Source organism: Nicotiana tabacum, chromosome 10 (assembly GCF_000715075.1).
Source record: "Nicotiana tabacum cultivar K326 chromosome 10, ASM71507v2, whole genome shotgun sequence".
Classification (NCBI taxonomy): domain Eukaryota; kingdom Viridiplantae; phylum Streptophyta; class Magnoliopsida; order Solanales; family Solanaceae; genus Nicotiana; species Nicotiana tabacum.
This window is the reverse complement of record NC_134089.1, coordinates 76,254,714-76,326,802: the sequence shown is the minus strand read 5'-3', so window position 1 is coordinate 76,326,802 and position 72,089 is coordinate 76,254,714. Positions and strand designations below refer to the sequence as shown.

General features: G+C 38.3%; 2 protein-coding genes across 6 annotated transcripts; one reads left to right on the top strand and one right to left on the bottom strand.

Annotated features, from left to right (window-relative positions):
- Positions 1 to 19,336: 19,336 nt before the first annotated feature.
- On the top strand, positions 19,337 to 24,363 carry LOC107778179 (ubiquitin-conjugating enzyme E2 variant 1D). Of its 2 annotated transcripts, none has more exons than XM_016598388.2 (4): positions 19,337 to 19,550; positions 22,864 to 23,003; positions 23,351 to 23,476; positions 23,955 to 24,363. In XM_016598388.2, exons 1-4 carry the CDS (start codon positions 19,517 to 19,519, stop codon positions 24,093 to 24,095), a joined length of 441 nt encoding a protein of 146 aa, XP_016453874.1. In that variant the 5' UTR covers positions 19,337 to 19,516; the 3' UTR covers positions 24,096 to 24,363. The 2 variants fall into 2 exon arrangements, with proteins under 2 accessions (XP_016453874.1, XP_016453881.1); XM_016598395.2 differs by lacking the exon at positions 19,337 to 19,550 and adding an exon at positions 22,546 to 22,571.
- Positions 24,364 to 56,233: 31,870 nt separating this feature from the next.
- LOC107766694 (pentatricopeptide repeat-containing protein At2g03880, mitochondrial) lies at positions 56,234 to 66,719 on the bottom strand. Of its 4 annotated transcripts, none has more exons than XM_016585525.2 (6): positions 63,475 to 66,719; positions 62,784 to 62,965; positions 58,893 to 59,176; positions 57,573 to 57,635; positions 56,909 to 57,009; positions 56,234 to 56,828 (listed from the first exon to the last, which is right to left on the bottom strand). In XM_016585525.2, the coding sequence occupies exon 1, from the start codon at positions 66,545 to 66,547 to the stop codon at positions 63,599 to 63,601; it is 2,949 nt and encodes a 982-aa protein (XP_016441011.2). In that variant the 5' UTR covers positions 66,548 to 66,719; the 3' UTR covers positions 56,234 to 56,828; positions 56,909 to 57,009; positions 57,573 to 57,635; positions 58,893 to 59,176; positions 62,784 to 62,965; positions 63,475 to 63,598. The 4 variants fall into 4 exon arrangements, with proteins under 4 accessions (XP_016441011.2, XP_016441012.2, XP_016441016.2 ...); XM_016585526.2 differs by having other exon boundaries at positions 62,784 to 62,984; positions 63,475 to 66,711; XM_016585530.2 differs by having other exon boundaries at positions 58,893 to 59,047; positions 63,475 to 66,711.
- Positions 66,720 to 72,089: the final 5,370 nt, after the last annotated feature.

Genomic DNA, 72,089 nt, shown 5'->3' with positions numbered 1-72,089 from the left:
TGCTTAGCCTACTAATTCGGACTATGCTCTACATGAATCCCTAATTTTATATATGATTCTTGCCATACTCGACCTCTTAGGGTTCTGATTTTACTTACCATGTGTTTGTTCTTATAAAGAGGTGTTAAATCAGTACTATCTTCTATTTTTGAATCCTCGAATCTTTGTGATTGATTTTTCATTGATTCCGCATGATATCTCTACTGATTTTTACCTTATAGAATGTTTTCTGACCTTATTCTATGGTCAATTATGTTATTAATTGATTTCTTAAGACTTTCCTTGAATAAAATATGCTGAACCTAGCCTCTATTACCTATTGTGTACTTGTACTATACAGAAAATATTTCCTTATTTGTCATGTTCAGCCTTATACGATTTCCTTCCTTACTTGTCATATGTCTATGACCGTTTGAAGTTAATTCTTCAATTAAAGGGAGTACTTGCCTTGATTTCCTGACTGACTGATTTTGGCTCCATAATTACTGATGGACTCTGATTTTTTACCTTATTTGCTACATGTTTTTAATCTATAAATACCTTAGTCCTTCATTAACACAACACACGAACACTCTTGGTTCAAAACTCTCTCTCTCACTTAAAATATTCTGCTCTATTTTGTGTTGCTTACTCCTACTCTAAGTTAGCCGGCTGCAAGCCAAGGCTAACCATTGTGTTCTTATGCTCTTTCACTTTGCTTACTGTCCTCTTTACTGGTATGTTCTAGTTTCAATTCAAAGTTCCAACAACAATATGATTCTTTTATTATTTCAGTTCATCCTGTTTCTAGTTTGCTTCTATTTATGGTTTTGTTGTGAAACTTGTAGTTGATGTTTACATTATTATGTACTCCCCTTCCTTAAGATCAGTATGTTACCCCTCTGTGTTGTTTCTGAACATGTTTGCACCAATTATCCTTATGTGTTTACCACCATGTGTTCCATGTATTCCCAAATCCCTATCACCCCTGTATGTGAACTTGTTCTCTATGTCTGATTCCTTGACTATGTCTGGTCAGCTGTTTCTGAGCATGTCTATACCAATTCCTAGACATTTGCTTGATTATGTGTTCATAATCAAGTGTTCTATGTATCCTAAATCCCTTGACCCCTGTTTTGACTACTGAACTTGCCTTAATGATATGACTCCCGGCTGTGTATGAATCTGTCTTAAAGGTGTTGTGTTTGGACTTTTGTTCATTACTTCAACCTCTTTTCAAACTGCCTCTGTGGTTTTACTATGTCATTTTTCAAACAAACTTCCTTTTTAAATACAGTTTTTCATTAAAACCTTTCAACTTTTGTCAAGCACTTTCACTCTACTCCTAAGTGAATAAGTTCTGCCCCCTCCAGTATGTGTACTGCCTTGGGATCCTCTTGAGAACCCTCTGAACTCTGGCATACTGAGGCTGGTCCTTCCACACTGCACTTATTCAATTCTGGTTACCAAGTCTAGGTGTAAGCACTATCCGGGATCCTTAAGATCCTTAGGGAACTTTGATGCACCTAGACTATGATTTTGTCCATGGAATTGAGGCATTTAAGGCTATTGGAGGCTTTGGAAATCTGGGCCTAATTGAAGGTTCCATATAGACTAGCTTCTTATTTTCTTATTTACTTATGTAATTCAGTCATATGGTCTGTAATAACTTGTAAATAATATTGGGGTAATTAGTAAAAGGGATGCGTAGATACATGTTTATGGGGTAATATGGGTAGAAATCATGCTCATAGAACTTTGTATTTAAATTTGATTGCTTTTTCAAGTAGAAATCATGCTCATAGGACTTTACATTTAAATTTGATTGCTTTACCAAATAGAAATCATGTCTGCAAGTCTTAAAATCGGCTTAACAAATAGATGTCATGTCTATAGTATGTAATTTAACCCAGTTTCTGTTATACCAAGGGTTTGTGTATGTTTCCATGCCTGCAAGTCTTTAATATCAGTATTAAACTTAGATATCATGCCTATAGGGAACAATATCAAATCCTGCCTATGGATCTCGCCTAAGTTTAGTTTAAATAACTCAATCTGGTTAATGCTTAGTTCACTTCTGAATTGGTTTAATTAAGTAGTTTATATTTCTGAAACGAGTCTTTTAAAACTGCTTTAATTTGTTACTAGAGAGCATGCCTATAGGTTTTAAAAGTCTGTTTTAAAATCTGCCCTATTCTTATACAAAATGCAGTCATCAGCATTCCGCGTCTAGGCAAGCCTGTAGGGCGTTTTTCAAAACTTGCAACTCTAAAATTGATTTTCTATGACTTAATGTTTTCTGATCCTAACATGCTTTAAGAAACCAATAGGCAACTGCTAAGGTCACTACTCCTGAGTTTATAAAATAAATTGCTTGTCTTCTGCATATTCACCTAGATATCCTGCCTTAAGATACTGTTTAATAAAAGACCTTAATTGTGTTTGAGTCATGCTGTGTATGTGCCTTGTTTGAGGAGGAAACTTTGAGCCTCTAATTTCTCCTTTTTATCTTATGTGCTAAAAGTCCTAATTGTTTTACCTGTTGCCTTAGAATTTTTACCTTTAAAACCTTAGGGGGTCTGTCTAGAACCACCTATTGGTAGAGGTCTTAAATCCCTCCAGGGCCATTAAGAACGGACGGGTAACAACACACAATAGATATCGTTGACCAAACACTCGCTTTACATGACCATTAAGGGGATGGGAAGGGTAGATATGGGATATGATGATTATGCGCTAATGTCACGTGTAGCCCCTCATCGAGGAGTGTTTACCGGACATTGTGTGGGGTGATCCAATAGGCTAACCAACCTAGGACTCCTCTTTTCCAAATGCCCTTTAACTTCGTTTTATTATACAACTTGTTCAAAGTCTTTATCTTATTTGAGTTACCCAACGTGCCTTACTTGCAACCTTTTTGACTCAACTGCTTATTTGTAATGGACTAATTTATTAATATAAGTTCGGTCGGGACACACAGTTGTGGACCAAGAGGGGTGCCTAATACCTTCCCCTCGAGGTTATTTCGAGCCCTTACCCTAAATCTCTGGTAATGCAAACCAATCCAAGAGTTAATCACTCTAGGTGCCCTAACGCACCATAACTCGTTAGGTGGTGACTCTTCAAATACCCAATTCCTAAAAGGAAATGAGTTATCACACCCCATGGAATGTCGAAACCTGGACCTCTCTTCGCGAGGAGGGAAAAAAGGGTGCGCGACAACCACCACGTTCTGTGCATTAATTTGGAGAACTAAATGTCGATATGTTGATCATAAATGTATAAATAGTCGAGTCCGGTGGGGGTGAGGCCTAACCCTTTTGTTTTGCAGAAAATGAGGCACGAGGTCCCCAGCTTCGGTATGGTTAGCACACCTTCACTCTTGCTAGACTGGTGGAGGAATCTCCCATCAAGTGACCAAATCAATGAATGGAAAGAGAGGGCTGTCAAATCTAGCGAGAAGCTGGAATATCTGGAATACAGCCTGTTAGAATTGGAAGGAAAAGTGAGGAAGAGAGCCACCGACTGCCAGAACGCTGAGGGAAACGAAGGAGAACATTTGGCAAAGGTGTTTTTACTGGTGAACCTACACGAACTGGAGGATTTGATCAACAAGAGCATTCAACCTGAGGAAGGTCCTTCTGAGACCAAATAGATTAGGTTTACTCGTTTTCCAAATGTAATAAGGCCAAGTGCCAAGTAGTGACTTATCTTATTATTATCTTAGTGTCGTTTTGTGATTCGACTATTTTTATATTATGAAATGAAGCAGTTATTGGCATTAAAAGTTCTCCAAGTTTATTTGTTGCTAGGCCTACCTCGGGCACAACGAGGTTCCCAAAATAGGAGAAGAGTTTACATTTCGCAATATGTGTTTAAATACAGCAAACATTTCAGAATCCTCACTGACTTGTTATCTTTTCTTTTGCTTATTTTTATTATTATTCCTATCCCCTTAGGTTGGTTCACTCATACTGGCCTCATCAGCATATCATACCAGATCTAAAGGCCCTCCACCTCCTCCTCCTCCAAGCAACACAAAAGGCAAAGGAAAGACAAAAATAGACGACTTAAGTGGAATCCGAAAGGAAAATATTGAGAATGCAGAGACTTCAGATGGTCGTAGTACTCTGGCCCCAAATGATCTGGTTTTGAGACTAGAACAAAAGATACTAGAACTGCAATAAGAACTTGAGAAGGTCCACAACTTAGCAAACCTGTCACTCACCCTCAATGTCTCTGATATCCACCAACAAAACACAAAGAACCCAACACCTCCTCAGAACACACAAAATCAATAGCCACAAAATCCTACCGCACCAAATCAATACGCAACTCCACCCCAAAATATCAATCCATTGTCGATACCAACTCCACCACAACATCATCATCAACCAATTCAGTACCCACCTTTGGGCTCGGATACCAGTATACATGGCAAGAGTACAATGATTGTTCGCCTCCATAGCGCGGACCGTATTACCCTTTTGAGCAATCGGTGCCACGTTTGGAGCAAACTTTCCACCGGGCCGACACAATATTGGGAACTACAGAAGAAGAAGCACTAGCTGGGTTGAAGAATTTGTTCTTGGAAGATGAGGAGATGGACTGCAGTGCCATAATTGAGGATGAGGTGGAAGAAGGCCTCACTATTCAAACTGTGGAGAAGGGAACTTTTCTCGGGAACTGGATCGCCATACCATCCCGAGCCCGCCGAGTCCATAGGTAGCTTGGCAGGATTTACTTCTATAGCCATTTTAGGCATTTAAAATGTCTTATAGTTTCGTCTTAATCTTTACTTGTTTCAAAATAAATGCTCGATTCATCGAGCCGTGCTTTGTCTGAACAATTTCTTAAGTTTTAATCAAATGTATTTGCTCTTTATTATTCACTACTATCTTTACACTTTTTCTTTCCACAATGCTATTATTACTTTTCCTGATGAACCAGTGACTGTGACATGTAATGAGTCAATGCAACATGAGAACAATGATTCATAGGAAGAAGATGAGATACCTGAGGAAATTGTCAGGGAAGTGGAAAATTTTGAGAATAAGCCCAAGTCCAACTTGGACGAAACAGAAGCAGTAGATTTGGTAGACGTCGAGACCGTTAAAGAGACCAGTATCAGCATTCACTTGTCGCTAATAGAAAAGGAAGAGTACATTCGTTTCCAAAAAGAATATGAGGAAATCTTCGCATGGTCATATGATGACATGACTGGTTTGAGCACTTCCATAGTAGCTCACAAGTTGCCAACTAATTCCATGTGTTCGCCAGTCAAGCAAAAACTCAGAAAATTCAAACCAGACATGAGCCTGAAAATCAAGGATGAAGTTACCAAGCAGATCAAAGCCAAGGTTCTCAGGGTGGTTGAATATCCAACCTGGTTAGCTAACATTGTGCCAGTTCCAAAGAAAGACGGGAAGGTCAGGATATGTGTTGACTATCGGGATTTAAACAGAGCAAGTCCCAAAGACGATTTTTCACTGCCAAATATACACATCCTGATCAATAATTGCACCAAGCATGAACTCCAATCCTTTGTAGATTGCTTCACGGGTTATCATCAGATTTGGATGGATGAAGAAGATGCAGAGAAGACAACTTTTATTACACCGTGGGGTGTATATTGTTACAAGATGATGCCATTTGGTTTGAAGAACGCTGGGGGCCACACATGAATGGTTTCGTCTTGGCTAAGAAGATACTCAGAGCCGATTACTTTTGGATGACCATGGAGGCGGATTGCATTCAGTATGTCCGCAAATGCCTTCAATGTCAAGTGCATGCTGATAAATGCAACAAGCTTACCTCGGCTATTCGCCGCCTGGGGAATAGATGTTATTGGTCCGATTAAGCCCACTACTTCAAATGGACACAGGTTTATTCTGGTAGCCATTGATTACTTCACAAAATGGGTAGAAGCTGGATCTTATAAAGTTGTAACCAAGAAAGTCGTCGCAGATTTTGTCAAGGATCGTATTGTCTGCCGATTCGGAGTTCCCGAGTCCATTACTACTAACAACGCTGCCAATATCAATAGTAGAAGCTGCCAACAAAAACATTAAAAAGATATTAAGGAAAATGGTAGAAAACCACAAAAAATGGCACGAGAAGTTACCCTTTGCTTTGTTTGGGTACCGCACTATGGTTCGCATATCAACCAAGGCAACTCCCTACATGCTAGTTTATGGTACGAAGCTGTCATCCCAGCTGAAGTGGAAATCCCTTCTTTAAGAATCATACAGGAAGCTGAACACAGTGATGCAGAATGGATAAGGAGTCGCTATGAACAATTGGCCCTTATCAAGGACCTAGAAAGGGTAGATATGGGATATGATGACTACGCGCTAATGTCACGTGTAGCCCCTCATCGAGGAGTGTTTACCGGACATTGTGTGGGGTGATCCTATAGGCTAACCAACCTAGGACTCCTCCTTTCCCAAAATTCCTTTTTTAAACCTTTGTTTTATATAACTTGTTCAAAAAATCTTTATCTTATTACTCGAGTTATCCAACATGCTTTACTTGCAACCTATTTGATTCAACTATTTATATGGACTAATTTGTAAATATAAGTTCGACTGGGACCCACAGTTGTGGACCAAGAGGGGTGCCTAACACCTTCCCCTCGAGGTTATTTCAAGCCCTTAACCTAAATCAAACCAATCCAAGAGTTAATCACTCTAGGTGCCCTAACGCACCATAACTCGTTAGGTGGCGACTCTTCAAATACCCAATTCCCAAAAGGAAATGAGTTATCACACCTTATGGAATGTCGAAACCCGGACCTCTCTCCGCGGAGGGAAAAAAGGGGGCACGACATATTCCCTGATGAGTTCTCGGGTATTCCCCTCAAGAAGGAGATCAATTTTGCTATCAATGTGCTTCCCGATACGCAATCGACCCCGATACAGGGTGGCTCCTGCTGAGTTGAAGGAACTAAAAGTCCAGCTGAAGGATCTTCTAGATAAGGGCTTTATCCGACCTAGAACTTCCCCATGGGGTGCCCAGTATTATTTGTTCGTAATAAAGATGGTTCGTTGAGAATGTGTATTGATTACCAATAGCTAAATAAGGTGACCATTAATGATAAGTATCCGCTTCCTAGGATTGATGACCTGTTTGACCAATTACAAGGTGCTAGGTACTTTTTCAAAGATTGACCTCAGATCTGGGTACCATCAGTTTATGATCAAGGAAGAAGACATTTTGAAGACCGCCTTTCGGACCCGATACAGCCATTACAAGTTCCTTGTTATGTCTTTTGGCATAAAAAATGCACAAGCGGATTTTATGGATATGATGAATCGGGTGTTCAAACCATTCTTGGATATATTTGTGATCGTGTTCATAGACGATATTTTGGTGTATTCTCGATCTGAAGTAGAGCACGCAGAGAATTTGTGAACAATGTTATGCACACTCCGGAAGAGTAAGTTGTATGCTAAGTTTTTTAAATATGAGTTCTGGTTGAACTCAATGGTTTTTCTCGGGCATATAGTATTGGATAAGGGCATCAAAGTTGATAGTCAAAAGATTGAAGCAGTTAAGAATTGGCCAAGGCTCACAAATCCTACGAAGGTACGTAGCTTCTTGGGCTTAGCTAGTTACTACCAAAGATTTGTGGAGAATTTCTCATCCATTGTTGCTCCATGAACGAAGTTGACGCATAAGGCAACTAAATTTCAGTGGATCGATACTTGTGAAAAGAGCTTCCAAGATTTAAAAAAAATAGGCTAACCTCAGCACCAGTTCTAGCTCTTCTTGAAGGATCGAATGGTTATGTTATATATTGTTGTGCTTCTAAAGTAGGATTGGGTAGTGTTTTGATGCAACACGTAGATTTGTTGCCTATGCTTCAAGGAAACTAAGACAACATGAGCAGAATTACCCGACTCATGACTTAGAGTTAGCGGCTATTATTTTCGCTCTAAAAATATGGCATCATTATTTGTATGGAGTTCATGTTGACCTATTTAGAGATCACAAGATATTTAAATACATATTCAAGCAAAAAGAATTGAATTTAATACAGCAAATGTGGCTCGAATTGTTAAAAGATTATGATGTTGATATTCTATACCGCTTGGGGAAGGAAAATGTTGTGGCTGACGCATTAAGTCGGAAGTCTATGGGTAGTCTACAATGTGTGGAAATTTATAACTTGGAGATGACTAAGGACTTATATCGGTTGATAAATTTGTGTGTATAATTGATTGACACCGGTGACGGAGGGGCCATAGTTTGAAATATAACCGAATCCTCGTTAGTAGTTGAAGTAAAGACATGAAAATTTTGTGATCCCGCCTTGAGGAAAATAATGGAAGGTATCCCCTTTCAGAAGAAGTAGTTCTCGAGCTATCCGAGGATGGAGTCCTTAGATATTAGGGCCGATTATGTGTGGCCGATATTGGGGGACTCCGAGAAAAGGCCATGGCAGAGGTCCACCAGACCCGGTATTCTATTCATCTGGGATTAACCAAGATGTATAATGATCTTTGATAGTTATATTGGTGGAAATAACATGAAGAGGAATATTGCCGAATATGTCGCTCAGTGCCCAAATTTCCAACAAATTAAGGTTGAACATTAAAATCTAGGAGGATTGCTTCAGAATATGGAAATTTTGACCTAGAAATGGGATATAATCAATATAGACTTTGTTATAGGATTACCACATTCTCGCCGAAAGTTTAATTCCATATGGGTGATTGTGGACCAACTCACCAAATTAGCTCATTTCCTATATGTAAGGACCACATTTCCAATCGAAGATTATGCTAAATTATATATTAAGAAAATAGTCTGACTTAATGGAGTTCCAATTTCCATTATCTCAGACAAAGGTGCCCAGTTTACGGCCAACTTATGGAGATCTTTTCAAGAAGGATTGGGTGTAAGAATCGGTCTTAGCATAACTTTCCGTCCACAAATGAACGGCCAAGCCAAAAGCACCATTCAGGCACTCGAGGACATGTTACGAGCCTATGTATTAGACTTCAAAGAAAGTTGGGAAGACCAGTTACCACTCATTGAGTTTGCTTACAATGACAACTACCATGATAGCATTTAGATGGCACCATATGAAGCACTATACGGATAGAAGGGTAGATCTTCTATCGGTTGTTGAAACAAAATTGTTAGGCCCTAACTTGGTGCAACATGCTGTAAAAAGGTGAAACTAAATCAAGATTGAGTACTAACCGCCCAAAGCAAACAGAAATTCTACTCGGATAATCAACGTCGAGACTTAGAATTCGTTGTGGGAGACTAGGTATTCTTAAAGGTATCACCTATGAAAGGCGTGATGAGGTATATCAAGAAAGGCAAACTCAGCCAATGGTATATCGGGCTTTATCGGATTAATCAGAGAATCAGTCAAGTGTCTTATAAACCTAGTTTCCCTCGAAATTAGGAGCACTGCATCCAGTATTCCATGTATCCATGCTTCGTAGATGTTTGGGTGATCCATCCTATGTTACCCCTATTGAAGATCATAGAGGACTATCATATGAAGAGATTCTGGTGGGTATCCTAGATTGTCAAGTTTGCAAGCTTTGAACCAAAGAGGTGGCTTTTGTTAAGGTGCTTTGGAGGAAGAACAATATAGAAGAGATGAAATGAGAAGTTGAAGAGGATATGAAATCTAGATACCCTCATTTGTTCCACACTACAAAAGACAATGTTAAGACTACTATAGCAAGGACAACCCAAAATACCACATAAGGATGATTGGAGAACTTTGTAAGAATGACTACGATCCAACATTCAAGGACAAATGTTCTAAAAGGGGGAATGATGTTACACCCTACACTTTACCCCACATGAATTTGAGGTTAATGAGGGTTGGGCATAACCAATCGACCATCGACATGTTATGAGGACAAAGAGGCGATTACATATAATCAAATTGCGACAGCTGCCCCACAGGTCGCAGTAGCTGGTACGGGGCAACCCATTTGGCACTTGGAGCAGTGGAATTTCTAGATTTGGTATAAAAAAAGCAGTATAGCTCCCTTTTATTTCATTCTAGAAGATATCTCCAGCTTTAGCTCACCCAAAACGCTCTTAAACCCCTTTAAGAATTCCAAAACAATTCAAGGCTAAATCAAAGGCGAACCTAGTATGATTTAGCGTAAATAATCTTGAGATCATCACTATATTATCTGTCTTCTTGTTATACTGATTTTGGAGATTCCTTGGAGGCGGAGATAATTCACCATAGAGGCATAAGAATTAAGGAAGCATAGCTAGTTCTTCAACAAGGTATGTAAGGCAACCTTCTTTTATTGGCATGACATGATATATGTGTTCCCTTCTGAATAATCCCCATGTTATAAGACTGAATTGCTCAAAGTCTTTCTTGATGTTTCTTATTCATTCGTTACTGGTGGCGTTATTTTTCAAGTTTGAGATGTTCCTGGGTGGTATCGTGAGGTCATACAATGTATTTCATTCTGAGTCTAATCTTAATATTCGTTGAAATTGATCTTGCATTTAAATTGTAGACGTATGTATCTCTTTCACTATATTGAGTTGCACTATAGTCGACCGAGTGTGACATCTAACATGCAACCGTTGGTCAGTTGGGTATGATGATATATGATGTGAAGACTTTACCAAGTTTTCTACGAAGCCGTGTACAGAATGAGTAATATAAAACATTACCGAGACCTCTTGAGACCGAGTACGAGGTGATAAAAACATGAGATTTTTTCCGAGTCCCCTTGAGGCCCGGCACAACCAAGACCTCCTGAGGCCAGGTACGATGTGATGAGGACATAAGACTTCATTGAGTCCTCTATGAGTCAGGGTAAGATATGCCCCAAAGAGTGGCTGAATATTATTATATTATATTTGATGCATCGCTCCAATAAGGCGAAACCTTTACAAAAACTTGCATACATTCATGATTCATAGTTACTGCCGTGCACGCCCTCGACGACTTATTTTGGTGTATAGGTTGAAATTGCGTATTCATACCTCTTATGTTATGCATTTGGTTTACATACATTATTAGCTTTACATATTCAGTACATCTTTCGTATTGATGCCTCTTTTTTTTGGGCGATGTGCTCATGTCCACAGGTACAGATAGACCCGGTGACGTCCTTCCCTAGTAGGGTGCACGTTTCAGCTGTTGGTTGTTGTACTTCATTTCTCCGAAGTAGCTATATAGAATTCGGTAGGTACTGAAGCATGTATCTTAATATTCGTTGAAATTGATCTTGCATTTAAATTGTAGACGTATGTATCTCTTTCACTATATTGAGTTGCACTATAGTCGACCGAGTGTGACATCTAACATGCAACCGTTGGTCAGTTGGGTATGATGATATATGATGTGAAGACTTTACCAAGTTTTCTACGAAGCCGTGTACAGAATGAGTAATATAAAACATTATCGATACCTCTTGAGACCGGGTACGAGGTGATAAAAACATGAGATTTTTTTTCGAGTCCCCTTGAGGCCAGGCACAACCAAGACCTCCTGAGGCCGGATACGATGTGATGAGGACATAAGACTTCACCGAGTCCTCTATGAGTCTGGGTAAGATATGAGATGATTTGTCCCAAAGAGTGGCTGAATGTTATTATATTATATTTGATGCATTGCCCCAATAAGTGGCGAAACCTTTACAAAAACTTGCATACATTCATGATTCATAGTTACTGTCGTGCACGCCCTCGATGACTTATTTTTGGTGTCCAGGTTGAAATTACGTATTCATACCTCTTATGTTATGCCTTTGGTTTTCATACATTATTAGCTTTACATATTCAGTACATCTTTCGTATTGACGCCTCTTTTTTTTTGGACGTTGTGCTCATGTCCACAGGTACAGATAGACCCGGTGACGTCCTTCCCTAGTAGGGGTGCACGTTTCAGCTGTTGGCTGTTGTACTTCATTTCTCCGAAGTAGCCATACAGAAGTTGGTAGGTACTGAAGCATGTATTTTTGTTGTTTTGGTGATGGTGGGGCCCTGTCTCGACCAAGTTATGTATTATGATATTCTTAGAGGCTTGCCGACTAGTGTCCGATGTGTATAAATATTTTGGTTATGACTTTATTGGAAAGATTATGTATGTACATAAAATGTTAAAGTTTCTTTCACAGGTAGTAGTGAACCTCATTTTCTTAAATTTTAGTATTATACTTGGAGGCCTCGTTGGCCAAGATTTCATACTGAAAAGTCTATATAGGGACATCGGTTCGCACGAGTCTTCAGGCGTCATTTTCTGGTCGCATCTCCTGAGGTTGGGTGTGACATAATGCACACTGTAAAAAGTTTGAATTTGGTGTGTGAAAAGGTGAGATGGTGAATGCATATGATGTTTCTATTTAAATAGAGGTGTTCAAAATTTAAGGGTGAAGAGTCCTTTCAAATTCTGCAATTAAAAGTGATGCAACATAAATAAAGTTGTAACTGAATATTTATTCGATATTTTTATATATATGGATGAAACGCTGCGTAAGGGATTTAAAGGAGAAGTAATTAAATAGGAGGAAGGGGGAAAAGAGAGAAAGAAATGGTCAACATATGACAATTCTCATTTACTTCAATTCTTTATTGCCTTCACAATTCTTCATTGTGTATTTATTTTATAGTTATAGGAACACGTTAAATTCTATTATAAACTCATGATATCATTAAATTTTATATTAAAAAAATAAGGTAAAAGGCAAAAAAAAAAACTGAATATATATGTATATGTGGATGGATGGAAAACTAGAGTGCAAAGGAATATGGTTAATACATTTTTCTTCTTCCACATGAGTTTCCCACTTTGCTCAATTGGTGACTCGAACCTAAAACTTCAAAGTTGAAGGTTAATAATACTTATTACTTGAGCAACCTTCTAGTCGCAAGGGCGTGATTGGTACTTAGCGAGTAACTACCCATGCCAAGCGATCTTCACCGTATAGGTAGTCTCTATTAAGGTTTCCGTTTCATGTGCACTAAAAAGGAAGTACACAAAAAATTTGCATAGTTTTTCCCATAACAGAAGAATTCCAATAATCTCTATAATCAACATATCAACAATTCAACTATATAACTATCAACAATAACAAGATAATGACTCAAACTGTCCCAAAATATCCAAAGTATTGAAATCTCTGCTCAAGACAGACTAGTCATGAACATCTAATATAGATTCGAATACAAGAGTTTAGGGACACGGCATGAAAATCAAGGCATAAAGTAAATATAGTCAAAATTCACTACCACGAGTTGATATAGTTAGCTTACCTCGACTAGATACAACTGCCGTCCCAAACAATATTAACAAGATCCCCCTATTATACTAATGGTCACAAGCCATGAAACAACAAGGGTGAGCCTAGGACCAACAAGATTACTGACCCGCCCCCTTGTCATACCACCTGGAGCAAGTCTTTAAAATAGCATGTATGCTTAGAGTATAATATACATAATCTCAACCAATCATAGTATATACAACAAATCATAAATAAGTAGATAAGTCACTCTTTAACTCACTCACGTTAGTGTTACACCCCATATTTTCATACGTGAAAGTACGCTATAAGTAAATTGATAAAAGCTCGAAAATGAGATGTTATATCCCGCATTTTCGTACATTAAAGTTTCGTAGTAAGTTAATCGACGTAAGTTCCGGAATGAGATTATTTTGGGATTATAAGTATTATGCTACTTCAAACAAGTGATAAGTAAATTCGTGAAGGTGAGAGGGTGATTGAGTAGAAGAAAATGAGTTTCGTCAAGTTTAACATTTTGAGGTAAAATACGGTCTGAGCTATAATACTCAGTATTTATGGATTAGTGTCATACAAGGTACCGTATGACCATAATAGTAAGATGTATAAAGTGTTAAAAGTGAATAGTATTTTAAGTAATTTGAGATAATTAGTTAATTATTATATTAAGTAGGTAAGTGAAAGAATTATCTTGTCCACGTGGGACCATGACAACTAAAGTAAGCTATGACTAATATGTGTGATACATTGGTGTCATACTTTGGGGACAAAAAATCTTGCTAAACATTAAAGTTATAAATGGGGCCTACCAACCAAGACTCTTAAAGAATACATTTTAAACACAAAGAAATTATTTTGAAACTCAAGTCTTTGGACGTAAGCTTGCTAAGAACGATGGAGCTCACCATTTTTTAAAGACTTCTTTATCTTGGAATATCTTTATCCTTACTTCATGGAGTTCATATGAGATTATCAAAGCTCTCTTTATCTACAAGTAACGGGTCTTCTGCAGCATAGAATTCATACGAGATTATCATGTAATCGCAACAAGATTTGCAATTCTAAGGGAGTACGGTACAATCTTTCTCAAGAACATCATACGAATTTTTCCCTACTTCGATCCGCCATTACGTATTTTTGCAAAAGACGTATGTTAGAGGAAATGTCAAGAGAATCGGTTCAGGTATGTTAAGGCTATCCCTTCTTCTTTTTTGGCATGATCTATACGACACAAACGAAACGAGCAAATGCACAATTTTCATAAATGACTCTATTCATAGAAATACTAGAGATGCTTATGTTCTTGATTCCCCATGTGTCATATTATTCTATCATCTGTTCATGGGTCTCAGAAAATACGTAAGTTGAAAAAGTTTATTTCATGATATTAATCAGATGCATAATGGTCTTATGATACTCCGAAAGATTTTATTAACGTACTTCTCATGCATTGCATTCATTTACATTGACCCATGATCAGATGTCGTTATATACATGTATATGGGATATGGGAAAAGGTTACAGCGTTATATACGCACCACCACCTGATCACCTGATATACGTTGATGATTTGCCCACAATGGCCGAGATGATATGATAAGATGCTCTCAGAGGCTTGATTGTGTTATGAACACATATACCCATCCATGGTATGATATTTATGCACATATGCATGACATTATAATATTAAGTGATTCACAGAGTTGTTCAAATATACATGTTGAGTCTTTTACTCCATGTTTCTCTCATGTCTATTATTTTCTGATTTTCATTCCTTACATACTCGGTATATTATTTGTACTGACGTCCCTTTTGCCTGAGGACGCTGTGTTTCATACCCGCAGGTCCCGATAGACAGGTTGAGAATCCTCCAAGTAGGCTATCAGCTCAGCAGAAGATGTTGGTGTGCTCTATTTACTCCAGAGTTGCTTATTTGGTTAGTATCATTTAGACATGTATTGATTGGTATATTAGGGCACTGTCCCGGCCTTATGGTATTTATGTACTCTTAGAGGTTTGTAGACATATGTCATGTATATAAAAGATTGTATGGCTTTGTCGGCCTATGTTCAGTGTACAAGTAATTATTTTGGCCTTATAGGCCCGTACGTCATATGTATAAATCAATATATCAGTTTGGGTTGTTTTATGTCGAGTGTTCTCTCCTGTTTTATTCTTGTTATCTCATACGTCCCTTCTGGCCCATTTACCCATGTTGATGTAATGAGAAGGTTATGTTACGTTGGTACTCGGTTGAGTAAAGACACTGTATGCCGGTCGCGGCCCATTGGTTTGGATCGTGGCAGTTATGCTCTCGATGATAGGATAGCTAAACCAACTCACACTCACTAAGCTCTCGTGAATAGAGTGTCCATTAGACCAACTAATGCACAATAGGCCCTCATGGATGTAGGATCCACTAGACCACTCATGCACACTAGGCCATGATGGGCATAAAATGTACTAGACCAACTCATACACACTAGCCCTCGTGGATATGGGATCCAATAGACCAACCAACATGATAGTGATATCCTATTAGCAAAACTAAGCACACAAGGCAAACAATTGTATTAGGTATTTTTACGTCTCGACTTATAGAACAACGGGAAAAAGAGATGTATGGATCTTGCTTATAAATATTGAACTAACAACAAGTTAAATACATACACTGGAGACTCAATGAATTACCATAAAGCATGATCATTCCCAAGAAAAGGTCACTGTAGACTTGTGCAGACTTATTGCTTACTTTGAGTTAGGCCTCGTTTGTTTGCACTTAATGGAAGTCTAAATCTTAATCATTCAGATCTCAAACATTAAGTGCGTTTGTTTTTAAAGTCTGAATCTTATTTATTCAGATCTTAATCATTAAGTGTGTCTGTTTTTTTTTACTTCACAATCATTTAGTGGGTCTGAATAGACCTGTATGATTAAGATCAACAAAGACTGAATTTCATTAAGATGCTATCACATATTCATTATTAACTGCCGTCACCGCCTACCATTATCAACTACCACCATGTCGCCACCACAACTACCATACTCAACCACCACCACCACCACCACCATAATCCTCAATCATAGCCGCCAGCATTATCGACCATCACCACCCACTATCCCCACCACTCCGACCACCATATAGCATTCTCACCCACAATCAACACTCTCTACCTCAACTACCACAACTGACCACTCCATCACCATCAACAACCACAACCGGAACTGCCCATCATTATAACCTACCACCAAGCACCCACCACCTTCCTCAGTCACAACTACTACCACCACCCGCCATTATTAACTATCACCACTCACCACCACCATCCTCAATCATAATTGCCACCACTACCAATCACTACTAGCTACTAGCGCGAACCACCATCATCAACCAAAACTATCACAAACCACCGACTCTAGTCGGCATTCACCCGTTAGCCATCACCACCAACAACTATCATATTTTAAAAAATTATATATTTTATTGATAGAATATTGGATTAGTTAGTATTTCATTTGAATTTTATGTTATTAATTTTCAAATAAAAATAAATTTTATACATTCATATGTTAAAAATCAAACAGTCTTAATTATTTCTATTCACATCTTAATATATATCTTAATATATTCAGATGTCTTAATGTTAATACACATCTTGATATTCAAATGTGTATTCAGATTCAGACGTCTTAATCTTAATAAAAATAAATGAGGCCTAAGTTTGGTTCAGTTTGGGTAGTTTTGGATAGACTCGTTGAGTTCGTCTATTTCATACTGGTTCATATTGCTTATACACCGCAACAATTTACACAGAAACATTGTGGTAATATTATAAGGTGTGCACAAGATGTTCATTTCATTATGTTTGATAGCGTGACAATTCACAAGGCGGATTTAGGTACTTCGGTTGAAATAAGTATAGTTTTTCCATCAGCACATAAGGCACAACCAAGCACATAAGACAAATATGCCCCTCACACAAACAATGGCTGATCTATTAGACAAGGTTTGAAAATATCCTCTGTTCACCTATTGAGCCCTAAATATTCTCACTGTTATCTTCTTATTCAAATATACATCTAAACAATTAAAATTATTCAAATATGCCCCTCACAGTAACGGTGAAAGCCACGTGAGGGTTTATTTTTAAAGTTTTTTTAGTTGCTTAGGGGTATATTTGGACTATTTTAATTATTCATGGATATGCTTTAAATTATAAAATATGTTGCTGAATATGTACATTTAATCTTCCCAATAAAGATTTTTTTTTTTTTTTGGGTAGAAAACCCCAATAAAGATGCATATGGATATGTATAGCTTAGATATCTCTTTCGACAAGAAAACAAAATTAAAATTATTCATGAAGCTTGTAAAATATAGATTAATTTTATTTAAAGATAAAAAAAGAACTATGTTTGGTAATTCACTTGTAAGCAAATAATTAGTACTGAAAATACTCATTTGAGAGCAGAGACGGATCTACTAAGGCAATACGGGGTGTCACGCCACCCGCAAACCTCGGCCGAAACTTATGTATATTTCTATGTATATATGAAAGAAATATGATATATACCAGTTGATGGCACCCAGATTTGCAAACATGTACTTGGTGCCATTGGTAAAATGCTGGATTTTGTATCTAAATGTTCGTGTTCGAATCCTAATCAACATTTTCTCTTAATGTTTTATCGCTTCAGTTTTAGGCTTTTCAGTCTTCGATACTTAAATTTTTTTTACTTCATTTTAGGCTTTCAGCCTTAGATACTTAAAATTTCTTTACCTTTTTAAATATAATAGTATCCTTTTCATTTTTAAACTAAAGAAACCAACTCCTTTAATCAAATACCAAAATTTCAAAATTCGAACCCATACACAAAAACTTTTTCTCCACATACCTTCCGCTTTTAACAAGTCCTCTGTATATACTATGTACATATTTGCATTGTGTTATTATTTCTATTTTAATTTTCCCTAACATTCTTTTGGTTGCTCAATTAATTGAAGAAAGAGAAAAGGAAAAGAATCAGTCAATGTATTGGTGTAAATGTGCCTAATGTATTAGCATTGTTTACAATTTGCTAAATATATAATATTAAACTAGTTTCAATTTCTAGGGTCATTAGTTTGGTAAGCCTTTTCTTATCTTCTCAAAAATGTTATAGTTATTAATTTTGATCCAAACTACCTTCTTCTATTTTTTGTGAGGTAATAATATCTTGAAAGTTTGTACTTTGCTCTAGATTGTCATAATTATTAATATATACGAATTCTTTTCGCTTGATCAGTTTGTCTATATAACCCGAAACGATGAATAACCCGAATCGAAATCCAAAATGAATCAAACCGATCAAATGGAAACCTTACTTTGATCATTTAAATAGAAATATGTCTATGTTAGTAAAAATAGTGTGTCACCCATAACCTCTAAATCTTGGATCCGCCTATATTTGAGAGAGATAAAATATTCCTAATAAAACAAGGGAAAAGCGATACAACTAATGCTAAGATCCTTATGGGAGTTTGGTGAAACTAATCCTAAGATCATACAGTTAGTACTTTTTTACTTATTGTACATGATTCTATGGCCAGTCTGTGACCCTGCATGAATTTTTCTTCCTTTTCTTTGTAATTTTTTATTTTCTTTTTTTAGAATTTTCAACGAAGTTATCCTCACTTTATATTTTTTATATTTATATTCTTCTCTCTTTATTGAAATCTTGATTCCTCCTTAACTAGTTTACCTTTTCATATTTACGTATATTGACAGTATAAGATAATCGTAACAAGTTATTTTCTTAATTTTTCAATTATTATATTATATTATATTGCAACTTAAAGTGTTGATGTTAACTTTTTTTTGTTTTAAAATAAATGTTGGGAGATTTTTTGGGTTTCATTTTCCTACCCACTGCCAGTCATATATTACTTATAGGAAATTTTATTTTGTGTCTCATACAACTGACAGTCAACTTTTTTGTCTCATAATTTTGTAGACCCAAATTTTTATGGACCTAGAAATATAAGATTGAGGTCCATAAATTAACGAGACAAAAAGAAACCTCGAACAACTAATATAAGTTGGATGTGACACAAAATAAAACTTCTCCTCACCTATTTATCCCCTTTACTTTTTCTTTTAACGCCCTCTACCCTTCTCTTCCTTTTGGCCTTTCGTGCGCCTCTCCATTAGATTCTCCCTCAGATTCTATCAGTCTATTAAGTTTTCTTTTTCTCTCTTTTCGATCGAATCGATATTTGTACGAACTCAAAATAATCATTAATCACTGCCATGACGCTTGGCTCAGCAGGATCCAGTGTTGTGGGTGAGCCGCCGATTTTGTGAAACCCCCTTGCCTTTTTTATTTTTTTAAAAATATATTTTCTTGTTTATGCCCTTATTGATTTTCCCTTCAAATATATTTCTATGCGTATATTATATTTGATGTGTTCTTTGGCTTGTGGATATTTAATGTCTCAGTTTTTGTTATATTAGGACTGTTTGTTCAGTTATTATCTGGGATTTTTCTCATTTATATGTTGAAGAACTGCCTGATCAATTGATTTGATTAGCTAGGGAGTAGACCTGATTGTGGGTCTTTTTGGGTTTTACTGTTATTTAAAATTTGCTGCAGTTTGCAAATTTTACATTAATTTCATATCATCATAAAAAACATTAATTTTACCATCAAGATGAGTTTTTCCCCTTTTGGAGCTTCATATATATATATGTGTGTGTGTGTGTGTGTGTGTGTGTGTAATTCATGGTAGAGCCAAAAAATGTGAACTATACAAGCTTCCAATAACATCAACTAGTTGATTAAATATTAACTTAAAGTTAAAGTGAAGGCTATGGTGTATAGAGAAGACGTGTGTACGTATTTATCTGATATGGGTGCGGATCTAAAGGTTCATATCCTTTATGATCTAAATTTTAAGATTCGGGGGTATGAATCCAAGTACGGGTGCGATGATTCATCTAAAATAATTCAAATATCTAAAAATAGAGTTATATAAATATGCCTAAGTTATGAAACTTTTCAATACTATGAGAAATAACTTTGTACATTTATCTTTAATTTACAAATAAATATTGATTGTTGTAACTTTTGATTGGAACTCTTGTTCTTACAGAAATAAAACTCTTGAAGAATTAGCAAATGTGTCAAGCTTTCACTACATTGATTTGCTTATAGTGGCGAATAAAGGGTACTATATTTTTTAACACATCAACTCCAATTTAAAATCTCATTTAAGAACTCTATTACTCCTGTACTTCCCCAATTTCCCTCGCCGAACGCTCGTCTTCTCATGTCCCTCTCTGAAGCTCTTTGCTTCTCTCCTCAAAAACTACATGATCCATTCAAGGCCTTCCCCAACGGCAGCATACCCATGCAAATATACCCTAGCTTTTGTTTTGATATCGGAAATCAAATTATATCTTGTCTCGAATTTCTCGGTGGCTTTTGGTCAAAGTACCCAAAATTGATTAACCAGATCCGGTATTGATCCCACTCCCACACTATCGTGGGTATCGTACCGATACGGGTGAAGCACCGAAGATGAAGAGTTCAAGCAACTTAGTTTGGCGTGCATGATGGGATTGATTACTTTGTATCATTACCAGGGTTTGTGTTCAGCAATTGTTCTTGGTTTGCATTTCTTGCTGCCTTGTATCCTAATCTCCTATTTGTTGACATTTCTTGGTTGTAGTTGTTGGAATTCCTGCTCAACATGCTACAACTTTCCAAAGTGCTGATTGATTGCTCTTTGGGAGATATGGCACAATCAGTTCCTTTCTGCCTTTTTCTTTTTATCATGGAACTGTGTGTTAGACCTATGCACAATATAACCTGATTGTGATTTGTGCTTCATACATGGACCCTCAATAATTGTCCTTATAATAAAAATATGGACCCTCAATAATTGCACAAAACACTTTGAAATTTTGCTGCTTCTTGATGGGGGCTCACTGTATGTTATGAAAACAACTACTAGGCATCAATCCCAAGCTAGTTGCAATCTCGTGAAACTAGTTGACATGTGCATAAGTTGGCCCATACACCACGGTTATTTAAAAAATGAATCCTCACTATCCGTGTCGCTCCATTTAGATCCATCCCAAAGCAATATTCAATAACTCGGATTCTAAAAAGCTAGAAGTTTGCCACACTTTACTGGCAAATAAATCTATATTAAGATCAATACATTCCTAGCAAATGGGAGCTAAAATAAGCATACCACTGACTGTTTGATGTGCTAGCAAATTTTTTAGATATCATTTCATATGGGAATGGGTTCTTACCTTATTTTTATTATCTGAATTGTTTGACTGGACCCTTTAAGCGTAGCAGTAAAATGCCTAACAATTAATTTGCAGATTCATTTGGGCAACTTGGGCAAGTTTAAGTTGACGTTAGAGAATAAGTTGAGACTAGATTAGGCTACTAACCACTCCGAATAGAACATGGCCATAGGGATGCATTATTTCAGCCCCCCAATTTAGATTCAACTTTTGAGCCTTTCAACAGATTTATTGGTAATCCATTTCTTTGGTGGTACCCTACCCTTGACACTCAGTCTTTCTTCGTTGTGTAATAAGGTCTTATTTTGTATGGACATTCTGGGCAGATTGCCACAAGTCGCTAGTCGAAGGTTTAGATGGTGATACCATCACCTTAGACGTGATTTTTTCTTATTCACTTGTGTTGGAGGCAGAGAGGTCAGCCCTATGTTCTGGCTCTAGTATTTATGAATTATGGGCAAATGACAGGAACTGAACCCGTGCACGGTTGTCCGATCCTTATGTACTAACGGGAAAAGTACAACCTGTAAATCCTTTGGATAAAATATCATGATTTTCATAGATGAGAGGAGAATGTTGATGAGAGCCTATTAATAAAGTTTCAGCGTGTTTTACTTCCCATACCGAATAGCATATTCATGTTGGAGTTACTTGTGAGCAGCATATGTACTTTTCCCCCCTTCCCTTGGCTTTACCTCTAGTTAGTGCCTCAACAAAGAGACATAATGCATTAACTTCATTTTTGGCTTCCAGCACAAGCTTTGTGCGGAAGATTTATTAATATACTGATACATGTTACCTTCTCCAAAAAAAGGAAAAAAAAGAGACATAATGTATTTTGGAGTTCTTTTTGGGGGTAAATGTAATGCCTTTTGGATCTCTCCGTCCTTTGACTATTTTCTGTCTTTTCGCAGGTAAGTAAAGATACTGTTAACCTATCAAATGAAGAACCTTTATCCTGCCATTTTACCAGAGCTCTACTATATTCAAAATGTATATTTTCTTTTGCAGAAATTGTAAGATTGTGATGGAGAAGTAATGGGTATGTCAAATTAGAATGCACTATACTTGCATGTGAACCTCTTTAAGTCTTTGGAACTGATAATATGAGTTGACGAGCTATGTCCCTTCTTACAGATCTCGAAGTTTACTGGAATTTAGATTCATTATTTGGCATCATATGATAGGAACCGGAGGAAACTCTAAACCACAAACTCTGTCTTTGTTATTGTTCTGCCATTTTGACTGTGTACATCTAGGGTGAAGCCTTTTCGCAATTCTGAACTGTTTTTCTTGTGAAGATTTCACTAACCAAAATTTCAATTTCCTTGCAGTGCCTCGCAATTTTAGATTATTGGAGGAACTTGAACGTGGGGAGAAAGGTATTGGAGATGGGACAGTGAGCTATGGGATGGATGATGGAGATGACATTTATATGCGTTCTTGGACTGGCACCATCATTGGTCCTCACAATGTAAGCTTTCTTTTCTCTTTTTCACTTCCTACCATCTCTTCCTTTGGATATAAAAGACATGAAATGCTAATCCTATAAATTGTTTCTACGTATTGGATCATTGGTTAATCTGTCCCTAGATCAAGAATGCCACTTAGTTATGTTTCAAGTAGAATGAATGAGACATGAACTGCAACTTTTGTATTTAAAATTTTATATATTCCCCTTAGTTTCTATTCAAGGAGAATGTAAAAAGACATTTATGATGAACTTTTTGGGGTCTATAATTTTGTTTGTTCACTGGTCCCACTATATGCATTTACGTAGCTCCTATGTCTTTCACAGTTTAAAACTAACTTCTTTTCCAGTCTGTACACGAAGGTCGCATTTATCAGTTGAAGCTATTCTGTGACAAGGATTATCCAGAGAAGCCGCCAAGTGTCCGATTCCACTCCCGAATTAACATGACATGTGTCAACCATGAAACAGGAGTGGTAAGCAACCCATTATTATACTGGAATCTTAGCTTGCATTGTCAAGCAAAATATTATGTGACAATTTGCATCGTCAGAATTGTTACCCGTATGCTAAAAAGATGATTAAAGTATTTTGACTTTTGTCCACCATGGTTGAATTCAACACCTGCAAAGTATATTTTTAATGGCATTGCAATGTAGAAATGGTACTTGTTAAACAAAAGTGGAGCAAGTATCGTATAGGAGGTACTAGTCAAATGCTTTATTCTCTGGAATAAAAAAATGTTTCTTTTAATATTTGTTAGAGGTGCGCTTGCAAAATCTGACATGTCTAGAGGTGCGCTTGCAAATTCTGCGATAATATTTGTTACTTGATGCTTTGTATACTAACCTAATATATTATGCCCTGTTCATATTTATTGTGGCAAACCTGTTTTTTTGAATTATTAAATTGATAAACTACTTGATGATCTGCTACATTGTATAATTTATACAGGTGGAACCAAAAAAGTTTGCTTTACTTGCAAATTGGCAGAGAGAATACAGTATGGAAGATATACTAACTCAACTGAAAAAGGAGATGGCCTCTCCCCACAACCGTAAACTAGTTCAGCCACCTGAAGGCACCTATTTCTAGCATTAAGGACAATAACATAAGGTCTGTCAACTATGTGTGAAATTGTACTGCTGCGTTGTCACTACGGGAATTAAATTGTAAAGGGGGGAATGCCTGAAGAGGTCCCCTCTTACCTCCAATGGCATCTCGATCCCCTCTGCTTTTGTTTTTCAAACTTGGTCTATGCTTGCCGTTTGATTATTGGATTTGGTTCTTGTGCTATCTTAAGCAACTCTTACCTCCAATGTCATCTTCTGCTTTCCTGTTTATAAACTTTGATCATTGGTTCCGTGTGCTGTGTGAATCATTTTTATCTTATATTGTTTTCTTCCTTCTCTCTTTTTGCTATGACATGTTTTCACAAGAAAGAAACGTCCCGTTGAGGGCTTACGTTCTTTTCCTATCTCAATGTTTTCTTTTGGCATCTGTTGCTTATGCGTTGTTACAATGGACGCTCAATTCAGCCTTGATGCTTGTGACTTCAATTCGGGAATTGAGATCTAATTGATACTTAAATGCATATCCAATTTCTGAAGATGGGTGTCTGATACCAAGTGTTCATTTTGTTTGAGGGAAACGATCGCTTCACCTGTTGTGTCAATAAAAATGTTGCATCTTTCATTCTACTGATTATTGCACTAATACAATGTTACTTGTCCTCGTCATTAATTTCTAATCTAAATCACAAAGGCAAGGAGAAAATCGCAAAGTCAAGAACTTGCTATTTATATAATGTGTCGTTCCAATTTCCGCCTTAGTTATTGTAAGAACACCTTCAATACACCCCTTTCTTCTTTGATTCATTTAATTAATAGAACAACTAAACCAAAAACAACATAAGATATTCCAGATTTCAATACAAATTCATTGACAAAATTAGCTGCTAGTAGAACAATTCAAAATCTAATAAAGTATAGAAAGAGACTTAACATTTTCTCCTTTTTCTTTCTTCCTTTTTTTCTTTGTTTGGTCGTATATATATTGCTAGTCCCAGGAGTAATTGAGAGTACAAAATAAATGTAGCCTATGACAAACAAAAGCGAGTAAACAACATCAGATTTAAATTGCATACATTAACAGTGTGAAGAATTTTTATCTGTCAGTATAATTACTCAATTGTCTAGGCTATTTAAGTATTTTTCTCCTTAAAGGTTATTAGTGAAGGATTGCATATAGATGTTCGTAACACGCATTGAAAGATAATAACAATCCTAGGCAGAACTTTTCATGTTTAAAATTTATTTATATGTCAAAAAATTATTTATAAGGGGGATCATTTGGTTAAAAAAAAGGTTATGCAGGAATTAGTTATACAGAGAAATCCTTGCATTTTTTCAATCTTAAAAAGGTGAGAAAATTCTTGTTAAAAAATGGAACCAAATGAATTGATAGCCCTTCAACTAGTTCGTACAGTAGCCGTTCAACTTGGGAAAAGGAGCTGGCACTCTTTCAGGGCAGCCAATTAGAACAGCAGACTCCTCTTCTGACTTTTTGAAAAAAGATTTTCTACAAAATCAGAAAATGGATTACTTAAGTTGAAAAGTAGGAGAAAGTTCTTTGATGGAAAGCTTCCAATTATGAAAAGGGAAAAAGAAAATCTCCTGAATTTCTTTGACATTTAGTTATTCTGAATTATATATTGGTATGGGACCCAAGGGATATGAATTTTGAAGAAGGCTTTTATATCAAGCTAAGTTGGTAAAAGCGTTTATGAAAAATTCTCTTTCTTTTTATAATTTGTGATCATTGATTTGTTAGGCACAAGAGATTCTTTTTGCGGCTGCTGCTGTTTTGTTTATTGGTTAAAGTTAGACAACAAATGTACAGTGAATGCATCGAAATAGTACTGAGTACTCTATTTAAAAACCATCCTAGTCAACCATTAATGCACCAATTATGTAAGCAAGAAAAGTATTTGTCTGATTCTTCATTTTTTCTTTGCGAAGGGTCCTCTAAATGCAAGTTGGGTTAGTGACATTTTTTATATATCCATCAACTTTCCTTTATTGTTTAAATCATATTCTCCATTATATTTTTTGGTTATTTGTACCTTTGCCTTTGGGCAAAGTTCTAAATTTATCCCTTATTTAACGGAACCGACACATGGCACACTCTGAATAAAAGACCCAACCCACCACTCAAAAAAACCCATACCCAGCCCAAATGAGGTATATATGACCCTTTTCCATTTTTTATTCAATCTTCTGGTCCTTCTCCTCCTTCCACTATTGCAACCAGAGCTACAACACTCAAGTATTAATCTTTCTTCTTCTCTGCTTCTGTAATTTTTTTCTTCCTCGCCTTTCTCTCCATAATATTTTTCTTCCTCATCAAAAGGTAAAAGATTGTGAGCTAGAGATAAATATGAATTCACTCCGGCTTTGGGGAGCCACACTAACAATAGGGATGCCAGCAGGAATTTCGCATCCCCTACAACAAAAGTGTATGACCCAAAATTTAGATCTAGGTTTTTCTATTTATAGTGAAAAGGGTTAATCTAAGTCAATATTAATAATAGATCTAGTATAATTATGAAGAATACCATACGTGTGTTGTTGGATAACAATGTCTTGGAACAATAATGGAGTAATAAATAATTCAAGAATATGATAGAAAACAATAAATGTTATTTAAGTAAATAATAAAATAAGAGTCACCCAACAAGGTTGAGATTTTTCAATGATTCTTCTGACTATGATAGCTAATGATAAGCCTTTGAATATTTCTATTCTTCTTGGATCGGGAAGAAAAGATAGATAAGATGTAAAAGGTCAAACTTTGTATGTATATGATAAAGAGAGAATCTTCAGAGAATGTCAATATTGTTCTTTACAAAAAGTGTTCGATCTCCTTTTTAGGATTACATCTCTTCCTGTTTATAAGGGTATATGAGTCATAAAACCCTAGATAGTATAATAGAGAGGAATATTCGCTAGAATATTCTTTAGAGAATCTAAATTTTTAAACTACCCGTTATTGTACACAGCGAATAGGTGCTCGTCCTCGTCTTCTACCAAGCCACCTCGATCTCGACGATGACCTACCTTCGTTATATGACCTCGACCCCTTGATATGTTATAATGCCAATGCATAGTTACCTTAGAAGGCTTTTACACCGTTGACCAAGTCAAATATGTGATGTGAAGCTTTTTTGACCATACAGTTAGTCCCCCCGCTTACCGAGGGCGTCCCCGCGGACGAGTTTGGTGAGCGGATAATAATAGTCGTTGTGAAAAGCAGGCACCGTAGTGCTTCGAGGGTCGTATATTTCAATATCATAATCTTCCCGGGTAACTTATTAGAACTATCTTGTCAAGGGAAGGATGTGACGTCATGACGTTATTCGTCATGATGATGCTTGTTCCCAATGTGTTGCGTCGATACACGCACAATCTTTCATTGGTTCTGGTGTTTCGATTTTGGTTGCAATCATGGTGAGCCATTTCGAATTCGGTGCGTCTTCTCTATAAATAGGGAGTACTTATCATCATTCAAGCTTTACTTCAGAACCACATTTGCTTCCTTTTGTTTTTCTAACTCATCATCTCCGAATTGTTTTCTCTATCTTCTCAGCTTCTTCCTTCTAACTTTCTTCAAGCTCCATAGTCATGTCAAACTTAACTCCTGGTGTTAATGAGGAGACTCAACCTGCTCTGATGGCTGTTGTGGTCCCTATTTAGGGAGGAGACACCATCTCCACAGCTGAAGAGGAGGTTCTCCCTTCAGTAGAGGAGATTATCCCTCGCAATCTTGAGGCAAAACATGATTTCCACCGGATGCCGGAGGTGATGGTTGAGGTTTTCCGGTCTTCCATGATGGCCAAGCGCCTAGAGGAGTTCAAGGCCAAGTATGGCCTCCATGATCAAGTGAAGCTTATTCCTGCCAATAATGACGAAGTGCATGCTCACCGTCCTAGGTACTGCACTCTCTACGCCTACCGGTTCACCATTAGCTATACGTTCCCTCTTCCTCCACTGGTGGAGGAGTTTTGCCGCTTTTATCGGGTTTGGCCCGTTCAGATCGCCCCTTCATCTATAAAGTGATCAAAATGATGTCGAAGTTTGCCAAGATGGCTAGTGTCGAGATCACCGTGCGGCATTTAGTGCATCTATTTGTGCCCAACTTTTACCTGGGGACGATGTTGAACCTTCGACATCGCGAGGGCAAGTCCCTAGTAGTTAGAATGGATGACAAAAGTAGTCGCCAATTTTGGCTCGACTTCTTCTTTGTCAAAATCGAGGTCGTCGTGGATGATGTCATAAGTTTCCCTGAAGCCTGGAACCGCACTCGTAAGTATTTGTATTTTGCTTTTACCTTTTTAAAAGTCGTGTACTCTGAGTTTGCGAATTTAATCTTTCTCGTTTTGCAACTTCTGATCGGCCTCTTCAGCTGGTGGTGTATCTAGCTACTGGGTCAGACAAGTCATCCCCTGCACTACAAGGATTCGTGATTGGTCGAGCTTCTGGCAGAAGTTCAAGCCGGTCCTCCCCTCGACAGGTAATTTCTTCTTTTGGTCGATGTTGTATTTATACTCGTCTACTTTATCGTGCTCATTTTTTTATAGTTATTATAGGTTCTGTCGGGTCAGGGGGGCTTCAAGAAGGAACGTGGCTTCAATGCCTTATTTTTTAAGGAGGAGGGGTGCCGCTCCTTCCACTTCTGCCCCTAGTTCAACTTACATGCCCACTATTCCCTTGGCTCCTCCCCGTATCGAAGATGAAGAGGCTTCTCCACACGACGCGAATCTGAGGCCTAGGAAGCGGAAGGTCGTAAATATGGGAGACAACATACACGATGGCAATTGATCTGTCCGGAATCCCTCTTGAGGCCATGGATCATGGCCCTATAGTGACGTCGGCCGAGGGGATATACGGGTAGCCTAATAGGTGCCTGACTTGGAGCAACTTTACTTTGCTACTTCCCCTTGACCTCACGAGGCAGTTGAGAATGTAATTAAGGATGCTCCTTCTTCTCCCAGGTGCGGAGAGGCCTTATCTTCTGGTCCAATTCTAGAAGATTCCCGCGTTGACAAAGGGAAAAATCTGATGCCCACCGAATAGGATGAGCGGGTTGAGCATGATGGTAACGACTCCGGCTCTGACCTTAACCTTGAGGATCTTGAGATGATCGATAGCGGGACTACTCAGGTCGAGGTTAGGGTAGAAGGGAGGTCAAGGACCATTATAATTCACGTGAATCATGATTTGCTAAAGGATACTAAGGACATGGTTAATGCCCTCAGTCCCCACTATTCTGAAGCCGAGCACAAAACTTTCCAAGGGCTGAGAGACAGCACCCTGTTAAAGAGCATCGGCGACCTCGCTCTAAGGGTAAGTTCCCTTTTTTCGTTCTCTTTTCTTTGCTTCAGTTTGCTTCTAAGTCTTATTCTTACTTTTCTTTGGTTTGCAGACCATCATCTTGGAGATCGAGAGTGTTCAGAGAGAGAAAAAACGAAAGGACATTTACCAGAGATTGCAGACTAAGTATGTGGAGTTCCACAGAAAGTACAGGGAGGCTTAGATGCGGCTTTGTGAGGATGGCATCGTGTCTGCTTTGCAGGAGGAGTTTAGGAAGAAGGATGAGGAATTGCTCGCATTGATGGAGTGGTGCAGCGTTCTCGAGGGCGCTTTAAGGAGAAAAGAAGAAGAGCTCGATCAGAGCAAGGGAGTGGAGACCTAGTATAGCGACCTTCAGAGCCAAGTCAACCAACTGCAAATTCAGTTTAATGGGTGGCAGATTGAGATAGACGCTCTTAGGGGGGAGGTCGCTGAAAAGCACCAACTGCTTATGGAGGCGGAGTCCTCCCGAATGGAGGCTCGAAGGAGGGCCGTCATTTTAGAGTTGGCGAACATGACCTTACACTTTGAATGGGACAATATTCGGTCGACAATTGAAGCTAAGGAGGCTAGGCTCGATGAGAGAATCATCGAATTGGAGAAAGAGAACTCTGATTTGCTTGAGCGAATTTCTGCTGTTGAGGGAGAGAATGATTGATTGCTCGAATGGCCCTCTACTTCCCACTCCTCTGAGTTTCCTACTATTTCCCGAGAGAAGTACGAGGAGTGGATCCTTGCCGAAGCTCGAATATATGTGATTATCCAGTTGAATCGGACAGGCTTTATCTTTGAGATGGCCACTGAGGAGGTTCGGGTCAAAGCTCGTGAAGCTCGGTTGGCCTGTAGCTATGACCCTACCACACCTTAGCCCGATACCGAGGGAGACGATAAGGGAGATGTTGGCCAGCTCGCGGATAGTGCTTGGTGTGATTCTGCTTATGGTCGAGGCGAAGAAGGAAAGGACGACAGAGATCAGGGTGGCGATGGCCACTTAATATTTAGCTTTTGTTTTGATTACCTTTTTGTTATCCTTCTTTTGTCAACATTTTCATGTGCCTTTGTAAAAACTCTTTCATGAATATAAAAGTCGGTTTTTGTTTTCGTATGTACCTTTTTTTCTTTGTGCATTCTTGTTTTTTGTACTTGTATTTTTCTTATATACTTTTTTCATTGTTATCTTCTAGCCGAGATGCAGCCAAGAGCCGATAAGTGTTGTTCGAGCTAGTCGAACTTACCTTCGAGTTAAATCAAGGTTGAGGGACGATAGGTGTTGTTCGAACTGGTCGAATGCACCTTTTAGTTAGGTTGAGGCCAAGGGCTAATAGGAGTTGTTCGAACTCGTCGAATCGCACCTTTTAGTTAGGTCGAGGCCAAGGGCCGATAGGAGTTGTCCGAACTATCGAACGCACCTTTTAGTTAGGTTGAGGCCAAGGGCCGAAAGGAGTTGTCCGAACTGGTCGAATACATCTTTTCATTTAAGTTGTGGCTGAGGGATGATAGGAATTGTTTGAGCTGGTCAAACGTACCCTTTTCATTTAAGTTGTGGCCGAGGGCCAATAGGAGTTGTTCGAGCTGGTCGAATGTACCTTTTTTAAAAGTTGTGGCCAAGGGTTGGTAGGAGTTGTTCGAACTGGTCGAATGTATCTTTTCATTTAAGTTGTGGCTAAGGGCTGATAGGAGTTGTTCGAGCTGGTCGAACGTACCTTTTCGTTTAAGTTATGGCCGAGGGCCGATAGGAGTTGTTTGAGCTGGTCGAGCCCACCTTTTCAGGAGAGCAGATTCAATGAACGGGTATCTTATTTAATATCATTGCTTCGATTACATTATTTTGCACTGAGGAAAATTTTGGAGAAAATTACAAGTTTTGAGTGCTGGCTGGCGTTCCAATCCCAGTCCTGATCCCAGTATATCTAGTCCCTTCATTGTTTGACTTAGAGATTCTTGGGGATTCGGGCAATAAAAAACGTGTCTTCTTTCGCGTACTCCAACTCAAAGTGTCCCGTTCGTTGCCTCATTAAAAACCTTATTGAGAAAACCCTATTCGGACAAAACTCAAGTGAGGAAAAAAGAGTACGAATTACGGGCCATTTCTTATTTTTTAGAAGTTGAAGTATTTGAGGTGGCTGATGTTCCAATTGTTTGGTAGGAGCTTTCCTTCCATAGTTTCTAGTTGGAATTAACCTTTGTATGCCTTGCCTACGATTTTGTGCGGTCAGTCCCAATTGGCTCCTAATTTTCCTTTTCGTGGATCTCTTCCTGCTTGGGTCTTGGCTTTGAGCACGTAATCCCCGATTTTGAGTAACCGTACCATGGCCTTTTTGTTTTAGTAGAGTTTTGCTTGTTGTTTCTGTCCGACCATTCTTATGTATGCTATATCTCATCGCTCTTCGACCTCGTCGAGGTCTTGTTTCCTATTCTCGTCATTGCCGATACTGCTTTCATTGGAGTACCTTAAGGTGGGTTTTTCGACTTCGACAAGTGTTGCACCTCCTTTTTACGCACTTACCCCGAAGGATAAAGGTATAAGGGATTTTTTCCATTTAAAGGACAATCGGAATGGGATTTGTTATTATTTATTCAGAGTAGCCACTTGAGAGATTTATGGTGTCCCAAGTCACCGGTCGAATCCCGAACCGAGGAAAATATGACTCTGTTAATAGTTCGCGAACCAGAAATCTGAATAAGGAATTCTATTAACCCGGGAGAAGGTGTTAGGCATTCCCGAGTTCTGTGGTTCTAGCATGGTCGCTCAACTGTCGTATTCGGCTTATTTATCTGATCTTAATACATGTTGAACCTATGTGCAAATTTTAACCTTTTACCGATTTTATTATTATTATTATTATTATTATTATCATTATTATTTTAACAGAGAATTGCAACGTTGTGAGAACGTATCTCGAACCACGTCACATCAATGTACCCGTGGTTATCGGCACATTTCGACTCCGTTGAGATTTGGATTTGGGTCACATAAATGTGCACCCGAGTTTAAGAAAGTAAATTATTAAAGGTGCGCCTAAAGCTACTAGCGTATCATTATTTTGGGTAAGGCCGTGAAATTTTGCTAAACGGCTCATCCCGAAGTCTAAGTAATTTTACCAACACGTATAGAGGGCCCCGCAACTTGTGTATTTTTTTTGTTGAGGCTCGTCTCATTCATTATGTTTTAAAAAGAATTTGCAACGTCGTGGAAATGCATCTCGAACCACGTCACAATTAATGTACCCGTGATTAGCGACACATTTCGACTTCGTTGAGATTTGGATTTGGGTCACATAAATGTGCACCCGGGTTTAAGAAGGTAGTGTTATTTAAAGTACGTGCCTAAAGAGACTAACGCGTGGTTATTTTGGAAAATGGCCGTGAAGTTCGCTAAGCGGCCGATCCCGAGTTCTAAGTAATTAATACATACATTTGTGAGGGCCCCGCAATCTGTGCGTTTTATTTGGCGAGGCTCATCTCGTTTATTTTAAAGGACGATCCTAAAGTGACTATATTTTTTCTATTAAGTTCGTCTCTAAACACAAAATGAAGGTCCCAACCAATTGTTACTTAACTCTATTGTAGGATTTTTAAGAATGGTCTTGTGATCGAGCCTGTTTCCTACGACCAGATTTCATGCGTTATTCGGGCCAAGTTCAGCGGTCGACTCACAAAAGCGGATTCGAGTCTGATTTAACATACACAGGCTATTGCCAATTGCTTTACATGATGAAGCCAAACCCAATATTTCAACTTTTTGAGCAAATGGGCTGCCAACAATCATTATCTACCTACTGTTAACAATATTAAAACCTTCATAGCTAGTGAAACTAACAAGTTTAAACAGGCAGGTTCAATAGAACAAACTCATGCTATCTTCATCTTATTACACTTGTTTAACTAAATAGTTTGACAATAATGGGCATGCTTAACTATTCGGGAAAAGCACAGTTAACTTGGAAGTTTGATTTTTTAATTCTATGCTACTAAAGTTGGTATTAAACTACTAAATTTACAACTAAGAAAGGCAAATTAATGGTCCAATACAGTCCTTATCATATACAAACTCCACAGTCCACATTCTTCATTGAGTTATAAAGATAGACTATACAACTTATCATTTATCTACTAAATTACAGATGCACTAAGTACTCCACTACTCGAGCATTTTCTTTTCACTTTTACATCTCACAGCTACATCACAGTGTGATTCGAAAGTGTACCTGGTAATAGACAATAGAAGAGGAAGAGGAGGATCAGCAGAGCAGTAGCAAACATCAATAACCAGCAACACAGTAACAGAATAACCCAATAACAGATTTAAAAAAAACAGTAGAATTCCAGCAACACCCAATGAAACAGTAGCAAATAACCAATAGCAAACTCAGGAAAAACCAATTGAAACCCCAGAAATACCAACCAGCAACACCAATGAAACAGTAACAATACTAGTTCTGATATTCAGCAGTAAAAGAAAAGACCTCACTTTTCAGTTTCTTACCTCTCAAACACTGAACCTTTTAGGATTAAAAACCAGCCTGTTTTTTTTTTGCTCTCAAATTACTAAACTCTTAAATGTTAAAAATCCAACCTAGACTCTCTGAAAAAAAACCGAAAGAAAACTGATTTCTCTTCTCCCCAAAAACCCACCCCCAAATATGTCTTAAATGACTCTATTTATAACCCAAAAACAGGCCCTTCCAGCCTGTAAGAGCACTAGGCAGAATTAAGAAACTAATTCTGCGCATGATACCTTTAGCACTCCACTAGAGTATGTTTTTGTTCCCCATTAACCCTTTTCTTTATTTAAAGTTCAAGCAGGCATGGGCAACATATTTTAACCAATCCCTTTTAAGCCTTTCATACCATTATGTTTTGTTCCCCATTAACACTAAATAATTGCATTAGTTTAATGGTACTTTAGTGCCCTACTGTCAGACCATTCAACTTAAACCATTTTCAAACCTTTTAAATCCCAAAATACCCTCCTAAAGTCCCTGAAATTACTGTCCTATCCAATCCCTTTTAATCTGCATTGAACCTTTCAGCTCTAACCTATTCAAACCTACCAACTAACTAAGCTGAATCCAATAAACTACAATAGCTATAACCAATTCAAATCAGTTAGTAATTCAAGCTATCAAATCAAATGGCATCAAAAATGAAGACCAATGATTCAGGGCAGCACATATTGAACTAAATATATTGGGGAACCAATCATATTTAGCTCAGAAACAAGTGAACTGAAATCAACTAGACGAGCATACGCTTTAATTAAATTGGAATACAAAAGAAGCAACAGCCAGAAGAGCTTTAAGGGGATTGACAGATTCAGGATAGCAAATGACCAAAAAATTCAGTTCAATGTGATGAACTGAATATACCAACAGGCTCAGTTCTAAGTTCAAATATACCAACAGGCTCATTTTAACACAAAATTTAGAACACAAACGAAGCACGAGGGGAAACAGACTGGAATGAACTGTGAAATCAAAACCAAAATTAAACTACTATCGTGTTAAACTAACACTCAAACCTACCGAACTAATTGACGAAATTTATTCAATTGATTAAATAGCTATAATATATAATCAACAACAGAAAAATTTGGACCAAGAAAAAGGTCCGAAGAGAGGAGGAGGAAAATCATTGACAAAACCGGACTACAATGAAACTTTAAACAGATAAACAACAAATAACAACAAAAGAAAAAAGGCAAACAAAAGAAATACCTCGAAATCTCAGAAACCAAATGAACTTCGTTCTCATTTACCTTCGTAGTTCCGACTTGAACTTCTGAGGCCAAAAATGGACCTTAATCGAGTGTTCTCGACTGAGCACACTCGACTAAGGTCGATTAACAGCCTCAAAACTCTCCTAATTTTGGACAGGTTCCAGTCTTGGTCCTTTTAGGGTTTGTTAGTCGATTTAAGATTCGACTAGTTCTAACGGGATTCGAACAAAAGTAAGGGTGGTTTGGGAACGAGGGAGGTCAGGTGGAGCTGGGGTGTGAACTTGGGACTGGTTAGGTAGGTTTAGGGTTTTGGTCGAATCTTCGATTGAAGATTCGAAACAAACCGGAATGGTTCGAGGTAAAAGGGGTAGGGATTTGTGTTGAGGGTGGTTAGAAGGTTCAAGGGTGTGAATTTCATGGTCATCGGAGCTCAGGCCGCCGGGTTTTCAGGCGAAGGGAATGAAGGCGGCTAGGGTTTGGTAGGTCGTTTGGTTCGTCTCTGAAAGAGACGACCGGGGGGTATGGCTTAGAGGGCGTGGGGTGAGGCTTTTAGGAATATATAGTGGGGTGGGGATTGGATCTTGGCCGTTGGATCATTCACGATCAACGGCCTTGATCTCTTCACTAAGGAGGAACGGTGTCGTTTTGAGTAGTACTGGGGCGATCCGGGTATTGGAGTGACGGGTCGTGGTCGGGTTGGGTCAAGGCTTTGGTACCGTTTGATCAAGTTAATTTCAACGGCCCAGATTAAAAAGCCTGAAATGGCATCGTTTGGTTGAGGCTGGAGACGGGTCTGGGCTAGTTGGGCCAGTTTCGAACGGGTTTGGACGGTTTCATGTTTGGGCTGGGGGTTTTTGGCCCAGATCTTGTTTCCTCTCTTTTATTAGTTCTCTCTTTATTTTCTTTTCTTTTTAAATTAATCTTCAAAATTAGAATCCTAAAAATCCTAATTTAAATTGTAAAACCAAATTTAACTTAAAAATGCTAATTAACTCTTAAAAACAAATATCACACAAAATTAAATACAAAGATAAGCACACAATTTGACATTAAACCATAAAAATGCGAAGTACGTTGTTTTTTTATTTTTTTTATTTTCGTAAAACAAATTACTGTTTAATTAATCCTAAATTGCAAAACTAAATCGTAAATGCAAATGCAACACATATTTTTTTTTCGTTAATTAAAATAGAATAAGCATGCACAGACAAATACAAATCAATCACAAGCAACACAAAACTATTTTATTTTGAATTTTCTGGGAGTAGTTCTCGTAGGGCAAAAATCACGTGCTCACAACTGCCCCTCTTTGTCCGGAAACATGAAGAGTTTTCGTGCAAAGATAAAGTGAGCGGATACGATCAATTTTTGCCCGTTAGGCTACTTCGTGTGAAGCATTTTTGAAAGATTTGACCGAACCTCTGCTTCAAAGGTTTCCTACATATCCCTGGCTAAAAGGGAATCAGGTCAATGTAGTTTGGGAAGTTTCGGTAGCTGGGACTACCATGAACTGTGGTTTCACTGTTACTGCTGCTGCTGCTGATACTGCTTACTGAACTCCTTATTACACCTTGATAAAAAAACAAAGAAGTCATACTAAGCTACGGTCTATGAATTCCAAAGATTTATTCTCAAACTTGGTCATGTGACTGTTGTTGCCTTGTTGCCTTGCTGTCTTGTTGCCTTGTGTTTCCTCTGATGTTTCTTTACTTCTGACTTGACTTGTATTCTTTCTTGAGTGCCGAATTTGAACTGCTTATTTCCTTCTTGTGAGCTTCGAATTATTTTTTCCTTCGAAGCTTGAACTGCCTTCTTCTGACTAGTGTTGCCTTCCTTCCGACTTTTGAACTTTAATTTATGCTGGGGATCTTTGTTGTAACCCTCCGCTTTACTGACTTCAAACTTCAATGTATTCCTCTGTTATACGGGCGGGCTCCCAACTTCAAAACTTAAAATGTAAAGACTTAAATGTATTCCTCTGTTATATGGGCGGGCTCACAACTTCAAGACTTGAAAATAAAACACCATTCCTCTCTTCAGGCGGGCTCCTGACTTCAATAACAACTTAGAAATATAACGCCATTCCGATTTTCAGGCGGGCTCCTGACTTCAACAAAAACATCGAAAATAAAACGTCATTCCTCTCTTCAGGCGGACTCTTGACTTCCACAACAACTTCGAAAATAAAACGTCATTCCTCTCTTCAGGCGGGCTCCTGACTTCAATAACAACTTAAAAATAAAATGTCATTCCTCTCTTCAGGCGGGCTCCTGACTTCAACAACAACTTCGAAAATAAAATGTCATTCCTCTCTTCAGGCGGGCTCCTGACTTCAACAACAACTTTGAAAATAAAACGCCACTCCTCTCTTCAGGCGAGCTCCTGACTTCAACAACAACTTAGAAAATAAAATTCCATTCCTCTCTTCAGGCGGGCTCCTGACTTCAACAACAACTTAGAAAATAAAACGTCATTCCTCTCTTCAGGCGGGCTCCTGACTTTCAACAACAACTTAGAAAATAAAACGCCATTCCGCTCTTCAGGCAGGCTCCTGACTTCAACAACAACTTCAAAAATAAAACGCCACTCCTCTCTTTAGGCGGGCTCCTGACTTCAATAACAACTTAAAAATAAAATGTCATTCCTCTCTTCAGGCGGGCTCCTAACTTCAACAACAACTTCAAAAATAAAACGCCATTCCGCTCTTCAGGCGGGCTCCTGACTTCAACAACAACTTCGAAAATAAAACGTCACTCCTCTCTTAAGGCGGGCTCCTGACTTCAACAACAACTTAGAAAATAAAACGTCATTCCTCTCTTCAGGCGGGCTCCTGACTCTCAAAATCAACTTAGAAAATAAAACGACATTCCTCTCTTCAGGCGGGCTCCTGACTTTCAACAACAACTTAGAAAATAAAACGCCATTCCGCTCTTCAGGCGGGCTCCTGACTTTCAACAACAACTTTGAAAATAAAACGCCACTCCTCTCTTCAGGCGGGCTCCTGACTTCAACAACAACTTAGAAAATAAAACGCCATTCCTCTCTTCAGGCGGGCTCCTGACTTCAACAACAACTTCGAAAATAAAACGCCATTCCTCTCTTCAGGCAGGCTCCTGACTTTCAACAACAACTTAGAAAATAAAACGTCATTCCTCTCTTCAGGCAGACTCCTGACTTTCAACAACAACTTAGAAAATAAAACGCCATTCCTCTCTTCAGGCGGGCTCCTGACTTTCAACAACAACTTCGAAAATAAAACGCCATTCCGATCTCCAGGCGGGCTCCTGACTTCAACAACAACTTAGAAATATAACGTCATTCCTCTCTTTAGGCGGGCTCCTGACTTCAACAAAATCTTAAAATGTGTTCTATCGCCGTTGTTCCTTCTTGCCTCTTGAACCATTTTCTTTCTAACTTGAATTATCTTTTTCAGAACTGCTTCCCTCAAAACTGGTGTTTCATTCCTCTGAGAACTGCTGGGGATAGCGCCGGTGTTTCAAAAAATATGTTATTTTCCTCTTCCCTTAAAGCTGATGTTTTCCTTCCTCCGGAACTACTTCCCTTAAGACTTGTGTTATCTTCTTCCTGAAATTGCTTTCTTTAAAACTTGTATTGTCTTCCTTCTTCAAAACTGCTATTTTTATTCCTCCGCAAACTGCTGGGGATAACACCCTTTTTTCAAAATATGTTATCTTCTTCCTTCAAAGACTACTTCCCTTAAGACTGGTGTTTTATTCCTCTGCAAACTAGTTCCCTCTTTTTCCTTTTTTCTTTTTCTTTTTTTTCTTTTTTTTTTGATTATCTTCTTCTTTCGAAGACTATCTCCCTAAAAACTTGTGTTATCTTCTTTCTTCCTTAAGTGGGTACCTGACTTCAGGAAAAATTTTCTGCCCTAGTTCGATAACTTTCCTTATATCATACCTTTCCGTCATCAATAACATTTCCTGTCACTGTTTCAAATCAAAGAAAGAATTTGGTCAGTTTAAAACATGGTGGTTGGTTGTGATACCCCCGCTGGGGATGATTTTCCTCTTTTTTTTCTTTTTATGCTATGCGTTGTCTGACCATCTTGAAACTTGGCTGATACCTTCCGACCTTCTTGACGATTCCTTATTCACAAACCTCTCGACCATTTTCCCAGTCTTCTTATTTGACCCCATGTATTTTCCATGACAACCGATTTTACTTGAAGATCTTGCATGTTTATTGATTAACCATTTTCTCCATCGTCTGTGTTACTGAAATACTTTTTTCCCGTGCAGACCCAATATCTTCTTTGTGGTACTGTTCGTGAACTGGCATTTCCCCAACATTTGAATCTCCTATGAATTTCCAAATTATGTCCATCGTTCTCCGCATTGTTCTTTCTTGATTTTTCCACCGGCCTTGGCCTTATAACCTTCAATTTCTACTGGGGATATCCTTCTTGACACTGATCCACCCTTTTGTCAATCTCATCATTGAATATACCCTTGGTTCAATCACCCTGGCCCTCCTTTTGTTGCATTGTCCATGAATTGATATGGACCAATCTTGGGTATTTTGCGCGAACCTCAAAGCTACCTGACTTATACCACTTTGATGTACTTAGTCAGATTTCGTGTTGCATAACTGGAAAGCTGATGGCAAATTTTGAAGTCATCTCTCACTTGTTCTGACCAAAGAGACTCAAGAAGAGGAAATGACAAAGGTAAAAGGAACGTAATAAAAGACAAAAGAAAGAGATGACTCCTAACAAGGAAAACCTATTAGATGTGGATACCAACTCTATTGGCCATGACATGCACATGTGGCCTATCCTCCGTCGTTAATCCCCTTTCACAATCTTCATCTGGTGCTCTCCTATCGGATTCTCAATCTTTATTCGACTTGTAGTGCCCGAAGGGTTTTCACTATCAAGCCTCTCTCATTTTGGTTTTTTCTCAACTTATAGCCGCCTCAAGGTGCCCGTGAAGGTTTTCACAGATAAGACTCTCTCATTTTATTACTTTTCTGCCGGGGATCAGAGTGTTATTCTCGACTTCCATTTGCATGACCTGGCATCTTTCGAAGACTGGTCAAAAGGTCTTTCTTTGGACTGTAACGTGGGATTTTGGATAGGGCTAGAAAGAAAAGGTCTTAGCGGCTCAAAATGAATCAATTTGGGTTCAAAATTTACAACCTTCAGAACCAGATTTTTTTTTACACCAAACACAACTTCTGCCCCAGTTTCTTGCTTGGGGATTTTTGATTTTTTGTTACACTATGACTGAGCCGTGAAGCGCCTACGTATCCTCTTTGAGGAATCAGGTCAAACGTAGTTCCCAATTCCTTTTTTGTTTTCCTTTTCACTTATTTATTATTTTCTTTTCTTTTTCGTTTTCTTTCTCTTTTCTCATTTGTTGTTTTGTAGTTTTGTTGTTTCTGTTATTTTCTTTTTCTTTTTCTTTATCTTCCATGCTTGTGTTTTCTAATATTTACTACTGATTCCGAACGAGGGGTAAGAAAGAAAACCAATAAGGCTCAAAGGGTTTACGAAGGATAAAGTGTTTAGATAGAAGAATAAAATGCCTTCGTCATTCCAATCTTCAAAACATGCCAAGCACAAACAACACAATTAAACATTCGCCACATCTTCTGATTATGCCAGACTTGATAACCATATCTTTTCATTTGTCATTTTTAAAGCACCGTTGGGCAGCACTCTCACTTTCGTTACCATGAACGACCCCCTTGTCAATATGGCTAACTTGCTTTTATGGTTTTCTTTATGTTTTACTTGCCCCAGTTTCACGTGGCTCGGGCTTCAAATGATCTCAAGCTGTTCCTATTTCTCTTAAGTGTCCCGATCATCTCCCAATGGCTTTATAATTTAACTTTTAAGATTAGGCCTAAACTGTGTGCGCATGTCATGTCACTAGAATCGACGTTTGAACAAAAGAAGACACAAAAGGCTAAAAAGAACTAAACACAAAAGATGACTGGAGGTAACAAAAGACCAGAATTTGCATGAGACAATCGGTAAAATGGTTCGCACAACAAGACGAGTAAAGCAACTAGAGTACAATCTTGGAGCAAACCTGAAACAAACCTGGACAAAACTAAGCAAACTGCTATGACAAAATGGAAGGATAAGAGGGTTTGACCCAAGATAATATCTGTATCACAACCCTAGAATAACCCGGATAACATAAATGACAACAAAATAAGCCACCAAAAGCTCTACTCCGGCTGACCAAGGAATGGAGCGTCTTTCTGATTACCAAGCATGGCATTTCAGCCACTGAGCTTCGCCTCAATATTGCCAAGACCACTATCCGCTTCAACATCTTTAGCTTTAGTCAATATCCTAAGAGGGTTCACATGCTTTTTATTACTATCGTTGATCGCAATCACTCCTTCGTGAATCATTCTTTCTATTTCCCTTTTCAACGAATGACAATTCTCAATGCTATGCCCTGGGACATTGGAGTGGTATGCGCATCGTGCAGTAGGATCAAAGCTTCTTGCACGTGGATCTGGAGTATATCCGAGGAGCGGCTCAATCAGGCCAGCATGCTTTAGCCTTTCAAACAGACTTGCACAAAATTTTCCGATAGGGGTGAGAGCGTTTTCTCGTTTCAGCAACCTCTCGTTCCTAAATGCCTGATTTGACCTAAAACCTGTTCTAGGAGGTTTTTTGGTGTGCTCGTGGGTGTGGATAGGCATTTTGTGGAGCTGGGTACTTGGAAAAAGAAGCATGTCTTTGGGAGTCCCTTGGAGAGAAATAGCGTTGGGGAGGGGAGTAGCGTTGGAAAAATATAGTTGGACGACGAGTGATGGAGCTACTCGGGTGGCTGGGAAAGCTATCATAAGTGGGTAGATACGGAGAGTATGGAGGATCATCCGTTATTGTGTTAGGTGTTTGGGTAAGGATGGAGTTCAAGAAGCTAGGTAGTGGCGGGGGTGGTGTTTTCCCAGTCATCCATGCCCGATACATATCTGCCACATGCTGTCTCAACATTTTTACCTCTTCTACCAACCCGTAGTCCTGTTCAACTAGCTGTTTTCGGGCATCGGTAGCAACCCGCTTAATTCTGTTGTTCTCTGCCATTTTTCTTTGCCTTTGTGTTGCAGGGAAGCATTACTTTAGAACCACAACCAACCACCTTTCTTAATTGAAAGAGAACAAAAAGGGAGCAACCTGTTAGCGTTAGGGTTTTCAACAAATAGGAAAAACACACATTGAGGATGCAATGCAACTAGGCAGTTAACCTTTTCTATCATGCATTTGCTTCAGTTACATGCGTCATTCTGGCTTCTTATAATTGTGCTCATTTTGAACGCTTTCCTTTATTTTCTTTGTTTTCTTTTTTTTCTTATATATATATATATTTTTTTTTCTTTTTTAGTGGTGGTCGAATCCTATAGAGATTACCTACGTATCATGTCCCTGCATGAATCAGACCGTGCATAGTTCTGCCCGAGTGCGGAAAATAAAGACACCATTTTTGGATTTTTCAATCTTCATTAGCAAAACGTTTTATTACAAGGCAAAACATTTTTGAAAGGAAACTGACAGGCTTGATACAGACTACAGACTTTATACAAAAAAGGGAAATACAAACTCCAACGGACAGTAGACTCTGAAGACAAGTTACAGACTCAAACTATGAATGTCTCAAAGTTTTGAATTTTGGCGCCCGCGGGGCGTCGTTCGGACTTGCCGCGGGCTTTGGTGCAAGGCCCCTTTGCAGATCTTTCAAATCTTCCATGATCTGGTGGACATAAATCATTATTGAAGCAAAGAAGGTGGTACGGGACATATCCTCACAAGCTAGGCACTTTATGGTGATGTAGTGCCCGATATCGTCGATTCTTCCATTGATTTCGTCCCTTTCCATAAGCAATCGCTCTATTTGTTGATTCCGCGTCCCCAGCACTTGAGCGTTGTAAAAGAGTTGATCCTGAAACTCATTTATCTGTTTCTTCATTCGGGACATCAGATCGTAGTAGCGCTTCCTATCTGTTTTGGCATCTCGGGCTTGCCTGAAGATCCGCTCTTCGTAGTCCCTCTTCATTTGTTGCATGAACCGTACTTGCTCTTCTGTCTTCTTTATCCATTTCACCTGGATTCTCGCTAGACCAGCTTTAGATTTTTCCAGGTCTTCTTGATACTCGAGGACTTTCTTCTTTAGACCATTTATGAGCCTTTTCTCAGCCCGACTTCTCTCCTGGCTTCTGGCAGCTATTTTCATTTCCTGGATTTGAGTTTTGAGGACCTCGTTCTCCTGAGCTAGTTTTCTCCTTTCTCCCTCATCTGCAGCGATATGCAAATCTTTCTAAAATTTCAAATCCATAACTTGCTTCTCCAACTTGCCTATTGTCACCCTGTACCCGTGTTCTTTAGCCAACAAATCCCACTGTTCTTGCGACGCCTTGACGAACTCCTAGAGATGAGGTCTTTTAGCCGGCCTTTCGTGCTCAAGTTCTCTCTTGTACCAAGCAAGGTATCCTGGCGCCACTTCGCCTTTGGCCCAATCCTGCACGCAAGTATCTGCTTTTAAATATTGGAATTCACTCCAGATCTGACAGACTCTTGCTTTAGAAAACTATCCGTCAGGGCTAATCTCAATTACTTGAGCACTAAAATCTTCCTCCTGTGGCACTGTTTGGCATCTCCCGAGTTGTCTCAAAACCGATATGGCGCGTAGGGCTTAATGCTCTTGAGCCCCATCAATAAAAAGTGGGTCCTAGCTGCAGGCATATATATGACCTCATCAACGGGCAACCATCCTAGCATCCACTGTACTTGGCTGGCGGTGAGGGTCCGAAAGAATGATGTCCACGCCGTAACTCCCTCGGGTAGACTGACCCCCTTGATTCTTGTGTAGAATTCTTCTATGCAAGATTTCTTCGAGGAACCGTAACTCAAGAGCTGGGAACAGTGGCAGAGATGCTCAGTCATCCATATTTGTAGCAACAAGTTACACCTCTCGAAAAAGTTCCCTCTGGCTTTGTAGGCTGTGAGAGCTCGGAAGATATCAGACACTATCATAGGTGCAAAAGTGCTTTCATTTTGAGTGATCAAGGTACTGAAGACCCCGGCTATTTTCAAATCAATGTTTCCGTCTTTCCTTGGAAACACCAAAAGGCCCAAAAAGGTTATCATAAAAGCCACTCGTCTATGCTCATCCCATTTCTGATGGTTACTTTTGCTGCATAACTTGTTCCCCGGATTGTTGAATCCTCCGACATGACCGTATCTGTCGTATATGAAGCGCGGATTACAAAAACCCGCGGCCGAATCTGGGTTATAGACCATCCTGGGTATCTTTAATGAATCTAAAAATCGATGCGCGGTGACAGCTCTTGGAGCAACCAGGTATTTTTGCGTTATCGGAACTTCAACATTTCTAATGTACCCGGCTATTTCCTCCAAAGTCGGGGTGAGTTCAAAATCGGGGAAGTGGAAGACGTTGTGTGCCGGGTCCCAGCAGGTGACCAAAGCTCTTATGATATCCCCCCGAGGCTGGATTTCCAATAAGCCCGTAAGACCTTTTAGATATTTCTTGACCTCATCTTGCCCCTTACCACCTAAATCATCCCACCATAGTCACAACTCAAAAGGGATTTTAGTCATTATTGAAAAAGGTTCATTTTGCATCGTGCTCATCCTGCACATTTATTAAGGTGATTAAGCAAAAATAAAGTTTATTTGACTCAACAAATTGACTATTTTTAATTTTTCACAGATTAAAAGAAAGATCCGGCTCCGAACACGACCTTGCAGCACTTCGGGAACGAAGATTTTAAGGCTGGGTGAGTCAACCGGTCAAAAATCCGAAAATGACTAAAAGTGGCCGTTTATGCAAAGTCAGCCTTCCGGCGTCCCTTTCGGGAACATTCAGCTATTTTTGCCAAAAAACGGTATTACTCGATTTATCTATGACTCTTTTCTTGTTTTTCAAATTGAAATAAAAGACCTGGTTGAAAACACAGCCTTTCAACGCTTCCGGGACGAAAATTTTAAGGCTGTGTGGATTAACCGATCGAAATCTTAAAAATGACCAAAGGTGGCTATTTATGCAAAATCGGCCTTCCGGCGTCCCTTTTGGGGACAATCGGCTATTTTTGACAAAAACGGCTTCACCCGACTTATTTATGACGAAAATTAATATTTGCCATTTTTTGGCTATTTTTGCAAAAGGAGAAGTTGGACCCGATGAGGGTTGCCTACGTATCTCACATCCGGTGAAAATCAAACTTTCGTAGTTCGAGGGGATAAAACAAACTTCTTTTGAAAACAAGACTCTTTTCATTGGCAAATAAAACTATTTTTCATATATAAAAAACCTTTTGTTTTTCTTTGTCTTTGTTTTTCATTTCTTCAAAAATTCGGCAGAGTTTCGGCACTATTTGGACATTTTTTTTTCTTTTTCAGAACGTGCGATTAACTCTTTTTAACCCTCGTACCTCTATCTCTCCTTCCTTAAAAATATTCAAAAGCCGGTCAGCATGAGATTCCGAAGCAAACAAATGCACAAGTAGCAAGTAAAATGCATCAAGACGGTCTTTTGTCATTTTTGGTACACCTGTCCTAGACAGACCCAACCTCTGTGTTGAGCCTCCGAAGTCAAATGCACGTGATGCAAATAAGCGCTCCTACTAGGGATCCGGCATGAATTTGAGTTATTCTAGGTTCAAAGCCTAGGTATTTGTTATAGACTGTGTACTCGAGCGGACAACTCGAGTCGAGGAGGGGGCAACGTACCGGGGACCCGCGAGATCGTCCAGCTTTGTAACTTGTCCGGCCTCTTTCTTATTTCAGGGTATGACACTAACAGAATAGGGGGTCTCAAACAGTAAGCACATCCCCGGAGGTAAGAAGAGAAGGGTTTCGGCACAGTTTATATATAGTTCAGATAATATCAAAGCGGTAAAAGCATCATTTAGCACATTAGGCCCAAACATGTAAAAACATCACATAAAACCAAATATAACAATTTATCTAAGCTCGAATTCTTGAACCCTGAACCAGAGATTCTTGGTTCTGAATCCCCAGCAGAGTCGCCAGAGCTGTCGCACCTCCTTTTTACGCACTTACTCCGAAGGATAAAGGTATAAGGGAGTTTTTCCATTTAAAGGACAATCGGAACAAGATTTGTTATTATTTATTCAGAGTCGCCACTTGAGAGATTTATGGTGTCCCGAGTCACCGGTCGAATCCCGAACCGAGGAAAATATGACTGTGTTGATAGTCCGCGAACCAGAAATATGAATAAGGAATTCTGTTAACCCGGGAGAAGGTGTTAGGCATTCCCGAGTTCCGTGGTTCTATCACGGTCGCTCAACTGTCGTATTCAACTTATTTATCTGATCTTAATACATGTTGAACCTATGTGCAAATTTTAACCTTTTACCGCTTTTATTATTATTATTATTATTATTATTATTATTATTATTATTTTAACAGAGAATTACAATGTTGTGAGAACGTATCTCGAACCACGTCACATCAATGTACTCGTGGTTATCGGCACATTTCGACTCCGTTGAGATTTGGATTTGGTTCACATAAATGTGTACCCGAGTTTAAGAAAGTAAATTATTAAAGGTGCGCCTAAAGCGACTAGCGTATCATTATTTTGGGTAAGGCCTTGAAATTTTGCTAAACGACTCATCCCGAAGTCTAAGTAATTTTACCAACACGTATAGAAGGCCCCGCAGCTTGTGTTTTTTTGTTTGTCGAGGCTCGTCTCATTCATTATGTTTTAAAAAGAATTTGCAACATCGTGGAAATACATCTCGAACTACGTCACAATCAATGTACCCGTGAATAGCGATACATTTCGACTTCGTTGAGATTTGGATTTGGGTCACATAAATGTGCACCCGGGTTTAAGAAGGTAGTGTTATTTAAAGTACGCGCCTAAAGAGACTAATGCGTGGTTATTTTGGGAAATGGCCGTGAAGTTCGCTAAGCGGCCGATCCCGAGTTCTAAGTAATTAATACATACATTTGTGAGGGCCCCGCAATCTGTGCGTTTTATTTGGCGAGACTCATCTCGTTTATTTTAAAGGACGATCCTAAAGTGACTACATTTTTTCTATGAAGTTCGTCTCTAAACACAAAATGAAGGTCCCAACCAATTTTTACTTAACTCTATTGTAGGATTTTTAAGGATGGTCTTGTGATCGAGCCTGTTTCCTACGACCAGATTTCATGCGTTATTCGGGCCAAGTTCAGCGTTCGACTCACAGAAGCGGATTCGAGTCTGATTTAACATACACAGGCTATTGCCAATTGCTTTACATGATGAAGCCAAACCTAATATTTCAACTTTTTGAGCAAATGGGCTACCAACAATCATTATCTACCTACTGTTAACAATATTAAAACCTTCATAGCTAGTGAAACTAACAATTTTAAACAGGCAGGTTTAATAGAACAAACTCATGTTATCTTCATCTTATTACACTTATTTAACTAAATAGTTTGACAATAATGGGCATGCTTAACTATTCGGGAAAAGCATAGTTAACTTGGAAGTTTGATTTTTTAATTCTATGCTACTAAAGTTGGTATTAAACTACTAAATTTACAACTAAGAAAGGCAAATTAATGGTCCAATACAGTCCTTATTAGATACAAACTCCACAGTCCACATTCTTCATTGAGTTATAAAGATAGACTATACAACTTATTATTTATCTACTAAATTATAGATGCACTATGTACTCCACTACTCGAGCATTTTCTTTTCACTTTTACATCTCACAGCTACATCACAGTGTAATTTGAAAGTGTACCTGATAATAGACAATAGAAGAGGAAGAGGAAGAGGAGGATCAGCAGAGCAGTAGCAAACAGCAATAACTAGCAACACAGTAACAGAACAACCCAGTAACAGATTTAAAAAAAAATAGTAGAATTCCAGCAACACCCAATGAAACAGTAGCAAATAACCAATAACAAACTCAGGAAAAACCAATTGAAACCCCAGAAATACCAACCAGCAACACCAATGAAACAGTAACAATACTAGTTCTGATATTCAGCAGTAAAAGAAAAGACCTCACTTTTCAGTTTCTTAGCTCTCAAACACTGAACCTTTTAGGATTAAAAACCAGCCTGTTTTTTTTGCTCTCAAATTACTGAACTCTTAAATGTTAAAAATCCAACCTAGACTCTCTAAAAAAAAACGAAAGAAAACTGATTTCTCTTCTCCCCAAAAACCCACCCCCAAATCTGTCTTAAATGACTCTATTTATAACCTAAAAACAGGCCCTGCCAGCCTGTAAGAGCACTAGGCAGAATTAAGAAACTAATTCTGCCCATGATACCTTTAGCACTCCACTAGAGTATGTTTTTGTTCCCCATTAACCCTTTTCTTTATTTAAAGTTCAAGCAGATATGGGCAACATATTTTAACCAATCCCTTTTAAGCCTTTCATACCATTATGTTTTGTTCCCCATTAACACTAAACAATTGCATTAGTTTAATGGTACTTTAGTACCTTACTGTCAAACCATTCAACTTAAACAATTTTCTAACCTTTTAAATCCCAAAATACCCTCCTAAAGTCCAGTTTCGAACGGGTTTGGATGGCGTCGTTTGGTTGAGGCTGGAGACGGGTCTGGGCTAGTTGGGCCAGTTTCGAACGGGTTTGGATGGTTTCATGTTTGGGCTAGTGGTTTTGGCCCAGATCTTGTTTCCTCTCTTTTATTAGTTCTCTCTTTATTTTTTTTTCTTTTTAAATTAATCTTCAAAATTAAAATCCTAAAAATCCTAATTTAAATTGTAAAACCAAATTTAACTTAAAAATGCTAATTAACTCTTAAAAACAAATATCACATAAAATTAAATACAAAGATAATCACACAATTTGACATTAAACCCTAAAAATGCGAAGTACGTTATTTTTTGATTTTTTTTATTTTCGTAAAACAAATTACTGTTTAATTAATCCTAAATTGCAAAACTAAATCATAAATGCAAATGCAACACATATATTTTTTTGTATTTTTCATTAATTAAAATAGAATAACATGCACAGACAAATACAAATCAATCACAAGCAACACAAAACTATTTTATTTTGAATTTTCTGGGAGTAGTTCTCGTAGGGCAAAAATCACATGCTCACAACAAGTATGACTGCTTCCGTTCCGTAGATTAGGGAGTAAGGTGTTTCTCATGTGCTCATTTTTGGGGTTGTTTTGTGCGCCCACAATATTTCTTGGAGTATTTCTGGCCACAGTCCCTTCGCCTCCTCGAGTTTCTTCTTCATGATGTTTAAGATAGACTTGCTGGAGGACTCTGCCTGCTTGTTGACGATTGGGTAATAAGGAGTTGAAAGTATCCTTTTTGATGTGTCATTTTTCGAGAAACTATGTGGTTTTTCTTCCCATGAACTGGGGCACGTTGTCGCAAATCGGCAGATGATGTTTTTTCCTATGAAGGGGATTACCTCTTGCCCGCGAACTTGGGCGAATGTGCCTGTTTCCACCCATTTAACGAAGTAGTCAGTTAAAACTAAAAGGAATTTAACATTACCTCATCCTGGCAGAAGCGGTCCCACAATGTCCATTCCCATTTAATGAATGGCCATGAAGAGGTGACAGAGTGGAAGTGTTCACCTTCTTGGTGGATTATTGGGGCGTTTTTTGACACTGCTTTCATTTCTTTACGAATTCCACAGCGTCTTTCTTCATGGTGGGCCAACAATATCCAGCCCGTATGAGACACCTGACAAGTGCTCGGTTACTGGAATGATTGCCACAATGGCCTTCATAGACTTCCTCGAGAACGTGTTGGGTCTGATTTGGGACAAAAATTTTAGCCAGGGGGGCGCCGTACGTCTTCTTGTACAAGTCACAATAAAGGAGGTTGTATCTAGCGGCTTGCATTCTCATCTTCATGGCTTCTTTTTTGTCGTTTGGGAGCGTACCATCTTGCAAATAGTTTATAATACAATTGCGTCTGTCCCAGGTTAATTTTACAAATTTTACCTCGATGTGGTCTAACGCCGAGATGAGGAGATGTACTATGCTCTTATCCCTAGGAGTAGTGCTTTTTGTGGCGGCGGCCAATTTAGCAAGGCCATCCTCTTCGATGTTCTGAGTTCGTGGAATCTGGTCGAATTGGCATTCGTCGAATTTGGGTAGAAATTTATATATCTCAGTCTACTACTTCTACAATCTCTGCTCTTTTATTTGGAAAGTCCTAGTAACTTCGTTGACAACGAGTTGAGAATCGCAGCGTAGCTTAAACACCTCATCCCTATTCAAGTGCTAGTCTCAATCCTGCAATTACGGCCTCATACTCAGCCTCGTTGTTAGTCATATTTGGGCATCTTATTGATTAGCGAACGACTTCACCGTTGGGAACCTCGAGCACGAGTCCCAGTCTAGATCTGTAGGCATTGGACACACCGTCGGTGTGTAGGACCCAGAGGTCCTGTGTTCGGTGGCTTCTTTCTCAACCTTAAGACTCGCTTTGACACTAAGTCCACGACAAAGTCAGCGAGCACTTGTGATATTATTGTTGTGCGAGGCAGATAAGTGATGTTGTGTTCACTTAATTCAATCGCCCACTTGGCCAGCCTCCCCGACAGCTTGGGTTTGTGCAATATGCTTCTTAAAGGAAAAGTGGTGATGACCAAGATTGGATGGCACTAGAAGTATGGCCTAAGCTTTTGTGAAGCTACGACAAGGGCCAGGGCCAGTTTCTCGAGGTGAGGATACCTCATCTTGACATCGATAAATGTTTTTCTGATATAATAAATTAGAGATTGTGTACCTCTGTTTTCTCGACTAGGACTGCACTTACTACTACTTTTGAAAAAACAAGGTAGACGAGGAGATGCTCTCTGAGCTCGGGCTTTGAGAGCAAATGTTGTGACGACATGTATCACTTGAGTTCTTTCAATGTTTGTACACATTCGGGCATCTAGTTGAGGTTGTTATCCTTTTTGAGTATGTTAAAAAACTTGTGGCACCTATTAGATGACCTCGAGATGAACCTGGACAGGGCAACAATTCGACCTACCAGCCTCTAGACTTGTTTCTAGTGGTTAGATGTTTCAAAATCCCATCGATGGATTTAATCTCATCTTGGTTGACCTCGATTCCTCGCTGTGATACCAGGAAACCTAAAAACTTACCCGAAGTTACGCTGAACATGCATTTCTCAATGTTTAGTTTCATCCTGTATTTCCTCAATATTTTGAATGTTTCCTTTAAATGGTCGATGTGATCCTCGACCCTTAAGGATTTAACCAACATGTCGTCGATGTATACTTTCATGGTTTTGCTGAGCTGGTTCTTAAACATCTTTGTGACTAGTCATTGATAGGTAGCTCCCGCGTTCTTCAACCCAAATGGCATGACCCTGTAGCAGTATGTTCCCCTTGTGTGTGATGAACATAGTTTTCTCTTAGTCATCTTCCTCCATGAGTATCTGATTGTAGCCTGAGTAGGCGTCTAGGAAACTCGGTAACTCATGTCATGTTGTCGCGTCGATGAGTTGGTCGATGTGTGGTAACGGGAATGAATCCTTCGGGCAGGCTTTGTTCAGGTCGGTGAAGTCCACACACATCCTCTATTTTCCATTCTTCTTTTTGAACATTACCATATTGGTGATCCACTTGGGGTATTTTGACTCCCCAATAGAGCCATTGGATACTAGTTTTCTACCTCCTCGTGGACGACCTCGTTGATGGTGGGATTGAACTTGTGTCGGATTTGCCTTACCATGGGGAGAAGGGGTCGAAGTTTAGCTTGTGCCTAGATATCTCCTTGGGGATGTCGGGCATATCTGCATGGCTAAAGGCGAACAAATCTGTGTTAGCTTTTAAAATTGACTAAATTGACATGGGTCTCAGAATTTGCAGTCGATGTAGGATTTTTTGTTGGGGTCACTGTGATCTAGTTAGACGGGATCGCGGTCCTCTATGGTCGATCCTTCGGCTTTGACCACTTCTGGGTCCGTAATGGTATCTTTGGCTTCGACTTGCAGAGACCTCAACCTTGTTGATTGCTATGCTTCTTTTTCCCTTTCTTTCTTTTATTGGGTTGTCGTGTTATCTAGGGCGATCCGATAGCATTCTCGGGATGCGTGTTGTTTCCCTCATATGCTGAATATCTCCCTGGGGTTGGGAACTTGATCATTTGGTACAAGCTGGAGGGGACTACTTTAATGGGATATATCCATAGTTGTCCTCAAGTCACATCTGTACGAGGACTCGAGGATGGATGATGCATGCTCTGCTTTAAAATCAGAGTAATGACAAGTGCATCATAGTGAGGGAAAGTCAAACCTTCGGCATCTGAATCATCAAAGATGATATTTTCTTCGAGTTCGTCATACCGTTTGTGGGTGATTGATCATTTGATTTGAGTGGCGGTGAATTTGATGTCGTTGATGGAGGCGTCGTCACTGCCACCAATAATCATGTTGATGGTGCGAGCTGGTGAGGGCAGCTTCGGTGGACTTGGGCGTTTTCAACCCCTCGCCAAGGTGTTCCTGACTTTGTTGCTGAGTAATTCTTTGAGATATCTTTAATGCATCAAGTTCTCTACTTCTAGTCTCAAAGCATGGCAATCTTCCATTTTATGTCCACATTCTTGGTGGAACTCGCAGAAGGCGTCAGACATCCTGGTGCTTGGGTCGGACCTCATCTTTGGTGGTCACTTCACCTTCGTTCCGATCTTCTTAAGTGTGTAGACCACCTTTGTAGGTGACACACAAAAGTTATGAGCAGATAGTAAGGGAGGCATACCTCGATCATTCTTGTGTGTGCCCGATCTCGGCCTATAGTGGCCGTCTTCGTGGCGGAATGAGGGGATGGATGCTCTAACATAGGGTTGGTGTTGTTCTATGCCTAGCCGTGATACTAGATGGTCTCTCCTCGCATTGTCCCTACATTCTTTTCTTGGTTCGGATTGTACCGAGATGAGTCGCCGAGTTGGCCTGTTGAGGTCTTCGTTGTCTACCCTGATCTCGACACAATAAGAATTTTGGATCTCGTCCTAAGTGGTCGGTGGGTACTTCATCAATCATCTCAATAGCTTTTTGGTTTCCCTTGAACCCTCTCTACTCAGACCGTTCTATAAGGTTGCTACGGCCATTCCTTTGGAGAAATTGGGTAGAGTCATCCTTACCTTGTTAAATGGGGCAAGGAAGTCCCTCTGTTCCTCCCCTGGGATTGATTGATGGTGAAGATGTCATTCACCCTTGTTTCAGCTTTCTTGTCTCATGCATGCGTCGTTACGAACTTGTCAGCCATCTCCTCGAATATTTCTATGGAATAGGCCGGTAGCTACAAATACCATGTCAATGCCCCTCTCGTGAGTGTTTCACCAAATTTTTTAGTAAGATGGAGGACACATACTCTTTAGCGAGGTTATTTCCTTTTACAACGGTGACGTAGTGAGTTACATAATCCTTAGGGTCGGTCGTTCCGTCGTAAATTCGTAGATATGTGGGCATCTTGAAAGTTTTTGGTATGGCATGAGGGGTCGCTTCCTCCCTATATGGCTGCTCCACGAACCTGCCAGCATATCTTTTCGAACCCGTTCCTAATAATTCTTCATTTGTTCCTTGAGTGCCTTCTTATCGTTTTCCATTTCCTCCTTTCTTTTCAACACAACAGCGAGGATGTTGTCACCTCCATTGTCGACAATTGCGTGAGTGTTACCTGAAGTAGGAGAGCTGGGTTGGTCGTCTCGTTCGTTCCTATGCTGTGTTGCATGGACCCTCGGGGTTTTTGTGGTTGTGCATGTGGCTTGTTTACTCATCACGCTGACTAGAGTGTCGGTCAACCATGCTTCGAGGAGCTTTTTCGTAGCGGGTAGTGCCCCCTCTCCTGTGGACATAGAGCCCCTATTTCCATTTAGTTTGGTTGTACTGCTGAAAGGTGTATGTGACTCCCCTTACCTAGGGGATGCCATGGGGGTCACCTCCTCATCTTGGGTGTCATATTCTTCATCGATGACATTCATAAGGTTAAGTGGGACGTTGTCCGTCACTTTTGTTCTGTTCTTATGGTTACCTGCCATGGGATCTTCGTATACACAGAGAAAAGGGATAATCTTTGCAGTTTGTTAGATTAGCAAGTCGCGTGAGTTATAGATCTGATGGAAACTAAAAACTTGACTAAAAAATCCCCACAGACGGCGCCAAACTATATGAGCCAAAATTTAGATCTAGGTTTTTATACAATCACATTTATAGTGAAAAGGGTTAATCTAAGTCAATAGATCTAGTATATTTATAAAGAATACCATACTTGTGATGTTGGATAACAATGTTTTGGAGCAATAATTGAGTAATAAATGATTCAATAATATGATAGAAAGCAATAAAAAGCCATGAGACAGCAGCTCTTTACACCACCTAACTGCATCCCCAATATATCATCATGATGCCAAGTGTCATCACCATAACATGTCAAATTTAAATTTTTAGGATAGAACTCTAACAAAAGTTCCAAAATTATTTTAAAATAGAAGACAAAAAATTAAGATAAAAAAATTAATGCCAATTTTCCCCACGTTTAAGAACAACTAATACTTCCTTCCACGTTTGTTTAACATTTTTTTTATTTATTTATTATAACTTCCAATGCAACAACAAAAAAAATTAATATTTTTTTCCACATTTTTTTGTGCTTTAGTTTGTAATTTATTTATATACTTAATATTTTTTTTTACACAAAAATAAGAAAATGGAAGAACAAATAAATCACCCAAAAATTCAACCCCACGACTGATGTCTTCCCAAACGTGTACTTGAAACAACAATTCTAACCTAGCTCTATAATTTATTCTTATCCACGTTCTCCTATGCAAATAATTATCTGTGGTTTCTTTGAAGTATCTACATTTAGCCAAGTGGCAGCCTAATAAGTCACTTGGTGTTGCTCAAGATAATTGGCAATATTAGGATAAGATAAATAAATAATAAAATAAAATTAATTAGTTTAGAATTAGTGTGTTTAATTTTCATAATATGATTGTGAAATGCGGCATTTCTAATTACATCAGAAGCGGATTGTTTTTTAATGATTTTTGTTGCTAAATTATGTGGAAGTTGGATGTAATTTTGTAACTATTAACACGAAAATCTGTAAAATTATGCAAGCGGTAAAATGCATAAAAATTAATTTAATATTTATATTTCAAAAGATAAGTAATTACCTTATCCCTAGACACCTAACCCCAAAACCAACGTCTTTTTTTTTAAAAAAAAAAAAAAAAGATCTACTGCCCGTAACTCCATCACCAACATCTTCTTAATAAAAAAATCTATTATTCTCAGAAATTCTATCTGATCCAAACTATGCCAACAGATTTTAGCATTCTCACAAACGGTGACAATTGGTACAAATAATATACAAATGAAATTGTGCACCATAACAAGTTTTCTTGGTCGGCCGCCAAAATGTTCCTAAGGGATATATATCTATCAAACCATGCAACTTTTCAGCCTATTAATTATATTATTACTAATCTATTTTTATATTGTCGCCTCAATATTTATCCGTTGACAGGTTTATATAATAACATTATCTGCTATTTCATGAAGAAAACAAAAAGATGATAACTATTTTTAAATGTTTTAAATGCAAACTTTATCCTGATTTTTTTTTTCAATTATATTATTTTTCTTGAATTACAATTTTATTATTTGAAAAATTGTAAATAATAAAATTTGCATTTTATATTTAATAAAAATTCAGTGCATTTACATGTTCATAAAATAATATCATTTACATGCTTCTTGTGTGTGTCGCATTTTTCCCGCAATATTTTCTTATAAGAAAATTATATTTAATACTCTCCGCGCAACGCACAGGCATGAATACTAGTACTAGTATTACATAATACAAAGAGGGACTTCTATATGATATTTAGTTCCTTTATGATCCGCTTCGAAAAGCTTCATGATAAAAGGGGGAGGGACCTGATTATGTATATTCATTTCAAAAAAGGAGGAAGGGAGAGTGAACTTTAGTAACCATTTGTTTAACTTCAGAAAACTACTTAATGGAAACTGACACAGTCTGTTTCTTATAGTTGCTTTATCAAATCTACATCATGCCAGCATATGCTGTTGAGCCTAGAAAAGCACTGGTACTTCATCCATAAAAGCAACCCAGAAAATTTGTTACATATACTTATGCAATCCAGTTAAACAGTGAAAATGGCAAAAAGAACAATGCCTAAAAAAGTGAAACGCCAAAAAGGACCAAAAAAACTTCTTTAAATGTGTTAAAAATTCAAAACAGTAATGCAGTGTTACATTACAGTTGCCTCTTGCGTACGTCTGAGATTTACAACATTCTAAGCAACACCAGCTGCACCAAGTTAGGCTAAATCATGCAGTTGGTAATCTGCACATATAAGAGAACATGATAACTAACCGAGAATAGTATTTAAACCATGGTTAATCATCAGTTCATGCTTTCTGAAGATATAATAGGATTCATATGAGATAGATGGGGATAAGCAAGAGGGATTCCCTCTTGGTCTTCTTGTGAGGTACAACAGCATAGCTAATGGATTTTGGCACCAAATAACAGAAGGCGTTCAACCAGAGAGTAAACCAATTGCAAATTTTATCCCTTGTTTCCAGCTTGTTAGAAGCTATTCAGTAGATCAGGTCCCTCCAGAGTTAAAATTGAGGTGACATTTCTTCCCTCTTTCCTATTCTCTGCCTATCAAGCACAGAGCTGGCATGTACATATAGAGTTGGTCAAGTCCAATCTTAGCAAGTAGTTGAAGGCCATAGAATAGAAAGAAGACCACTTACTTGCGAGGTTCTTTAGCCTATCTTTTTGCTCTCTCTTCTTTCCTTGAGGCTTTGCAGCAGACCATTCAGCTGATTCAATGTGATACGAACCTCCGAACCCCCTATACATCAAAATACAAGCCTTGAGAATAAATCACAATGAAAAATAGAGAGGCAAAGTAACCAGAAAAAGAGTTTGCATCAGTAGTTGGAGAAGAACCAAAGGAGTTTAGGGCAAAGCAACAGTAGAAAGAAGAGGGAAAAACAAACAAGATATACTCAGTAAAGAAGAAGTGATTAAGTCAATTTACAAGCTTCCGTTGCATCATTCTATGCAAGATTAATATTTATTGATAGTCACACTGTATTAGCCAAACATTTAATGTTATGGCATGGGACTCAATGAAATTCACCTATTTTCTCCATGCATTTTTCATCAGTCAACCGTATTTATCTCTGAATCAAGTTAATTTCGAACATATCCCACCCAGATGATCTTTTCTGCGACAAGTCATTTAGACCTACTGCAACAGAGTGATATAATATCGGTCGATTAACCTGGTGGAGAGAATACTGCATATAACTAGCAAGAAACTTCCCCAGATAGGGTCAAGTCTTGTTTCTCTTCTACTAATTTGAAAAACCTAATGATCTGCTATTTCTGTTTTTTCCTCTGCAAAGTTACCTTTTCAACGGTTCAAGGCAGACCCTCGGCAAAAACAGTGCCACAGAGAGAGAAGAAATAAGCCTGTGAACAGAAGAAAAAACAAAGAAAATGAACAAAACATAATTCAGACCATAAAATTAAAGAACAGATTTCAATGGAAATTTGTTTTGGAAAAGCAGAGTTTGTTAAAGCTTGTCACTGGGTTTGTTGTTGTAGAGTTTGTTAAAGCTCACAGCTCATATCAATCATATTTAGCACAATAGCAATTTTTGTGCGAGCTCAAAACAATCACATTTATGAATTTTAAACAGACAGCTGCATATCCTGGATAGGTTATGTTCTAATTTTCAGCAGCTACTAGCTGAATTTTCTATACCTTTTCCTCTTCTCCCACACTTTTCACTCGGTATTAATTCTTAAGACTTTTGAGCATGAGCACATCTATATTGAAGGCAGCAGGTGCAGGCGGGGGCCCATCAACAGCTTCTAGCTCGAGGTGTGAATGCAGTTAAAAAAATCATATATATTTATCCAAAGTCCTAACCCATTGTCATAAAAAAAGTAATAATTCACTCTACACCCACTTAATCCAGGACCCAACTTTGCCGGTGCATTAGCATGGAAAGTTTATTAATCAGAATCTCTTTTTTATAGTAAGTATTCACTTTTGTGGAAAAGTTGGAAAACTTGTCTTGACTAATTCTTTCACATAGTACTGTTGGAAAATAATATGCAAGGTTTGATGATAATACGTGCATGATCTGATGAATCTAGAAGGTTCCCTATTATACAAAACAGCATCATAACTCAGACCTGTTTGTAAGTAAAGGAATCGAGCATCTTCCGTTCAATGCATTAAAAGACATTGTACACAATTGATGCCATTAAAAAACCAAGTAGGAGATAGCATCAACCAAATCATCAAGACTACCTGTTAAGTAAATGATGATTCAGGACATTCATTCTAGAGTGCGGAATGAGGGAAAATTAAATTGACTATTGAACTGTATGTATTTTGAATGACAGAACTGTTCATAAGGCCAAATCTGAATGAAGTTTTTTTCAATGAACTACATGGATTATGCAAATTTCAACTAGTATACAGATGTAGACAAACTATTGAAGCCGATGAGATTCTAAGGTCTTGTTGATATAAAAGATCTAGCAGGTCACAGACCAAATGATTCAGATTTGCAGTTGATTTCTGAATACTTGAACATGCTATGCTTCACAACTGACCTTTGAATCACGGAGAAGTGGGTTAAAACGAGGATTTAGAAAGGTTTAACCAATCAGATTAAAAAGAACAAATTGTTAATAGGAAGAGGGATGTCCAACCTTATGGTCATCTTTTCTTTAAACACTATGCTTCTATCAACAACAGACACTTGCTATTTGGTATACTCCAAGGCTTGGTTTGACTTGGAAGTACACTCCAACACTGAAACGAAGTTCATGACATTCCGCCTCTTATTCGGTGTAGCAAAGTCAATCTGTATAGCAGTCCCATCAAGATGTAAGAAGCCAGATACCACCAACTCTTCATCGAGCAGCTTGTACAAACTATTCAGTATTCACCAATAAAAGCTATGCACAAAGCCACGAACATTCAGAATCAGACCCTACAAAAGTTGCAAAAGACTATAATAATAGAAATATGGAAGAAAAAATTGCTAGTGTTATGCCTAATTCACAAACAGGCCTAGAGAACACCACCAGGCTTTATGTGCTCTCGACCACTTTAGATTCTAACTATAGCATCAAAAAATGTTTAAAGATCCACCATCAAATGGGGAAAATTCTTGATTGCAACCATTTGACTTTATTTTGAACTCTAGAGACAAGCCATAAAAGGATAAGCAAAACTATGGTCTGCTTCCAGTGACATGGTCAACTTTGTTTTCTTTCTGGATGACCTCACCCGACCAGCCTTTGAGTTTTTCTTATACCTAACTCGTTCATTGTAGGAGTATGGGGTTCAACACAAAGAAATGTGACAAGCTTATGCCTGTTATTTGCATGGCTTTCCTTGCATTGAACAGTGCATAGCTTATATTAAGCTAGTACAGCCAATCAGATCATCCCACATAAAAAGTGATGGAATATGGTTATTCACAATATGTGAGGATCCTTTTTACTAGTGGTTGACTGCTCGCTAACCAATCCTTCTTTCTATCCGGAATTTTTTGATCTTTGGTATCAGACTAGGGGTAGGCATTCGGTATTTCGGTTCGGTATTCGGTTTATCAATTGTGTATACCAAATACCGTACCAAATTATTCCGATACGGTTCGGTATTTTTTATTTTGGTTCGGTACGGTTTCGGTTTAATAATCGCTAAATAAACTTATGATGCTTGACATCTCTCTGCCCCTCTTCGTGCACAATTCTTCAATGAATTCACAATTCACTGATTCAATGAATTCACAACGATGGCAATTTGGCATTCAAACACAGAGGAAACTGTAGTACTGAAGAATTCACAATGAATTCAAAAACACAAGGAGTTATCAAAACCAATGGCCTATCTCCAGTCCGATCCTCTTGACATATTTTCACTATTCTATACTTAGTTAAATCAATGGCCTATGTTTGTTTTTCAGAAATGTAGGATCAGGGCTAGTTCAATATAATTGTGTGATCATGTGTATCCTCTTCTAAGAAGAGTCTTCTTTTTGAATGTGGCTGCTTTATATACTTCTCTTTGAAGTATATAATTATTTTTTTTTTAAAAATAAGTACAAGACTTTTATATTTCGTGTTTCATGTGTTCTTCGTGAATGTTCAAAGGGGAAAAAAGGAGGTTTCATATATTTGTGGGATATGATCAAGATGTCATTAAGAACTATACTTTAGTATTATAAATATATCATGAAATGGAATTACTTTTTTTGTTATCAGTGGTGATTAAGGGGATGTTGGTGATTTTTTTATAATATTTTGCTAGGTGAAAATGGATGAATTGTCCAACTAAAGTCTTCTAAAAAAATCGGTATTTCGGGGCTGGGCAGTGGACGTGGCAGTGGACTGGGCTGGGCTGGGCAGTGGACTGGGCAGTGGGCTGGGCGTTGGGGGCAGTAAGAAAATGTCTTTAAAAAATCGGTATTTCGGTATACCGAAATTTCAAAATTCTAATACCGAGGACCGTACCGAAAATACCGAAATTGCAATATCGAATTAGACCGAAAAATCGAAACCGAAATACCGAATTAATTCGGTCCGGTTCGGAATTCGGTTTTTTCGGATTTTATGCCCACCCCTAGTATCAGTGGAGCAAAGGAAGTGGAGTTATCGAGTGCAAACTTCTTTCCTTAGGACTTAGGACAAGGTTTCAGTTTGGTCAATAGAACTCGATTCCAACGCTTCTTTTCTTGTCCTTGTTGGGTTTAGCCAATGTAATACGAAAGATTATTTTTCTATTCGATATTTGATGCAACTATATGTTGAATCTTATCTTAGAATAGGTTCAAACTATTTATACATACATGCTTATAGGGACACTTTTTGTTTATTTCCAAAGCTTGTGTTTATTCGCCGTAGTTGAGTTTGGAACCTTTAATAAGCTGCTTTTCTTTTGGCTTTTTTAATATGGTGAACTGGGTTATGTTGGCCCATCACCACCTGGACTTTAGCTCTACCAATTCTTCTTTATTTAGCAAAGCTCATCCTAATTCCCATCAAGATTATAGGAGGTGAAATAAGATTACCTCCATGGCATCACGCAACCATACATGAAGCTGGAGTTGGGTGGATTTCTTTCCATTACTGGAAGACCTTCTCAGCCATCTAAGGTTAAGAAGATGTGAAAGCACGTCTAGCTCTATAACAACAGGGAGCAGGGACTCTCTTGTTCATCTTTTGAAGACGCGAAAAGCATTAATTTATGAATTGTCAAATTGCAGTAATTCAAAATCATTATTGGCCAAATTTTTGTGTAATATGTAGTTGGGAGTTCCCTACCGGTGATATTGTTTTCTACATTTAATGATAAAGAAATATCAGTTGATCTTCTTTTCATTCTTCTGATAGAAAAAGAACTTTATTCAGTTCACCAACGCTTGTGTTTATTCGCCATAGTTGAGTTTGGAACCTTTAATAAGCTGCTTTTCTTTTGGCTTTTTTAATATGGTGAACTGGGTTATGTTGGCCCATCACCACCTGGACTTTAGCTCTACCAATTCTTCTTTATGTAGCAAAGCTCATCCTAATTCCCATCAAGATTATAGGAGGTGAAATAGGATTACCTCCATGGCATCACGCAACCATACATGAAGCTGGAGTTGGGTGGATTTCTTTCCATTACTGGAAGACCTTCTCAGCCATCTAAGGTTAGAAGATGTGAAAGCACGTCTAGCTCTATAACAACAGGGAGCAGGAACTCTCTTGTTCATCTTTTGAAGACGCGAAAAGCATTAATTTATGAATTGTCAAATTGCAGTATTTCAAAATCATTATTGGCCAAAATTTTGTGTAATATGTAGTTGGGAGTTCCCTACCGGTGATATTGTTTTCTACAATTAATGATAAAGAAATATCAGTAACTTTATTCAGTTCACCAACGCTTGTGTTTATTCGCCATAGTTGAGTTTGGAACCTTTAATAAGCTGCTTTTCTTTTGGCTTTTTTAATATGGTGAACTGGGTTATGTTGGCCCATCACCACCTGGACTTTAGCTCTACCAATTCTTCTTTATTTAGCAAAGCTCATCCTAATTCCCATCAAGATTATAGGAGGTGAAATAGGATTACCCTCCATGGCATCACGCAACCATACATGAAGCTGGAGTTGGGTGGATTTCTTTCCATTACTGGAAGACCTTCTCAGCCATCTAATGTTAAGAAGATGTGAAAGCACGTCTAGCTCTATAACAACAGGGAGCAGGAACTCTCTTCATCTTGTGAAGATACGAAAAGCATTAATTTATGAATTGTCAAATTGCAGTATTTCAAAATCATTATTGGCCAAATTTTTGTGTAATATGTAGTTGGGAGTTCCCTACCGGTGATATTGTTTTCTACATTTAATAATAAAGAAATATCAGTTGATCTTCTTTTCATCCTTCTGATAGAAAAAGAACTTTATTCAGAGGCATTTCAAAAATTAAACAATGTGGATGGCAGGAAATGTTCAGATATCGTTGCAGTTACCAAAGTGAGTTGAGTACAGCAGAGGTTTCACACTTAACAGAGGTCTCAAACATGGAATAGGAGAAAAGGGAAACGTGAGTACCTCTGATTTACTTGAGCAGTTTCTTCACCTTCTGCAATAAGCTTAACAGAGGTTTCACACACCTTGTTTCAGTCCTCAGAGATTGATTAACCTTTTGATCTATTTGTCTTTCTCCCCACTTGTGGGACTATACTGGGTTTGTTGTTGTCCCTTCAGGTAACTTATTAACCCAGCTATTAGTCCTGTAGGTAACAGAAAGAGCTGCGTTCGAATTAGAAAGATCGTCCAAGGAAAAAAAACCTTGGCAGAGACTGAAGCTAACAAATGAAGAATATGCTAGATCATTAGAATTTTTAACCAAGGTTTTTCAGGATCAAGGAACTTTGGTCACTTTAGAGAAAGAATGCATCAAAATAGCTACTTAATTAAAACAGCTTGGTACTTCCGACAAACACAAGAAAAAATTTTCTTGGGAAGAATTGGATTGGACAGCCCACGTTAAGAAATTGATAAAGGAAAATAAAACATTCACAATCAAATGCTTACTTCAACATAGCTTGGTGATCAGCCGCAAAAACCAAGTCAAAGTTAACACAGGGTAAACATATATTTCAGACTAAGTTGAAAAAAGAAGGTAATAAAAAAAAAAAAAAATATAAGAATAACGACAACATCCACGGAGAAAAGATGAACAAAGATCGAAGTTTATACTCTGCATAACAGTGAAACGCTACTAAAGTTTGGTAAATACCTCACTACTTTGCCATGTCAGTAATATATTCATACTGAACTATCATGAATTGCATTTAGAACTTCAGTTAAGCACTATTAATCTGTTGCAGCTGTGGTTGCCTGATGGGTTAGCCAGTCAATAATCAACAATAGTCCTTACATGAGCACATTCCATGAGAGAAGTGGTGGAAGCGGTTAATGTCACGAATAACTATTTCTCGGTTTGTTACGATTGACGCCAGCTTCATAAATTGATGGCAATCTCCACAGATGCACAGATTTTTAAAGATCCTGGCAGTACTATTTCTATTGCTGCTCATGAGAGCAAAAGCTAGAGCTAGCCTTTCACTATGATGTGAAAGGTTGTCTATCTTTTCTTTGTCAGAGACATTATGAAGTGCATAGTTTGTGTTTGGAATATATCCTGCAGCAGTAATTTTTGAAGCCAGCTCCTCTAACTTTTTATGGATATCATTTAACCTAGGATGCGAAGCATCCTGAGATAAGAAGACATGGACTTGATTATCAATCTTAACCCAGCTACAACCAGGTTCCTTTTTGATACCCTGCCTGGACATTAATGCTCTAACCTTTGAAACATCAGCCCACCTCCCTTTTATAGCATATATATTGGACAACAATATATAACTTGACTCTGCTGTTGGATCAATTTCGAAAAGTATGTTTGCAGCTTTCTCAGCCAATTCCACATTTCCATGAGCTTTACAGACTCCAAGAACAGTCTCCCAGATCAAGGCATTAGGAGCAAGCTCCATATCATCAATGAAGTGTTCCATGTCATCAAATTTGCCTGCACGGCCAAGGATATCAACCATACACGCATAGTGCTCAATCGAAGGAGTGATACCAAACACAACTTTCATTGAATCAAAATGCCTTCTTCCTTCTTTGACCAGGCCCAGATGGCTGCATGCAGAAAGGACACCAATAAAGGTAATCCGATCAGGCAGAGTACCTTCACTTAACATGGTTCTAAATGCTTCCAATGCTTTGTCATCTAGCCCGTGTTGGGAGTAGGCAAATATAATTGTGTTCCACAACACTGTATCACAGGATTCCACGCTCTTAAATAGAGACTCAGCACTGTTGATACACCCACATTTTGCGTACATGTCAATTAATGCACTAGCCACATACATATCATTGAACTGCCCAGACTTTATTACCAAGGAATGCAACTGCTGCCCATTGTCTAGGCTCGCTATACCAGAACAACCTCTCAGACAGCTAGCAAGAGTGAACTCATTGGGTTTAATAGCTTCCCTTTGCATCTGATTGAAGCATCGAAAAGCCTTTTCTCCTTGATCAGACTGCACATAACCTGTAATGACAACTGTCCAAGTGAAGATGTCTTTTTCACTCAATCTGTAAAAGATCACTTCTGCATCATCTAAATGCCCACACTTGGCATACATATCAATCAGAGCAGTTCCTACATATTTATTGCCACCAAGGTTAGCTTTAACTACATGGGCATGCACTTGTTTCCCCAGAGTGGCATCTAAAAGGCTTGCACAAGATCTCAAATTGCTGATGAACGTGTACATATTTGGCCTCAAACCTTCCACAAGCAAGTTCCTGAAGATTCTAGGTCCTTCATAAGAAGTTTCATTATCGTGGAACCCAGACAAAAGGGAGTTCCACGAAATTATATCCCCATTACTCGTAGAAGAAAATACACGATGCCCATCAAAAGCAGACCCAAATTTCATGTACATTGCAATCAATGCATTACTGACACACTCTTCTGAGTCGAAACCAAATTTGTAAACACAAGCATGGATACTTTTGCAACAAATTAAGTCCACTGAATCAGCCGCTGCACTAATAAGACTAGCTAGTGTAAACTGATTAGGCCTCAAACCTGAATGTCTCATCAAGCAAAAAAGCTGAACAGCTTCCCTCTTCTGTCCTTGCTGATCAAGACCGCTGATCATTGCAGTCCATGCCACAGTGTCAGGATTTTTAGTCCTCAAAAACACTTTCAGGGCATCATCTTGCAGACCACATTTGTTATACATATCTACAAGACTGCAGCTTGTAAAATCATCAAGTTCACACCCAATTTTGACCAACAACGAATGGATAACTCGGCCAGCTCTCAGATTGGGTGAACTGGCACACCCCTTCAAAATAGTAGACAGAGTATAATTATTAAACCTCATCTCTGAATCTGACATCTTCGAGAACAATCTCAAAGCCTCCTCTCCTTGACCAGCCTGCACATACCCGTTAAGTAAAGCATTCCACGACACCGAATTCTGCTCGGGCATGGAAAAGAACACATTAACAGCAGATTCCAATTCACAACATTTAGCATACAAATCAACAAGAGTAGAACCAACATAAATATCCGAAAAGCCAGCAACTTTAACAACCTCGGCATGTAGTTGTTTGCCAAACTCCAAATCTAAACACATCGAACAACCCTTTAAAACTGTCGCCAAAGTGAACTCGTTAGGCCTAACATTTTCTCCCCTCATATCACGAAATAAGCAAATACCTTTACTGCCATACCCTTGAGCTATAAACCCTGCTATCAGTGCTGTCCAAGAGACAACATCTCTCTCTGGAATTAAATCAAACACATTGCCCGCCATAACTAAATCACCACATTTCGAATAAAAATTAATCAAAGAAACCCATAAATGTGAATCGGTTTCTATGCAACTCCTAATGATTTCACCATGCAAAGCTTTACCTTCCTTCAAACATAACTTAGTAGCATAATCTTTGAGCATTTCAGAGTACCATTTAACCCCCTTTTTCTTGTTCAGAATCAAAAATCTCTCCTTAGCACCATATTTCACCTCCTTAATCAACCTTTTAGACCCAAAAGAATATTGAAGTTTTGGGTTTTCAACTGATGAGGAGTTGGGTTCAATTGTTTGTAGAGCAGCGCATGAGAAACAGCTAAAGTGAACAGAGGGAAAGAGGGAAATATTACCCAGTTGAGGTTTATCGGGGCATAATATCAAACAGGTTTTAGGCACTGGATAAAGGCTCGAAAAGATGCCTCGAAATATTGGTGGCGGATTACGCATGTGTGCGGCTAGAAAATCGAGTTCCATGAAAAATAAGAAGCAACAGCTTCAATGAGGAGCTAGCAGGATGAAACTCTGCATAGCAAAACTCTGCTCGCCGGAGCGAAGGTCCGAAGGATAAGTTGTGTTTGATTTTTCCCTCTTTGACAGGTTGTGTTAAACAACAACAAACAACATAGCCAGTATTAACTAGTGGAGTAGTGCTATTTTTCCATGTAAAAGAATTGAAATTATTGGAGTAAGTTTTATGCACATTAGGGCATTAAACCTTGATTGGGATAATAACACTCTTGGTCCTTAATTATAATTAGCATATCTTAGTATTAGTCCTTGTAATATATGGCTAAGCATAGGTACTTTTCAATTTAGTACTATATAATGTAATAAGATATATAATTTGTGAAAATACGCAAGCAGAAGACCAATAGTGCATATCTTAATTAATTAAATGTTAAATATGCTTAGTCAAATATTATTGTTACATTCCATGTTTTCGTACGTAAGGGTACGTCGTAAGCCAATTGATGTAAGCTCGGAAATAAGATCATTTTTGAAAGTACATAACGTAAGTTCATCATGTTATCTTGGAGGTTACAAATCTTTAAGATCATGAATAACAAGTACCAAAAGGGTTGAAAAGCTTAGACGCTAAACGAATTGAAGAAAATAAGTTTCGTCGAAAGTCGACAAGTTTGGAATGTTATAACACATACTTTTGGGGTGAGACTAGGGTGATTAAAATGATGAGGAGGTTAAGTTATGAGTTATTTTAGTCGTATGATAGTCGTGTGTTATGTTTTAAGTCAAGTGAGTTGTGGAACAAAAGTTGGCAAAGGTCATCACAAGTTACATTCATAATGTGCTGAAAATTAGGTCAAATGTGACTGAGCTTTTCTCCCAATATACTTAGAATTAATGGGTGATATACCTACCAAATTGAAGATATACGAGTCTAATTTCTAACGTATTAAACCGTTTGTCAATACGATATTGGAGTAGAGAGATATTCGCGTTTTTGTGAGACTGCGCCAAGCAGCTCCCTATGGGACCCACATAGGCGATTTAGATATATGGATATATATAAGAAGCCTCAACCCCGTTTTAACTCATGCTTTTATAGTATATTCAGACCCTAGACACCTAAAAACACTCTCTCAAGGTTCTCTCATGATCCAAGACCCAAACAAAGGGCAAACAACACAAATCAAGTGTCAGAAATCCCGCCGCGCTAGTAAGTTTCTTGTTCTTCTTGTTGTTGCTGATTTTTAGGTGGTTCCAACTCGTGTGGGAGGTTGTTTTAAGTGGTTTAGGTTCTGTAAAATACTTCCCCATGGTTTTTATATCAGCCCTAGGTTATTTCAAGTCTTGCAAATGGATTACACCATATTTCAACATCAAAAGTTAGTTCTAGTGAAGAACAACATCTCTTTGAGGTTGTGTTGTCATTGAGGATAGTTGTGGGCTGTGTTTGGCTGAAATTTCAAGTTGTTGCTACTGGTTAAGGTGAGTATAACACTCTACTACATGCTCTTGAAGTTGTTTGTATGTTGGTTGCATTATTTGAGCAAGATACTACAAGATAATACTTGGATTAGCTTAAGTCACTTCTATGGTATTGTATTGCCATTGAGGGCTGTTATAAGCTAAATATAACTTGAATTTTAACTTGAAGCTACTGTAGGAGGTATGTATATTGTGTTCTTACATGTGCCTAAGGTTATCTTGATGTTGATTAAGTTAAATGGATGGAATAGACATGAACTAGTGAATAAAGTTGCTAATTGAGGATAGTTGAAGTTGTGGATTGTTTTCGTTGATATAATATATGGTATAAGGCTGGAATCATTGATTAATGACTTCATTATCATGTTAATAATACTGTTAAGGTGAATTAAGAAGTCTATAAGAGGCGATATGAGGTATACAGATACCAATCGGAGCTTGACGCTCGTCTTGAAGGAGTTGTGACTTGTTGTTGCTATATGGTGTCTTGTTATTGATATTTATATGTTACTGGATTTCTCTGGTTGTTGTTATTGTTGGTATATAGTATTGGAGGGGCCCTTGTTATAGGGGATATGCTTCCCAAATTTACATAAACGAGCTATTAGTTTAAGTTGCGGACTTAGCCTTTATTCAACACTGATTTTGAATCTCTATATGCTATGGTAGATTGAGTTGAGTTGTTTGAAGAATAGCTTGGAATGTATTAAGGACTCAAAGGAGTCAAGGTATGTTAAGACACTTCCTTTTTTCTTTTGGCATGATCTAAAGTGAAATTAATAAGCTATTTTATAACGGATCGACTCCTAGCAACTAAGGTTGTCCATGTTGTTCTTTCCTTATAAAGTTATTCTAAGCAAGTGTGTATGATCCTTGAATCCTACTAAGGTTCATATTGAGGGTATGGATGTCCATAATCTTAATCGAAGGTGCAATGACCTTAAGTCATTCCGAAAAGTTTAGAACGTGATTCCATGAGTCTAGCATGCATTATATATAGTATCTATTTTACTCTACCGAGCCACGCTATAGTCGGTCGGGTACGGAACCTATTGTGCAACCATTGATCAGTTGGGTTTACCGAGCTCCACATGGCCTGGGTACGATTCTACCGAGCCTTATGATGGCCGGGTACGTTTTTACTAAGTCCTCTTTGAGGTCGGGTACGATATGATGATGATGATGCCCACAGAGGCGTATGTTTTTAAAAGTTTATGTATATATATGTATTATGCATTTCATGTCAGTAGCCCCCAGAGGCACTTAGATGTTACAAGTTGAATCTCTCTATCTCTTCTTACATTATTGTTCTTGTTTATGTTTTCCTGCCTTACATACTCGGTACTTTATTCGTACTGACATCCCTTTTCCTCGGGACGCTTCGTTTCATGCACGCAGGTCCCGATAGACAGGTTGACATTCCTCTTAGTAGGCTATCAGCTCAGCGGAAGGTGTTGGTGCACTCCACTTGCTCCGGAGTTGCCTATTTGGTCAGTATGATTTCGACATGTATTGATTGGTATGGCGGGGCCCTATCCCGACCTTTATGATGTGTATGTACTCTTAGAGGCTTGTAGACAGATGTCATGTATATGAAAGATTGTATGGCCTTGTCGGCCTATGTTCAGTGTACAAGTGTTCATTTTGGTCTTATAGGACCGTATGTCACATGTATAAGTTTGTATTACATGTTGGGTCGTCCTATGTCAAGTATTCCCTTATGTTTTATTCTGGTTATATCATGACGGCCCTTCCGGACCATTTATCCATGATGGTATGATATGAAAGATATGTTACGTTGGTACTCGGTTGGGTAAGGCATCGAGTGCTCGTTGCGGCTCTCCGATTTGGGTCGTGACAATTATAATATCCAACAACTAGAATTTATCTATATTTGAAGGACTAAAAATGATATTTTTCCTTTGTTATATTTTTGAAAAAATATTTATATATTTACAATTACGTAGAAACCTTCTAACCATGAATGCTGAAAAAACCAAACATAATTAATGTAATGATGCAAAATACTTGCTCCATCCAGTATAATGCATTTTCAGGAGGAGTTGATAGTTGGGAACTAAATTCCTTCGGATGTGGAGAATATGTGACGCTTGCTCTGAATTTTGGTAAACCAAATGGTCGCTTCTCTAATTGAAATATCGTGCCTCTTCTTTGTTGCCTAGGTTACCCCTTCGAAATACCCTATAAGAAATTTTTTCTACTCCCCAATCTTTACTTTACGCCATGCTAACTCCTATTTCATCATAAGCGTGGAATTAGACCAAGGAAAATCTCTATAGGAACTAGTCCTTATATTTCACATAAGTGCTTTATTACTTAATTATGACTAATTATTTTTAGTGTAATTTGGTGCATTCACGGATTCCAGCTAACGCTTTTTTGGTGATACATTTATTTTGTAAAAGTCCAACTTGTTGATGGTATGCTAGAAATATGGGTTTTTGGCTACATTTCACCTTATAATGAATATACTTTAATTGTGTTAGTGCAAAAATTTGAGAATTACATGCTTATGTCATGACCCAAAAATTCACCAAAGATCGTGATGGCGCCTAACCTGCTTGCTATGCAAGCCAACAATAATAAAATCTAAATTTTATGTCATTAATAGAGATATGATAAGGATAATAATGCGGAATAAGTCTCAAAACTAATATCATAAATACAAATGTCTAAGATAGGGTCCAGAACGCGACCACAACTGTCTAACAATGCCCAAACTCTATGTCACAATGTCACAAGCATCTAACAAGAGTAAACAGTCTAAACCGAACAAGAGCATCTGTTTGAAAGAAAATAAATAGACAGAAATAGCTGAGTAGGGAAAGGCACTCCATATTATACGAGTCGGATCAGGTAAAACAGTTTACCACGAAGTCTCCAAATAAATCTCCTACTATGCTGGAGGAATACCACTAATACCAGCCTCAAAATCGACACAAAAATATGCAAAAACGTATTATGAGTACAAAAATAACAGTACTTAGTATCTAGCCTCGAAGAAGTAGTGGCAAAGGATCAACTCTAACACTCATTAGCAGTCCAAAAAATCAGATGAAACCATAAATAAGATACGAAATAATGCATGTCATTATCAAATGAGTATGAAAGCTCAAGACATGGTTCATACAAAGTTAAAGCATGCTTTATAAATAAAGGAGATCAAATAAGATATCAACACCTCAATCCTCATATAAAAACATGATACATGAGTCAAGATACATAAATATGCATGCTCAAGATTAATTCTTAATACCCCACAACACATATTCATGTGGCTGACACAGGCCACCTGTCCAAATTAAGCACCAAACCCAAGTGCCTACGCTCGCAGGGCCAAAAGTAACATAGGTAATTACCCGACTCCGGATGGATCATTTCATAATCAATGATCAATTACCAATAATCAAGATCCTCTTATAGTGTCCGTAGTGCCAAAATTCTCAACTTATCACAATAACTAACTCTCCAATTATGCATATGTGTATGAGATGATATAATAAAGAAGCACCAGATATAACAATAGAGATGCAGATGAAAGCTCATATGGATAAAAGATGGCTATGGCTAATCATCTAATTCAATTTATTATAACAATTCAATGAGCAATTTCAACATTCATGATTCAAACCATAATATTTAACATGAGTGAATTAAGCCATTTAACCACCAAATCATGAGTCAAATAAGAAATTATATGGCTACAAATTTATCATAAAACTTGACATGGCATAATAATTTTATATGCCAAATTCAAAAGGTCATAACCTTAAGCATGCTTCTAAATCATAATTATGAGTCATCATGTAGTCATAGAATCAACTAAACATGGATAATAAATTCATATATGTCATGACCCAAACCGATGGGCCGCAACGGGCACCCACTGCTTTACTCAATCGAGAACCTATGTAACGTATCTTTCTTATCATACTATCATAGGTAAATGAGCCGTAAAGACCGTCATGAGATAATAAGGATAAAACATAAGAGAATACTCGACATAGGACGACCCAACATGGTATACAAACTTATACATGTGACA

Excerpts from the sequence above, each read along its gene's own strand:
- LOC107778179 (XM_016598388.2), top strand. The coding sequence starts at position 19,517 with ATGACGCTTGGCTCAGCAGGATCCAGTGTTGTGG. Across the intron at positions 19,551-22,863 it reads AGCAGGATCCAGTGTTGTGG|TGCCTCGCAATTTTAGATTA; the intron begins GTGAGCCGCCGA and ends ATTTCCTTGCAG. Across the intron at positions 23,004-23,350 it reads CCATCATTGGTCCTCACAAT|TCTGTACACGAAGGTCGCAT; the intron begins GTAAGCTTTCTT and ends CTTCTTTTCCAG.
- LOC107766694 (XM_016585525.2), bottom strand. The coding sequence starts at position 66,547 with ATGGAACTCGATTTTCTAGCCGCACACATGCGTAATCCGCCACCAATA.